This window comes from Schistocerca serialis, chromosome 3, assembly GCF_023864345.2.
Source record: "Schistocerca serialis cubense isolate TAMUIC-IGC-003099 chromosome 3, iqSchSeri2.2, whole genome shotgun sequence".
Taxonomy (NCBI): Eukaryota; Metazoa; Arthropoda; class Insecta; order Orthoptera; family Acrididae; genus Schistocerca; species Schistocerca serialis.
Window position 1 is genome coordinate 736406415 of NC_064640.1, and position 72089 is coordinate 736478503.

The following is a 72089-nucleotide window of genomic DNA, read 5'->3' on the forward strand; positions in this document are numbered from 1 at the left end:
ATTTCTGGATTTCCAGAAGGCTTTTGACACTGTACCACACAAGCGGCTTATAGTGAAATTGCGTGCTTATGGAATATCATCTCTGTTATATGACTGGACTTGTGACTTCCTGTCAAAGAGGTCACAGTTCGTAGTAATTGACGGAAAGTCATCGACTACAACAGAAGTGATTTCTGGCGTTCCCCAAGGAAATGTTACAGGACCTTTGCTGTTCCTTACTTATATTAACGATCTGGGAGAAAATCTCAGCAGCCATGTTAAGTTGTTTGCAGATGACGCTGTCATTTATCGACTAATAAAGTCATCACAAGATAAAAAAAAACTGCAAAACAATGCAGAAAAGATAGCTGAATGGTGCGAAAATTGGCAGTTGACCCTAAATAACGAAAAGTGTGAGCATGCACATGAGTGCTAAATGGAATCCGTTTAACTTCGGTTACACGATAAATCAGTCGAATATAAAAGTAAAGGCCGTACGTTCAACTAAATACCTAGGAATTACAATCACGAACAACCTAAATTGGAAGGAACACATTATTGTGGGGAAGGCTAACCAAAGACCGCGTTTTATTGGCAGCACACTTCGAAAATGTAACAGATCTACTAAAGAGACTGCCTACACTACGCTTGTCCATCCTCTTTTAGAATACTGTTTCGCGGTGTGGGATCCTTACCAGATAGGATTGTCGGAGTACATCGAAAAAGTTCAAAGAAAGGCAGCACGTTTTGGAAATCATTAAAAGAAAGGCGTTTTTCGTAGCGACGGAATCTTCTCACAAAATTCCAATCACCAACTTTCTCCTCCGAATGCGAAAATATTTTATTGACACCGACCTACATAGGGAGAAACGATCACAACGACAAAATAAGGGAAATCGGAGCTCGTACGGAAACGTATAGGCGTTCGTTCTTTCCGCACGCTATACGAGATTGGAATAATAGAAAATTCTGAAGGTGGTTCAAATTGGTTCACATGGCTCTCAGCACTATGGGACTTAACATCTGAGGTCATCAGTCCCCTAGACCTTAGAACTACTTAAACCTAACTAACTTACGGACATTACACACGTCCATGCCCGAGGCAGGATTCGAACCTGCGACCGTAGCGGTCGTGCAGTTCCAGACTGAAACGCCTAGAACCGCTCGGCCACAACGACCGGCACTTAAATGTGATTTGCAGAGTATCCATGTAGATGTAGATGTAGATGTAGGAAAAGTGAAGACACGAAAGAGGCAATTCTGACATTGCGGTTAATAATGGAAGAAAGACTAAAGGAAAACCAAGACACTTTCATAGGATTTGTCGACTTCGAAAAAGCGCTCGACAATGTAAAATGGTGCAAGATGTTCGAAATTCTGAAGAAAGTAGGGGTAATGTATAGGGAGAGACGGGACATATATAATATGTACAACATCCAAGAGAGAATAACAAGAACGGTCGGCCAAGAACGAAGTGCTTGTATTAAAAAGCGTGATACCTAGGCAGTAAAATAACCAATGACTGACGGAGCAATGAGGACATCAAAAGCAGACTAGCTATGGCAAAAAAGGCATTCCTGGCCAGGAGAAGTCTACTAATATCAAAAATCGGCCTTAATTTGAGGAAGGAATTTCTGAGAATGTACGTCTAGAGTAGAGCATTGTATGGTAGTGAAACATGGACTGTGGGAAAACCGGAACAGAAGAGAATCGAAGCATTTGAGATGTGATGCTACAAACGAATTTTGAAAATTAGATGGATTGATAAGGTAAGGAATGAGGAGGTTCTACGCAGAATCGGAGAGGAAGCACTGAGAAGGAGAAGGGACAGGATCATAGGACATCTGTTAAGACATGAGGGAATGACTTCCATGGTACTAGAGGGAGCTGTAGAGGGCAAAAACTGTAGAGGAAGACAGAGATTGGAATACATCAAGCAAATAATTGAGGACGTAGGTTGCAAGTGCTCCTCTGTTCTCTGAGATGAAGAGGTTAGCACAGGAGAGGAATTCGTGGCGGGCCGCATCAAACGAGTCAGAAGATTGATGACCAAATACTGTTTCCCGAAATGGAATGTCCCATGCCTCTCGCTCCAACTACCATCCGTGTTCAGAGTCTGTTAATTCCCAGGGTGCGGCCATAATCATGTACTGCCCCTTTTACACTTCGTGTATGCGATACTACCGCCATCTGTATATGTACATATTTCTATCCAACGAATTTTGTCACCTCAGTGTATACAAATAACTTTAAGTATGTAGTCACTACGTAGGAGAATATAATCTTATATTCTTAACATCAAAGCTGTATGAATATGGTATGAAATCGTGAATGAAACTAACAATAATTATGATCCAGGCAAATTTCTTTCATAATGACTTTTGACTAAAAATAGCAGTCACGATGGTGATAAAGGCAAGCGCATGTATCATGAAATTTACATCGAGGCTAATATTTTAGATTGTATTTGCAATATTTTTCTTTGCTTCATACATCTAAACATTGATGAGCTAAAATATTATGGCCAATATCCGCCGGCCGCTGTGGACGGCGGAAGAACCATTTTTTGAGCCAATGTCCATTGCGAGACTGAATGTCACCTGGGGCCGTTGCAAGCAAGAAACGATATCTGGATAGCACATAAGACGACCTGAGACGAATGGGAAGTAATTCTAGCTATGATACCGGCCATAAATGTAAATCCTCTGACACAAAGGGTCTGACAAATGGCAGACGGCAGATAGTTATGGTCCGGTGCCACGGAACGTGCTTCACGGAAACAGCGAAACTGGTGGACAGGCTACTGTAGTGTAATCTATAGAAAGCTGTGGACTACGTGAACATTACTACGGACTATTTGCATTCTTTCATGTTTGAGCATTTTCCAGCAAGATGACAGCCCATGCACAACGCCTGAATAGCCTTACAATGTAACTCTTCAGGCTTTCCCGGCGATCTAATGACATCTTGGGTTGTCGGGTGTTCTGCCGGATATCAGCGTTGTACTTGCACGATATTTCGGTCACGTAGCTCGTCACCTTCATCAGGTGCGACCTGAGACTGTCTCAGCTACGTAACCGAAATATCATGCAAGTACGACGCTGATATCCGGCAGAACACTCGACAACCCAAGATGTCAGCCTTACAATGGTTTGAGGAACGTGATAGTGAAATTGCACTGAAGTCTTGGCCACCAGGCGCCACCGGTTTGTATGTTACGGAAACTGCAGAACGAGTACATAGACATCTGGTGCTACATACATGCGGAAACTTAATAAGGATTTGTCGAAATCCTTCAACGTAGATTTCCTGCCGGATTGTATCCCAGAGGAGGACCAGTGCTCTATTAAGAAGGTAGTCGTAATATTTAGGCCGACAGTGTATTTAATGTTATATTCATTTTGCTGGTGCAGACGCAGCACAAAATGCATAGTTCCACGTTTAAGATAAATAGGTACTTTTGTTTGAAAAAGTCATATTTCAACAGCCAAGAGGTGCTGATAAACAGATCTTTATTAATTACAAGCATCAACATTCACATCATATTCTGGAATCAAAATTACGTGTAACAACCTACATGGCAACACTGCTATGGTGTCAGTTAAGTTAAACGCTAACCTCTATATCAGCCATCAAAAATAAGGTGCATTAAGCAGTCAGTAATAAAATTTAGAGATAGAGTAATCTTCATTATGATCAGGGTCCATCTGTTCGTGTGGAGCTACTCTATGTACTGCCAACTGCACACTGTTTCCTGTTTGCAGACTTATAACTAAATCGTAAGAATACCCTAATATAAAGTATATCCCTAAATTTTATTGCTGAATCGTTAATATACTATTAATGGCAGTGGTTTTGGGTAGCATTTTATTTTATTGGACGCAATAGCAATGTTTCACTATAGCCTGCTGTAAATACTTTTGGTACCAGAAAACAATCAGAATGTAGTAAAAGTGAGCTATATTTTTTATTTAAATATGACGCTTTTCAGATACTTACGATCTGTGAGACACCTTCTACACAAAACTGTTATTTTCGGCTTAGAAATATGTGGATAAGCAGTCAGTACCTTGCGATATCATCACTATCGATATGTTTGTTCCTAAGCTGTGTAGGTGCACAGAGAATTTTGGAAAATGCTATCGATACCAAATCATGGATCGAACTTGGTCTCTAAGCGTCCCCTGCCATGACCGTTTCTTAAAGGCTTGGCCAGACAGAACGTGGCCTGACCGTGCGGCATATGGTCTTGAGCCGCAGCGACCTGGTCGCGTCGCTGACATGCTCGTTATTACCCTGCGCAACACAGAAAGCGGCTTCGATGCACGGCCGCCGATCTGCCTCCACGGCCTTCGCCTAGTTGTCCGAAACTTCCCCACCGCCGCTTTGTGCACTGCTGGCACAATTGATCGCTGTGCTCTCACACTGCTACGACAATCGCACTACAAATGCCAGCTGCGAATGGGTTACTGGCCGTTTTCAAGCAGTTGTAGAGGCCAGTCCCTCTTGCCAGTATGGCGTCCCTTGCCGCTGGACGCTGCGGACTACCGCAGTAGAGCCGCGCCTTACCGAAGTTGTTGTGCGAGTTGCCTACTTTTCTGAGCGTCCCAACGCGGGAGATTGAACTGACTATGTTATAGCTCCAATCTTGCCATTGACTAACGCATGGATAAGAGCCGGACCCTTCGGGACAGTGCAACAGTACTTCATAGGCATGCCACTTCAATCTGCTATCACTGTTGGTAGACACACACTTTATCTATGGCAACGAATCACTCCACTACTGACATCCGATATGTACCATTTGGTCATTGCTACACTGTGGACACGTAGAAGGACACATCTGTGTATTCCTGTAAACATTCGTGAGGCTCTGTGCTGCAGAGAATGAGGGAATTCACCGATTTCGTTGTGTTGGGGGCCATTATGGATTTCATAGTACCACATTAATGCCTTATGCGATAAAAGCAGACTTCCCATCAAGTTATAGATAGAATATGGTGATCAAGTGTTTCAAGAATAGAACCCATTTCAGCAAGAGGTTCAATGGAACTGAGCAGAAAGTTATTTTACAGGTGTGGAAGTAGCTTACTTTGATACTGTGCGAAACACAATATTAGTAAGTCACTATGACCTTGGGCCATGGATGTCTCTAGACTTCATCAGCAATTAAGATACTTGACTGTGTTAGCGGTGAAGACATGCATGCAGCAGAAAGCATACACTGAGGTGATAAAAGTCATAGGATAGCGATATGCCACACATAGACGGCGGTAGTATCCTATACACAAGGTATAAAAGGGCAGTGCATTGGTGAAGCTGTTATTTGTACTGAAGTGATTCCTGTGAAAAGGTTTCCCACGTGATTATGACCACACGATGGGATTAAACGCCTCTGAACGCGGAATAGTAGTTGGGACTAGACGCATGGACGCTTGGAACATTCCATTTCGGAAATCGTTGGGATCCATGTTGCCAAAAGTGTACCGAGAATAGCACATTTCACGCTTTACGTCGCACTACGGACAATCCAGTGGCCGACGGCCTTCACTTAGCGAAAGAGAACAGCAGCATTTGCGTAGAGTTTTCAGCGCTAACAGACAAGCAACTCTGCCTGAAATAACCACATAAATCAATGTGGGATGAACGTATCCGTTAGGACAATGCGATCAAATGTGGTAGTAATGGGCTTTGGCAGCAGACGACCGACGTGAGTACCTTTACTAACAGCGCGAAATCGCCTGAAGCGCTTCTGCTGGGCTTATAACCATATCAGTTGACCGTAGACGACTGGAAAACCCTGGCCTTGTCAGATGAGTCCCTATTTCAGCTGGTGAGATGTGATGGATTTCCTCAGCATCGCCTGATTTAATTCGAATACATTCCATTACCTTAGTTTTGCTTTTGTTAAGGTTAATCTTATATCCTCCTTTCAAGACACTGTTCGTTCTGTTCAACTGTTCTTCCAAGCCTTTCTGTCTGTGACAGATTTACAATATCATCGTCGAATGACGAAGTTTTTATTTATTCCCCTCGAACCTTTTTCCCCTTCCTAGTATCTTCCTGCTTTCCTTCAAACTTTGCTCAGTGTAAAGATTGAGTAACATAGGAGATAGGCTACAAACTTGCCTCACTACCCCCTCAACCGCTTCTCCCCTTTCACCCCCTTTGCCTCTTATAAATATCGTCTTGTTTTTTAAACAAATTGTAAGTAATCTTTCACTCCCCGAGTATTACTCCTGTTACCTTCAAAAACGTAGAGAGTTTTTTACGCTCAACATTGTCAAACGCCTTATCTAGATCTGTAAGTTCTATAATAAACGTAGGTTTGTCTTACCTTAATTTACCTTCTTTTTTTTTTTTTTTTTTTTTTGGTCATCAGACTACTGACAGGTTTGATGCGGCACGCCACGAATTCCTTTCCTGTACTAACCTCTTCATCTCAGAGTAGCACTTGCAACCTAAGCCCTCAATTATTTGCTTGACGTATTCCAATCTCAGTCTTCCTCTACAGTTTTTGCCCTCTACAGCTCCCTCTAGTACCATGGAAGTCATTCCCTCATGTCTTAGCAGATGTCCTATCATCCTGTCCTTCTCCTTATCAGTGCCTTCCACATATTCCTTTCCTCTCCGATTCTGCGTAGAACCTCCTCATTCCTTACCTTATCAGTCCACCTAATTTTCAACATTCGTCTATAGCACCACATCTCAAATGCTTCGATTCTCTTCTGTTCCGGTTTTCCCACAGTCCATGTTTCACTACCATATAATGCTGTACTCTAGACGTACATCCTCAGAAATTTCTTCCTCAAATTAAGGCCGTTATTTGATATTAGTAGACTTCTCTTGGCCAGAAATGCCTTTTTTGCCATAGCGAGTCTGCTTTTGATGTCCTCCTTGCTCCGTCAGTCATTGGTTATTTCACTGCCTAGGTAGCAGAACTCCTTAACTTCATTGACTTCGTGACCATCAATCCTGATGTTAAGTTTCTCGCTGTTCTCATTTCTACTACTTCTCATTACCTTCGTCTTTCTCCGATTTACTCTCAAACCATACTGTGTACTCATTAGACTGTTCATTCCGTTCAGCAGATCATTTAATTCTTCTTCACTTTCACTCAGGTTAGCAATGTCATCAGCGAATCGTATCATTGATATCCTTTCACCTTGTATTTTAATTCCACTCTTGATCCTTTCTTTTATTTCCATCATTGCTTCCTCGATGTACAGATTGAAGAGTAGGGGCAAAAGGCTACAGCCTTGTCTTACACCCTTCTTAATACGAGCACTTCGTTCTTGATCGTCCACTCTTATTATTCCCTCTTGGTTGTTGTACATATTGTATATGACCCGTCTCTCCCTATAGCTTACCCCTACTTTTTTCAGAATCTCGAACAGCTTGCACCATTTAATATTGTCGAACGCTTTTTCCAGGTCGACAAATCCTATGAAAGTGTCTTGAATTTTTCTTTAGCCTTGCTTCCATTATTAGCCGTAAGGTCAGAATTGTCTCTCTCGTTCCTTTACTTTTCCTAAAGCCAAACTGATCGTCACCTAGCTCATTCTCAATTTTCTTTTCCATTCTTCTGTATATTATTCTTGTAAGCAGCTTCGATGCATGAGCTGTTAAGCTGATTGTGCGATAATTCTCGCACTTGTCAGCTCTTGCCGTCTTCGGAATTGTGTGGATGATGCTTTTCCGAAAGCCAAATGGTATATCGCCAGACTCATATATTCTACACACCAACGTGAATAGTCGTTTTGTTGCCACTTCCTCTAATGATTTTAGAAATTCTGATGGAATGTTATCTATCCCATCAGCCCTATTTGACCGTAAGTCCTCCAAAGCTCTTTTAAATTCCGATTTTAATACTGGATCCCCTATCTCTTCTAAATCGACTCCTGTTTCTTCTTCTATCACAGCAGACATATATTCCCCCTCATAGAGGCTTTCAATGTATTCTTTCCATCTACCCGCTCTCTCTTCAGCATTTAACAGTAAAATTCCCGTTGCACTCTTAATGTTACCACCGTTGCTTTTAATGTCACCGACGGTTGTTTTGACTTTCCTGTATGCTGAGTCTGTCCTTCCGACAATCGTATCTTTTTCGTTGTCTTCACATTTTTCCTGCAGCCATTTCGTCTTAGCTTCCCTGCACTTCCTATTTATTTCATTCCTCAGCGACTTGTATTTCTGTATTCCTGATTTTCCCGGAACATGTTTGTACTTCCTCCTTTCATCAATCAACTGAAGTATTTCTTCTGTTACCCATGGTTTCTTCGCAGCTACCTTCTTTGTACCTATGTTTTCCTTCCCAACTTCTGTGATGGCCCTTTTTAGAGATGTCCATTCCTCTTCTACTGTACTGCCTACTGCGCTATTCCTTATTGGTGTATCTATAGCGTTAGAGAACTTCAAACGTATCTCGTCATTCCTTAGTACTTCCGTATCCCACTTCTTTGCGTATTGATTCTTCCTGACTAATCTCTTGAATTTCAGCCTACTCTTCATCACTACTATATTGTGATCTGAGTCTATATCTGCTCCTGTGTACGCCTTACAATCCAGCATCTGATTTCGGAATCTCTGTCTGACCATGATGTAATCTAATTGAAATCTTCCCATATCTCCCGGCCTTTTCCAAGTATACCTCTTCCTCTTGTGATTCTTGAACAGGGTATTCGCTATTACTAGCTGACACTTGTTACAGAACTCAATTAGTCTTTCTCCTCCTTCATTCCTTGTCCCAAGCCCATATTCTCCTGTAACCTTTTCTTCTACTCCTTCCCCTACAACTGCATTCCAGTCGCCCATGACTATTAGATTTTCGTCCCCCTTTACATACTGCGTTACCCTTTCAATATCCTCATACACTTTCTCTATCTGTTCATCTTCAGCTTGCGACGTCGGCATGTATACCTGAACTATCGTTGTCGGTGTTGGTCTGCTGTCGATTCTGATTAGAACAACCCGGTCACTGAACTGTTCACAGTAACATACCCACTGCCCTACCTTCCTATTCATAACGAATCCTACACCTGTTATACCACTTTCTGCTGCTGTTGATATTACCCGATACTCTTCCTTCCACTTCACTTCACTGACCCCTACTATATCTAGATTGAACCTTTGCATTTCCCTTTTCAGATTTTCTAGTTTCCCTACCACGTTCAAGCTTCTGACATTCCACGCCCCGACTCGTAGAACGTTATCCTTTCGTAGATTATTCAATCTTTTTCTCATGGTAACCTCCCCCTTGGCAGTCCCCTCCCGGAAATCCGAATGGGGGACTATTCCGGAATCTTTTGCCAATGGAGAGATCATCATTACACTTCTTCAATTACAGGCCACATGTCCTGTGGATACACGTTACGTGTCTTTAATGCAGTGGTTTCCATTGCCTTCTGCATCCTCATGTCGTTGATCATTGCTGATTCTTCCGCCTTTAGGGGCAATGTCCCACCCCTAGAACAAGGGAGTGCCCTGAACCTCTATCCGCTCCTCCGCCCTCTTTGACAAGGCCGTTTGCAGAATGAGGCTGACTTCTTATGTCGGAAGTCTTCGGCCGCCAATGCTGATTATTTATCAAAATTTAGCCAGTGGCGGCGATCAAACCCGGGATCCGAAGACGTTTTGATTATGAATCAGAGGCGCTACCCCTAGACCACGGGTACATTTACCTTTCAAGGTAAGCCTTAGGGTCAGTACTGCTTCGCGTGTTGCATCATATTTTTGAAGCCCTCACTGATTTACACCGAGGTCAGTTTCCACAAGTTCTTCCCATTCTTTTGTAAATAATTCGTGTCAGTATTTTGCAAGCATGACTTACTAAACTCACAGTTCGGTAATATTCACACCTGCTTTCTTTGGAATTGAAATTATTACATTCCTCCTAAACTCATATGTTACTTCCCCTGTCTCATATATTCTGCATACGAGACTGACATTTTGTCATGCCTGTCTCTTCCAAGGATGTTAGGAGTCCTGAAGGAATGTCGTCTGTATCATGGCCCTTGTTTCACCTTAGGTCTTTCAGTGCTATGTCAAATTCTTCTCGCAATATCATATCGACCATACAATGTACATATTTTTCCCACTGCGTTACTATAATGCTTGTCTCACGATCATTTCCCTTGTAGATATGCATTTTTAACTAAGGACCGATTCTTATGGTCAGTGGCCTGGAAACAAACATTTCGGAGAAGGCGAAGCTAGTCGGCTGTTTGCGCGCTCCTGTACAAACATGTACGGAAAATGGATGAAGAAGATCAGTGAAAAAGCTGGACCAGCATGCCTGATCTTCGAACGTGAAGGTCGTAGATTTCCCGCCCTGTAAAGTACGATATGCAATAATCTGCTGCAAATATGTTGACACTGTGTATGCGCGTACAGGCACAAGTAGTTCTCGGCACACCGTTCAGCGTACATTGCAAAACTTTGGGCTCCACAACGGACGACACCTACATTGACCCAACGACAGCCTCTATTACAACGGCAGTGGACATAGAATATCGATCGTGGATTCGTGGTAGAGTGTCAATTGGTCAGGTGAATCATGTTTGTTGCTCTAGGTTGATGGTAGTGTCTAATTATGCCGCTATCCCGGCGAACGTCTGCTCGGAACATGCACTGAGACAGAGACGCTGGCCAGAGGGGGTAATAGCCTATTTTGCTGTGGTAGAAATTCATCTGCGATTTCGTTGGACCTGTGGTAGTAATTGAACGCACCATGGCATTTGTGGACTACATGAACATTATTGCGGGCTATTTCCATTCCTTCAGTCTTGATTGCTTTCTCAATATTAGTGTCATCATCCAGCAGAATGACTGTCGGTGACACAAGATCGGAATTGTGACTCAGTGGCCTGAGGAGCATGAGAGTAAAATGACGTTTATATCTTCACCACCAAATTTCCCTGATCTGAACGCGATGGAACACTTTATGGACGCTACTGGTCGCCGCCAGCCTGTAATCTACGGAAATTGCATGCCTAGTGAGTGACATCTCGTGTCACAGGTGGTAGGGAGATGGTAGCGATGGTGCAATTTTGATATCAAATTGATTTGCAGATTAATTAAATTAATCAATTAACTACCCCCGCCCCGCAACAAGTCCCATCCCTACCCCCACCCCCAAATGAAGACGTGTTTTCTTCAGAGTACGTGTGGTTCTCTGCCCTGGTCAGGACACAGCTGCCTAGCGCGACCACCCACACACAAAAGCTGGACCATCCCCGACACCACCCCACGCCACTGACTGACGTTCCAAGAAGTGAAAACAATTCACTGCAAGAATTTTATTTAATGTCAACGCATCTCCTATAATCGAGTATCTATTAAACTGGAAACCACAATCGCGAAAATATTAAATGCCCTCTTCCCACGAAAATAGGCACAATCCATTTTCTTTTAGTTTTATGAGAAAATCGGTATACTTTTTAAATTCGATTGCAGGACACAATTCGCAGCTCATTACTTTGCGCCATCCAACGAAGTGCATCGCCGCCGATTAAATATGACCAAAATTCAGAAGCATATAGGCCTACACATCCACCCTGGGTATAACCGGGGGGAAAAAAACTTCCACTATTTTACTGCGAAAGCTACCGATCACTTCAGAATGTCCTCTTATTGTGAAACCATCTTAATGGTAAATAAAAAGCGAGAATTTAAACTGCGAAGGGAAAAAAATCTATATTAAGCAACTTTTTTCGGCTTGATGGGCCAATTACATGTCAGAAAAATACCGTCATTTTACATTCGACATCAACAAGCTACAATTGAAGACAACTTTGGTGTTTTGTACGCTATTGCAAGTCCCGTTTTACAAATGTGAAGTTATATCACACCTGCGTTTATGAAACAAATAGTGAGACCTTGTCAAGTAATAGAACCTCCTATAAAATTTTATCGCATCTCCCTCTCTTCCGTTACAACGAAACCAATTACCATCTGCGTGCTTACATTAGACATTTTTACTCTATAGCTCACCTATACCACCATGTGTGTAAAGTTTCTGTTATACAGCAGATTGTTGCATTCTAGTGTTGTAAGCAATTTCATCATCATGAAATCTACTCACATGTCGGGAAAAAAACACTATCAATTCTAGCATCCACAACGAGCTAAATACAAGTTTATGGCGTTGAAATTACAGAAGAACTGATGAAATTGAGAAAACTGATAGCGCTATCAACTGCAATGCATATTACAGTACATTGTCCCATATGAACAGTGTCTTTCCCATCCCATCCATCCACTGGCATGATGTTGATTACTGCATAATGACTGACAGACACCACTTGGTTTAGGTGGAGGGAACTATGGCAGAACACTGGATATCTGCTAATTGTCAATGTAGAGCATGGACTTCAATGTAGAGGTCATGACCTTCAAACAGTTGTTTGGATACTGCAGACTCACCCTATTTCCATATGCTGCGATGACTCCACATATTTTTATGGTTTTTTATTTCTTTCACCAATAAGATAACAGAACAGTACCTCTTTTTATTTCTAATACATCGCCCATGTTGTGAATAGCACCTTCAGGCGATGTTCATCACCAGAACAGTAATCATGGACATAACTGCAAAATGATTCCATATGTTGCGATGTCTTCCACATTTTTGTCAGTGAGGTACATCGCTTCTGTGTTTTATTTCTACCAACCTGCGAGTTGAGGGAGCTGCATAGCTTACACCATGAGGTGTTCAGCTTCTTATGAGAGCCAAAGGATCGGAACGTGTTAATGTAGGTTTAGCAGCTGTCACAGACCCTGAAGTCATGGTAGAAAAAAAAAGTGTAGGGCCGTGTACAAAGCTGTAGTTGTACACTGCTTGAATGTGTTACAGCCAGAAACACAAACTGCCTGCTGTTGGATGAGGTCTTCCCTCCAGTAGAGTCAGCCAAACTCTATGCATTTTTGTTCAAGCGACTTCGAGCACTGGCCACATACTCCAGTGAAGCGATATGTGTACATGTAATTGCACGACGTCAACAAACCAATGGTATTTGTGGTTTCGACATATCAGAAGAGAGAGATGTGGTAAAATTTTGCAAGAGGTTCTATTACAAAGAGTGGTATAACTGGTTAAAGTAAGGATGCAGATAGTTCTCTCAAAACTATACCGATTTTGCTAATAAAACTAATAGAAATCGCCTGTATCTATTCTCATGTAATCATGACTGTTTTTATTAGTATCATTACCATTGTGTGTTTGAAAACAGGTGTTACTACAAGTCCTGTGTTAGTTCATGCTTTGTAACCTGTAATTATAAAGTACACATCACTTGTATTATAGCTCATTCTGGAACCTAGAAATGATAGTGTTTTTTTCCTGACATGCAAGTAGACTTCGTGAAACAGGCTGTGATGATCAAATAAAATAGAACGAAAGAATCTCCTATATGATAGAAACTTTAGAGACATGGCGGTATAGGGGAGTTATAGAGCAAAAACGTCAAATGTAAGCGCACTGATGGTAATTGGTTTTGATGTAATGGAAGAGAGAGAGAGACACCGTAAAATCTAGTCGGAGGTTCTATTACAAGACAGGGTTTCACGATTTTTTTGACAATCGGAGATATAATATAGCTTCCCACTGGTAAAAGGTGACTTGCTATAGTGTATAAAACATCATTTCCTTCTTCAGTTGTAGCTTGTTGTTGTCAAATGTAAAATGATAGTATTTCTCTGACATGTGAGCTAATGGCGCGAAAGACTTTAATCTCTAATGTTATTCTACATGTCTGAAATATTTGTAATACACACGTCCTAGAGAGCTTTCTTACAGACACTGATTTGAGGGCAAGAGATGCTCTTGGGTCGTGTAATATGTCCATCGAGCTGAAAGAAATTGCTTAATATAGTTTTTTCCTTCGTGGTTTAAATTCTCGCTTTTTCTTTAATCTGATGGTGGTTTCGAAATAACAAGGACATTTTGCAGTAATCGATAGTTTTCATAGCAAATTAGTAGATGTTTTTTCCCCAGTTTCACGCAGGGTGGATGTGTAGGCCTATATACTTCTGAATTCTGGTCATATGTAATCGGTGGCAGTGCACTTCGTCGGATGTGATTATTCAATTTCTCCAGGCGTATTTTATGACGAAATAAATCTCGGGTGAACACCCTGGTACACACATACCAGGCTGTGCACCTGAGATTTATTTCGTCACTTCGTTGGATGTTGCAAAATAGTGAGACACGAATTGTGTCTTGCAATAGAATTTAAAAACTATACCGATTTTGCTCATGAAACTAAAAGAAAATTGATTTCTCCTATTTTTGTGGAAACAGGACACTTGTTATCATCGTGATTGTGGTTTCCTTGTTAATAGCACTCAATTACAAGGGATGCATTGATATTAAATATGAGTTTTGCAGTGAATTGCAGTCTCTTGTGTGGGAAAGTGTCGGGGATGGTCCAGTGTGTATGTGTGTGGCAGTGGTCGTGGTAGACAGCTGTGTCCTGACGAGGGTATATCCTGCGGGCTGGGATATCTTCGATTTATCTGCTATTGATTTGTTGGTTCAAAATCAAATGGCTCTGAGCGCTATGGGACTTAACTTCTGAGGTCATCAGTCCCCTAGAACTTAGAACTACTGAAACCTAACTAACCTAAGGACATCACACACACCCATGCCCGAGGCAGGATTCGAACCTGCGACCGTAGTGGTCGCGAGGTTCCAGTGATTTGTTGGGTTTACATGCTTTTGTGGTGGTGAAGAACCATCGTCTCAAGGCAGGCTGGTTGCCTCTCGTCCGCTGGCGGAATGGCGGTGGGCCGCAGGAAAACAGCGAGGCACTCGACAGTAGCAGTTTGCCATTTCAAGAAACCTGTGTCCCCCGATAGGTGAAAGAGGGAGAGAAGTAGGGGGTGTCTAATTTTCAACAGTTTGCCATGGTACAATGAGGAGAATGCATGTTCAACTACCATCCTCTCTGCAACGTTTAGGATGATGATTTTCCGTTGTACATGTGTTGCATTATGGCCTTTTCATTACGTGTGCTGGTTTTTTCCCCACAACAATTTCGATGTGTAATTAGAACAGTGATGCATTCTTTTAATCAGTTGTGGTAGCGCGTAATGGCTTCGATTACCTGGGGGTCAGGGTGATTCTTGAGCGGGTGTCTGTAGTGAACCCTGGCGTGAAACGGCGATAGAAACAGTCGTCGGCTGCATGCTTACAGAAAACGCACTTATTAAATAGTTTGTTTATGGTAAGTTCCTATGGGACGTAAATGCTGGGGTCATCGGTCCCTAGGCTTACACACTACTTAATCTAACTCAAACTAAATTACACTAAGGACAACACACACATCCTGCCCGAGGCAGGACTCGAACATCCGACTGGAGGGCCGCGCGAACCGTGGCAAGACGCCCCAGACCTAGTTGCTTACCCGCGCGGCACTTATAAACTACTCTCTGACCAACACCAGCATCTTGTCAGTTGAATATATTTCCGCTAATAAATAAAGAGAGTACCCTAAACCCCAGCCATTTTCCGCCAGCTTGTGGGTGAAGGGTAGTTTGAGTGTGTTGGCCACTATTTTTGATTGGCATTGTGAAATTCTTTCGCCCACGCGGAGTGGCAGTGCGGTTTGAGGCGCCATGACACAGACTGCGCGGCCCCTGTCGCTGGAGGGTCGAGTCCTCCTTTGGGCATGGATGTGTGTGTTGTTCTTAGTAGAAATTAGTTTAAGTTAGTTTAAGTAGCGTGTAAGTCTAGGGACCGGTGACCTCAGCAGTTTGGTCCCTTAAGAATTCACACACATTTGAACATTTTTTTGAAATTCTTTCCCAGCAGTTGTATAGTTGTATAGCATAGTCAATTTTTGAGGTGTATTGCGATTTTAGGCAGTTCTTGTGTAGCGATATGCATATAGTTGTGTATATAGGACCGATTTGTGTGATTAATTACATAATTAGGAGCCATATCTACTTCAGTTTCCTAGACAAAATAGATAAAGTACACTAACCTTACCTTGCTCTCCTACACTGGGCAGTTTCCATGTGTTGAGGGGGAGGGGGGGGGTGGGTGCGGTTGTGCACTTGGTCTTTTGGTCTTTTCGTCCAGGAGGACTAGGGTTGGAGTCCCGGAAAGGACACTGCCATTTCCAATTTCCCGCCAGTGCCCGGGTGGGTAGTGGGGTGGGACATCAGCACATCCTGGGACAAAGAAATTCCCTCCAAAATTCGAAATTCTCACCAAAATTTGAAATTCGCCAAAATTCGAAATTCCGGACAATAGGGTAGGTGGGGGAGGTAGAGGGGGAGGGGGAGGGTTAAGAACGGGGAAGGTGTGGGGACCAACGTGCAGGCTGAGGGCAACATATCACGCCATCTGCACGTGGGGTCGGTTGGGTTTGGGGTGGGCTTGGTTGGGGGGAAGGGTAATTAATTGATCAGTTTAATTAATTTGCATATCAATTTGATGTCAAAATAAGACCTGCATGTAATCTCCCTACTACTGCCACATACAGTGGAAACCTTTCGAGGATTTGGTCAATCCAGCCAAAGCAGAATCATTGATATATTGAGTACAAAATGTGGATCACCACTCTTTTAAGCAGGTGGCTATAATACGTAGGCGTGTTGAAAAGTAATGCCCAGAATTTTTTTATGTAAAAAATCTTAAAGCTTTTTGAATAAAACAAACTTTATTAACGTTCTGCATTTTTATTCCTCATATCTACACATTTATTTCTCAACATAGACACTCTCGCGATAAACACATTTCTCCCAACGGGAGGCTAGTTTATGATACCTTGAATGTAGAGTGGTTTAATTTAATGATGGAGCTACAACCTCATCTCTGCTTGCACTGCCTCATCACTATCAAAGAGAAGTCCTTGAAGAGGTTCTTGAAGTTTTGAAACAGATGAAAATCGGATGGGGCTAAGTCGGGATTATCGATGACAATCAACCCAATGCGCCGGATTATTGCACGTGTTGCAGCACTTGTGCGTGGTCTGGCAATGTCTCGCCGAAGGAGAGGGTGCTCCATGTGTGGACAAAATCTTCTAGTTCGAAACTTGATTACAGAGCGCACTGTTTCTCACGCACCAACACAGTACAATGCACACCGCCGTGTTACACACTACAATATGGAGCCCTCTAGCGGCAGAAGGATGCAACTCGCGTCAGCAAGCGGGTGGATAACATGTAATACCTCGACCGATAGTAAGAAGAGAATTAAAAGAATCGGAGGCATTACTCTTCAGCTCGCAGTTGTATTTTGGATCATCAGTGTTAGTGTGCTGAGAATGTAGGGTTAACAGTGAAATATGGACTGTATTGCATGTTTGGTAACAAGCATTCTACACAAATGGTGGTGAGAGCAAGAAGCGTCTTTCCCATTAGCGCCTGAGTCGCCTCTCATATGCCAAAGCCATCACTAAGTGACGACCTTACCTAAAAGACCTTGCAGAAAAGACAGACAAATAAAAGAACACCAATGCATTATGCGTATCTCTCGTTAGCGATCATCTATGAGTTTGCATACAGTAAGCTTTTTAATTACGAATCATTAATTAGAAATATAGTGACAACTGTCAAAAGTTTGTATTGCTAAAATAGCTACAAAATATGAAACATTTCATCTCACTAATGAAAATGGTATGCTAAATTCGATTTTTATATCGTTTCTTATCTCAAGCTTAATTCAAAATACGCCTCAGTGAATACTTACCTACTCATAGGATGAAAGTGGTCATTTTGAGAGCCCTAGGATGTATCGAACTGATTGTCCTGTGTCCATTACCTCATGTTCATCCCGCCCCGCTTCAGCAACCTAACAACAGCTTAGTCGACTAAACCGTGAACCGAGCCTACCTTCCTGCAGCGGGTGAAAGGAAGTGAGTGTTAACTTATAATCCCCATTATCGGAGTCTGTTTTAATGAAATATGTCTTCTATACTGTTCTTATCGTCGAATGTACAACTACAAACCTCTTTTGGTTTGCATTCGTAAGTTGTGAATACGTTTCATGAATATACACTCCTGGAAATTGAAATAAGAACACCGTGAATTCATTGTCCCAGGAAGGGGAAACTTTATTGACACATTCCTGGGGTCAGATACATCACATGATCACACTGACAGAACCACAGGCACATAGACACAGGCAACAGAGCATGCACAATGTCGGCACTAGTACAGTGTATATCCACCTTTCGCAGCAATGCAGGCTGCTATTCTCCCATGGAGACGATCGTAGAGATGCTGGATGTAGTCCTGTGGAACGGCTTGCCATGCCATTTCCACCTGGCGCCTCAGTTGGACCAGCGTTCGTGCTGGACGTGCAGACCGCGTGAGACGACGCTTCATCCAGTCCCAAACATGCTCAATGGGGGACAGATCCAGAGATATTGCTGGCCAGGGTAGTTGATTTACACCTTCTAGAGCACGTTGGGTGGCACGGGATACATGCGGACGTGCATTGTCCTGTTGGAACAGCAAGTTCCCTTGCCGGTCTAGGAATGGTAGAACGATGGGTTCGATGACGGTTTGGATGTACCGTGCACTATTCAGTGTCCCCTCGACGATCACCAGTGGTGTACGGCCAGTGTAGGAGATCGCTCCCCACACCATGATGCCGGGTGTTGGCCCTGTGTGCCTCGGTCGTATGCAGTCCTGATTGTGGCGCTCACCTGCACGGCGCCAAACACGCATACGACCATCATTGGCACCAAGGCAGAAGCGACTCTCATCGCTGAAGACGACACGTCTCCATTCGTCCCTCCATTCACGCCTGTCGCGACACCACTGGGGGCGGGCTGCACGATGTTGGGGCGTGAGCGGAAGACGGCCTAACGGTTTGCGGGACCGTAGCCCAGCTTCATGGAGACGGTTGCGAATGGTCCTCGCCGATACCCCAGGAGCAACAGTGTCCCTAATTTGCTGGGAAGTGGCGGTGCGGTCCCCTACGGCACTGCGTAGGATCCTATGGTCTTGGCGTGCATCCGTGCGTCGCTGCGGTCCGGTCCCAGGTCGACGGGCACGTGCACCTTCCGCCGACCACTGGCGACAACATCGATGTACTGTGGAGACCTCACGCCCCACGTGTTGAGCAATTCGGCGGTACGTCCACCCGGCCTCCCGCATGCTCACTATAAGCCCTCGCTCAAAGTCCGTCAACTGCACATACGGTTCACGTCCACGCTGTCGCGGCATGCTACCAGTGTTAAAGACTGCGATGGAGCTCCGTATGCCACGGCAAACTGGCTGACACTGACGGCGGCGGTGCACAAATGCTGCGCAGCTAGCGCCATTCGACGGCCAACACCGCGGTTCCTGGTGTGTCCGCTGTGCCGTGCGTGTGATCATTGCTTGTACAGCCCTCTCGCAGTGTCCGGAGCAAGTATGGTGTGTCTGACACACCGGTGTCAATGTGTTCTTTTTTCCATTTCCAGGAGTGTATAAATCGGGTTAATGTACTGTTCATTGACATGGAATAAGTGCATAAGGCATCTCGTGTGCATACCATCTACTAACTCCCTCTTTCTTCCTTCATTTTGTGGATTTAGTGCCCTGCACTGGCAATGATACTGGTACTTGTAGCAAAGAGTCTAGCGCTCCTGGAAACGGATTTACACGTCTCACATAGAGAATAGCAGTTTTCGTTGGTGCTTATAATCTGATGTTGATGGGCCTGATATGGTCATTGCTATCAGGTCAGGATTATTTTTATTTACCCTTTAGGACAGGCTCATCCAAGAATTGCGCCCGGCGGGCGCGCCCGCCCCCGCGGGCGCAAGGCAGTTTAGTTCAGCGCCCCGTGTGTCGCTAGTGTCGGCATGGGAGCTGCGCTGCCCTGGCCTGTCCCGCAGCCGGCCGAAGTGGCCGTGCGGTTAAAGGCGCTGCAGTCTGGAACCGCAAGGCCGCTACGGTCGCAGGTTCGAATCCTGCCTCGGGCATGGATGTTTGTGATGTCCTTAGGTTAGTTAGGTTTAACTAGTTCTAAGTTCTAGGGGACTAATGACCTCAGCAGTTGAGTACCATAGTGCTCAGAGCCATTTGAACCATTTGACTGTCCCGCAGTCATATCCAACGTAAACAAAGTAACAGAGGAAGCCCACCTCTGTAAAAGAGGTCGATGAGCGGTACAAAAAACAAACCATTTACTGTCTAGGTAACAGCTAGTGTTCGTGTGGCAGAATTACTACGCAAAGCTTTAGAAAACAATATCCAAAACCAGAATCGAAGAACATCTGAGTTGTTTTCTGACCCACAGGTTCATTTTAATAGTTCTGCACTCATCATTATGTACAATAGGCGTCTTCTGAAAAATATATCAGTTTCTTAAATGAACTAGAGTCATAAATATTCTATTTTAGGAATAATTTCATGTAAGGGATATAGAGTCTCATTCTTACTGTTAGCAGTTACAAGTAAATATTTTTTGTTTTACTTCGGGCTACGTCTTTTTGTATCCCTTTTCAGAGTTTAGAAATCGGATCCTTAGTTTGCTGTTTTGTACGTAATAATTTTACCCGACCAAGTTTGAATACTAATTAAAAATAGAATTAAGGTTATAAAGCTCAATAATTCTCACAATTAACATTGTTAAAGAAGACAATTACGTACGAAGCGCGTGTACAGCGGCATGGCGAAGCTCGGCGGGCGGTCCGCACGGCCAGATAAGTGACACGGCTCGGCCACTATGACAACAAACGAATTCGCACGGGGCGCTGGCCGCGGGCGACAGTTTGGACGAGCCTGCTTTAGGAAATGGCTCTGAGCACTATGGGACTTATCATCTAAGGTCATCAGTCCCCTAGAACTTAGAACTACTTAAACCTAACTAACCTAAGGACATCACACACATCCATGCCCGAGGCAGGATTCGAACCTGCGACCGTAGCGGTCACGCGGTTCAAGACTGAAGCGCCTAGAACCGCACGACCACACTGGCCGGCCTTGCTTTAGGATATAGGGCTTTGTCACCAGAAACCATTGTCCATCTCCTATCGTCTTCTACAAAAAATTGCGTAACATCTTCGATGATTTCTTTTCCGAATCGCTACTTTTTAGCTTAGGTTTTATTACCTCAAAGCGTGGAGGAATTTTCTGGTATACACTACACTGTCCCCCCCCATGAACCATGGACCTTGCCGTTGGTGGGGAGGCTTGCGTGCCTCAGCGATACAGATAGCCGTACCGAAGGTACAACCACAACGGAGGGGTATCTGTTGAGAGGCCAGACAAACGTGTGGTTCCTGAAGAGGGGCAGCAGCCTTTTCAGTAGTTGCAAGGGCAACAGTCTGGATGATTGACTGTTCTGGCCTTGTAACAATAACCAAAACGGCCTTGCTCTGCTGGTACTGCGAACGGCTGAAAGCAAGGGGAAACTACGGCCGTAATTTTTCCCGAGGGCATTCAGCTTTACTGTATGATTAAATGATGATGGCGTCCTCTTGGGTAAAATATTCCGGAGGTAAAATAGTCTCCCATTTGGATCTCCGGGCGGGGACTACTCAAGAGGATGTCGTTATCAGGAGAAAGAAAACTGGCGTTCTATGGATCGGAGCGTGGAATGTCAGATCCCTTAATCGGGCAGGTAGGTTAGAAAATTTAAAAAGGGAAATGGATAGGTTAAAGTTAGATATTGTGGGAATTAGTGAAGTTCGGTGGCAGGAGGAACAAGACTTCTGGTCAGGTGACTACAGGGTTATAAACACAAAGTCAAATAGGGGTAATGCAGGAGTAGGTTTAATAATGAATAGGAAAATAGGAATTCGGGTAAGCTACTACAAACAGCATAGTGAACGCATTATTGTGGCCACGATAGATACGAAGCCCACACCTACTACAGTAGTACAAGTTTATATGCCAACTAGCTCTGCAGATGACGAAAAAATTGAAGAAATGTATGATGAAATAAAAGAAATTATTCAGATAGTGAAGGGAGACAAAAATTTAAAAGTCATGGGTGACTGGAATTCGAGTGTAGGAAAAGGGAGAGAAGGAAACGTAGTAGGTGAATATGGATTGGGGCTAAGAAATGAAAGAGGAAGCCGCCTTGTAGAATTTTGCACAGAGCACAACTTAATCATAGCTAACACTTGGTTTAAGAATCATGATAGAAGGTTGTATACATGGAAGAACCCTGGAGATACTAAAAGGTATCAGATAGATTATATAATGGTAAGACAGAGATTTAGGAACCAGGTTTTAAATTGTAACACATTTCCAGGGGCAGATGTGGACTCTGACACACAATCTATTGGTTATGACCTGTAGATTAAAACTGAAGAAACTGCAAAAAGGTGGGAATTTAAGGAGATGGGACCTGTATAGACTGAAAGAACCAGAGAGTGTACAGAGTTTCAGGGAGAGCATAAGGGAACAATTTGAAAGGAATGGGGGAAAGAAATACAGTAGAAGAAGAATCGGTAGCTTTCAGGGATGAAGTAGTGAAGGCAGCAGACGATCAAGTAGGTAAAAAGGAGAGGGTTAGTAGAAATCCTTGGGTAACAGAAGAAATATTGAATTTAATTGATGAAAGGAGAAAATATAAAAATGCAGCAAATGAAGCAGGCAAAAAGGAATACAAACGTCTCAAAAATGAGATCGACAGGAAGTGCAAAATGGCTAAGCAGGGATGGCTAGAGGACAAATGTAAGGATTTAGAGGCTTATCTCACTAGGGGTAAGATAGATACTGCCTACAGGAAAATTAAAGAGACCTTTGGAGATAAGAGAACCACATGTATGAACATCAAGAGCTCAGATGGAAACCCAGTTCTAAGCAAAGAATGGAAAGCAGAAAGGTGGAAGGAGTATATAGAGGGTCTATACAAGGGCGCTGCACTTGAGGACAATATTATGGAAATGGAAGAGGATGTAGATGAAGATGAAATGGGAGATACGATACTGCGCGAAGAGTTTGACAGAGCACTGAAGGACCTGAGTCGAAGCAAGGCCCCCGTAGTAGACAACATTCCATTGGAACTACTGACGGCCTTGGGATAGCCAGATCTGATAAAACTCTACCATCTGGTGAGCAAGATGTATGAAACAGGCGAAATACCCTCCGACTTCAAGAAGAATATAATAATTCCAATCCCAAAGAAAGCAGGTGTTGACAGATGTGAAAATTACCGAACAATCAGTTTAATAAGCCACAGCTGCAAAGTACTAACACGAATTCTTTACAGACGAATGGAAAAACTAGTAGAAGCTGACCTCGGGGAAGATCAGTTTGGATTCCGTAGAAATACTGGAACACGTGAGGCAATACTGACCTTACGACTTATCTTAGAAGAAAGATTAAGAAAAGGCAAACCTACGTTTCTAGCATTTGTAGACTTAGAGAAAGCTTTTGACAATGTTGACTGGAATACTCTCTTTCAAATTCTAAAGGTGGCAGGGGTAAAATACAGGGAGCGAAAGGCTATTTACAACTTGTACAGAAACCAGATGGCAGTTATAAGAGTTGAGGGACATGAAAGGGAAGCAGTGGTTGGGAAGGGAGTAAGACAGGGTTGTTGCCTCTCCCCGATGTTATTCAATCTCTATATTGAGCAAGCAGTAAAGGAAACAAAAGAAAAATTTGGAGTAGGTATTAAAATCCATGGAGAAGAAATAAAAACTTCGAGGTTCGCCGATGACATTGTAATTCTGTCAGAGACAGCAAATGACTTGGAAGAGCAGTTGAACGGAATGGATGGTGTCTTGATGGGAGGATATAAGATGAACATCAACAAAAGCAAAACGAGGATAATGGAATGTAGTCGAGTTAAGTCGGGTGATGCTGAGGGTTTTAGATTAGGAAATGAGACACTTAAAGTAGTAAAGGAGTTTTGCTATTTGGGGAGCAAAATAACTGATGATGGACGAAGTAGAGAGGATATAAAATGTAGACTGGCAATGGCAAGGAAAGCGTTTCTGAAGAAGAGAAATTTGTTAACATCGAGTATAGATTTAAGTGTCAGGAAGTCATTTCTGAAAGTATTTGTATGGAGTGTAGCCATGTATGGAAGTGAAACATGGACGGTAAATAGTTTGGACAAGAAGAGAATAGAAGCTTTCAAAATGTGGTGCTACAGAAGAATGCTGAAGATTAGATGGGTAGATCACATAACTAATGAGGAAGTATTGAATAGGATTGTGGAGAAGAGAAGTTTGTGGCACAAGTTGACCAGAAGAAGGGATCGGTTGGTAGGACATGTTCTGAGGCATCAAGGGATCACCAATTTAGTATTTGAAGGCAGCGTGGAGGGTAAAAATCATAGGGGGAGACCAAGAGATGAATACACTAAGCAGATTCAGAAGGATGTAGGTTGCAGTAGGTACTGGGAGATGAAGAAGCTTGCACAGGATAGAGTAGCTTGGAGAGCTGCATCAAACCAGTCTCAGGACTGAAGACCACAACAACAACACACTACACTGTATGGTGAGAGTCCAGTCCCACTATGAAATTTTGAATTGTACGCTGACGTGATGAGTGGAAAGTAAATGTTCCAATTACTCCAAAGGCTGTTCACAAAATGACTCAGCACATCTGAAACTTGGTAAGACATGCATTCTGTTCTCCGAATACACTGAGGGTCGAGGGACCTAATTTGAATATTGCAGATGTGCAACAGACAGCATAGCCATGTCATTAAACTGGACATACTTGTAAAATTAGTGCCCTGACCCATGAAAATAGTATCAGGAACACCAAACTTGAAGAAACAGTTGTTCACTATGGCTTGGGCTACTGTGCACGTCTACTGATATATAAGGCAGCCATTGTAACAAAATGAGAAAAGGGAGCTATCATTGTCAATGTGGAGTGGTGTTCGATTAAATGGGCCCATAATATGTATCCCAGCATTTGAAATGGTTTCGATGGTACTGCTAACCTTTATAACGGGATGTGTTGGCAACTGAGGTCAGCATGTTGTGCACAAGGCATATAATTCCTGACATGTTGTTACACATTCTATTTCCTTCTCCACCACCAAGAATTGCCAGCTATTTCTCACTCAAGTGGTCTTCATCTGTCATGACATAAAAAAAATGACCTGATGGTTCCTTCGACATTTCATCCCTAAAGCTGCAGGTATTAGCACATGTGATCAGCCTTTAGTCATTCTACAAAACAAGATTTTGTGTATCAAAATTGTGACAGTCACCTAAATATTTTCAGCCAGTGGTAGTTGCCCCAGGCTGCTGCCCTTTATTGATGCCTCTACCCAACTCTTGAAAAACTCCAATCTTCCTACTCGAACTAATGCCAGTACTATGATTTTCCCAGGCTTATGTACGTGATAGTGAAATTCGCTCAACCTCAGAGCCCACCATGTAAGATTACTTGATGTACCCTTTAGTTCCAGCTACCACTTTAATGCAGTATGATCTGTTACAGCTTTGAACCATGTGCTATACGAGTAACAGTGGAAGAATGTCACACTGTAAATAATAACCAACATTTCTTTTTCTGTGGTATAATAATTCTATTTTGCTGTATTCAGCTGCCTTGATTCATATGCTACTAGTTGCTGTATGCCACTCACATTTGGTTGGTTGGTTGGTTTGGGGAAGACCAGACAGCTTTGTCATCGGTCTCATCGGATTAGGGAAGGATGGGGAAGGAAGTCGGCCGTGCCCTTTCAGAGGAACCATCCCGGCATTTGCCTGGAGTGATTTAGGGAAATCACGGAAAACCTAAATCAGGATGGCCGGACGCGGGATTGACACTCACATTTGGTATAAGAACACATCCTATTGTCGGACTGCTCACTTCACGTGATAATATAAACACCTTCCTAACTAAAATGTAGAAACACCAATACTGGATTCATCATTAATGCCTCCTTCAATTTTAAAAACGTGTTTTCACAATCAGTTGACTACTGGAATTTTAATCCCTTTATTAACAAACGGTTTAATAGTTCAGCAATTTCAGAAAATTCCTTAACAAATTTCTTATAATAATTAAAAAATCAGAAGAAAGACTGAAGCAGTATTGTTGTCTGTGGTTGTCTAATATAACAGACTGCAACAATGAAATGTGGATCCATTCTGACACAGTTCAATCCCGCGTCCGGCCATCCTGATTTAGATTTTCCGTGATTTCCCTAAATCGCTCCAGGCAAATGCTGGGATGGTTCCTTCGAAAGGGCATGGTCGACTTCCTTCCCCGTCTTTTCCTGATTTGATGACACCGATGACCTCGCAGTTTGGTCTCTTTCCCCCAAACAACCCAACCATAACCCATTCTGACACTTTCTTGACTAATCACATGACCCAAATAATTCACCTTTTGTTGCTGCAAAGTAACACTTTTCCACACAGAGCGTAAACTGTGTGCTATATATCCACTTCAAAACTTCTTCTAGCCACTGGACAAGCTCTCTCACATCTTTCAGAAACACAATGATGTCATCATAATACACCATGCACTGTTTTGACTTCAACCTTCTGCCCACTTCCTCTAGTAGCCTTTGGAGCGTAGCTGTTGTATTTTTAAAACCAAATGGCATCTGATGATATCGGTAAGAGCCCCAACGAAAAGCAAAGGGAGTTTGCGGCCTGTCTTCACATCTGCTTCCAGCTGGTGGTAGCCAGATTAAAAACCCATTCTCTAGAAATATTTACAATGGCCCGAGTTGTCTAGCGTCTCCGTTATAGTTGGCATAGAACATGCATCTGTAATAGTTCTTGCATTCATTAACGGTATGACAACAACATCCATATTTTTTGTGCCATCTGCTGATATCTCCATGAAATCTACTCAACATGTACTGTCACTGCACTCAATGATACCAACAACCAACCAGCTGTTGGTCAATAAACTCTTCGATTACTGGTTGCAAGTGCTTTAGGATTCTGTACTGTTTTCTGTACACTAGAGCATTAATGCCTGTTTGTAGTTGGCAACAAAGATTTCATGGTAGATTTGTCTTTCCCCACTTTATATACCACTTTCTCATGCAATTCAGATATATCTACAGTTATCTTGTGGCCGAGGTCCCCCTTCCAGCCTGTTGAGATCATCCTCTTTCAGGACATCTGAACTGGCAGTTAGTAATCCTTTTGGAAGACTTACATAATCCGTGAAAGAGTTATAGATGGCAGTCAGATGAAAGCAAGACAAATGGAACGTAAATAAACTGTTTATTATTACAAAAGGAATCGCCATAACCGTTAATGAATTTGTCCTGCTATGAGACAATTTCTTGAATGCCTTCATGGAAATATGTTCATGGTTGCCTAACGAATCATGATGGTACATATGCCTTCACATATTCGTTCGAAGCAAATTGATGGCCATGAACGTATTTCTTCAGGCGTCCAAAAATAAAGAAAAAGCATGGGGAGAAGCCCCCTTTGTGCCAAATTGTTTAAAATGTGCTGCAGAAATTTCACTTAGAAGCTCTTACACATCGATACAATGTCGATCTCTCAGCATACAAATAATACTTAAGGAGCCCTAAAGAAAGACTTTCACAGCCGTCAAATTTCTTCTGATGAAAAGGTACATGCCTGAATACCACGAATACCATCATGGTTCCATAGGAAGCCGCAGACACTTTTCAGTGAAGGTATTGCCGATCACATCTCACAGTAGGATAAATGTATTAACAGTCACGGTGATTACTTTTGGGATAATAAATAGTTTACTTATTTTTTTCGTCTGTCTCGTCTTTATTTCGCTGCCCCTCATAAACAAAATCGCAGACGGAGTAAATCTATGAAGTATCCTTCAATGTACGGGATCATGATCGATGCCCCAGTTTCAGCAAAATGCAGTACAACTCTCGAGTTTCATGCCGTGAGGCATGAGCGCTAAAAGAGTAACTGCATGTCGACCAATCATTCTCCAGGACGTTTCGTCACGCCATGTCGCCAGATTTCACAACTGTTTTATTTTGGTCATTGACAAAGATTTATATTTGCTATATTAATTTGTTTGCAAAACAGGAAAAAGAAAAGTTATTTATAAATGTGCGCTGCGAACCTAGTTATCAGGTGGTATGATATTAATTTCTTTCGTAGGGCCTCCAAACCACAAATAAAACAACTTCTGGACACAAAACACCCTGACCCAGGAACTGGTATTGTGACTGCTAAAGACAGCACACTTATAGCTCCTGGTGGTGGACAGCAATATCAGAGCCCAGCAGCAAATGAAAGCGAGAAAACGAACGACTTAGACCTGCTGCACCAAGAAACACAACTCCAGGGGAGAAGCAGCCAGGCGACGGCAGAAGTTCGTATTGTTCCACCCAGCATTGTTTTCGGTGATGGGAACAGTGGAGCGAAGGTAAGTAATGACTGCTCATTTACTACTAAGTACCAAAAATGCATTTTCTCCAAGAATTATAGGCTCATATGAACTCGACATAGCACAGTTTTCCTCGAAAGCTTCTGTAATGAGACATAAATGGTTTTAATTTCAAGGACTCATTTCTTCACTAGAAGGCAATTCTTCACGGTTATTAGATGCAACAAAGGGAACCATCATCAGTATACGCGTTCTTTGGAAACTAAAAGAAACAAATTAATAACTGTAGCGTACGTGATTATTAAAAATATTATTTGAAGTGTATCGTGAAGTAGTGTCAAATGCAGAAACGCACGATGATGGAAATAGTTTTCTATTACTTTCCTGCTTAGAATATGGAAAGTGGCGCCTGAAGATCAGTTGAGGTTTAAAATTATGATGCAGCCGATTGTACTGGAAGAACTCCAATACTCATTAACATTATCTAAAACACATTCCTTCTTGTCTGGTTGTGGGAGTGAAAATCTGTAATTTCTAATCATTGTTCCGATTTTCACTACTTGCTGAAACTATCATGGTTTCAGTGAGTCATCAACATTATAAGATTATTCGGATTGTACCACTTGTTAATTGCTGGAGGCATAAAGTGTCGTGTAAGTTATATAAACTGCATGTTACACAGGATGAATATTAATATAACCGACAAGTTGCGGGGACGGATTCCTGATTGGAAATGGAGGTTCAAATGGCTCTAAGCACTATGGGACTTAACATCAGAGGTCATCAGTTCCCTATAGACGTAGAACTACGTAAACCTAACTAACCTAAGGACAACATACACATCCATGCCCGAGGCAGGATTGGAACCTGCGACAGCAGCAGCAGCGCGGTTCCGGACTGAAGCGCCTAAACTGCTCGGCCACAGCGGCCGGCGGAAATGGAGGAAAAAAGGTCCTATGAACATATGTCCAGAAATGCATCGTTGCCACGTTAAATGGATCTGATGAATGAAAGTTTCTGTGGCCACGTGCGGTGTGTTCCTTGTATATTTCAGGCTGTGTGACTGACGCAGCGTACGTCGAGCAGCAGAATGGTCTGGTATTCTTGTCTAGATGGTGTTTCTTTACGGTCAAGCAGACGGAAATAATCGAGATGCAGCCTGACGATACCAAAACGAGTACCCCCACAGACACCAACCACATCACACAACGTTTCAAGCCATTTTTGAGCGTTTGTGTGATCATGGGTCCTTTCAGTCAGACGACCGGGCAGGGAGGCGGCGGACTGTGCGTACACTAGATTTGGTCGACCGGGTCCTACAGGATGTCGAGACGAACCCTTGTACAAGCTCCAGGCCAAGACCCACGAACATGGTGTAAGTCAAAGTACGATAATGTTTATCTTTCATGACAACCCCTGCTATCCCTATCACATGCAACGAGTGCAAAGATTATCAGCGGCGGATTTCCCTCTACGGGAAGGATTTTGTCGATGGATTTTGCACCAGACGATCACTATTATGAGATTTCTGTCATGAATCCTCTTTACCAACAAAGCAAGTTTTACTAGAACTGTCATCATCAATCTGAATAATCGTTATCTTTGGCTAAAGACATGGTACACGGTCAGAGGAACTTTCTTTCGTCAGTGCCATCTATCGTGGCAACGATGTATTTCTGGACACGTGTTTATCGGACCTCTTTTCCTACATTTGCAATCAGGAATCTGTTCCTGCAGTTTTCAGTTTCATTAATGTTCACCATGTATAAGTTTCAGTGACTTATCATGATGTTTGTTACGAATTCCTGCACTCTGTGATACATTACAGAATTATTCGGAATGTACCACTTATTAATTGGTGCTGGCATAAAATGTTGGATAAGTTTACCAGTTAGGAAGTGGAATATGCTGATCATACGTATCTCTCCAATATCGATTCTACTTCTCGGTGGGCACCACGGCCTCGATAAATCTGAAGAAAGGAAAGATCCAGTCAGGCTGCGTATTAAAATAGTAGAGGAAAGTACTGTACCTGCCGACACTTTTCAGACTATCATCTCTAGCCGTCCCTGTAAAATTTGGTTATTTTCTTTTGAAATTGTAGCATTCAATTTAGTCGTATGCCTACATACTGTACAGCGGACTTCCGTTGGCATCGTGTATTCTGAACCGCTTTCTCTACATCACGTGGTTAGAGACGTGGCCAGAGACAATCTATGTTATGTATGACATCACAATCATGACATCACACGCCACACCCCTTTTTTCTTACGTTATGAAAAAATGAAGATGAGGAATTTGAAAACTGGCAGCTAATTTAATAATAGAAAATTTTAGTGGCAACAAATTTTAATACACACACGCACGAATTCTAGCGATTAACACTCGCAATAACGAGGGGGCTGGGGGCAGGGGCTGCTTGACACTTTATCCCTACATTTTGAAAATGCTGTAACCTAGTCAATTACTTTATATTTTAAAAAGTGCTTCTCCCAAGTTCAGTAAATATGTAAAATTTAATGCTTAGTAGTAGATGTCACTTCCTCCAATGAATTTCTTGGGATCAGGACCTTACTTACACATCTAGTGGTAGCGTCTTTGATTAGTAATCAGAATTTTCTCGGTCCAGCCACCGCTTAAATTTTGAATAAAGGTCATCAGCAATGGCTGTCGAAGACTTCTGGCATAAGAAGTCACCCCTCATTCAGCCAACGGCATTGTCAGGGAGAGCGGAGGAGCTATCAGAGATTCTTGCGCTTTCTTGCCCTTGGGGTGGGAAACTGCTGATAAAGGCGGAAGAATCAGGAATGATTATCGGCATCAGGATGTAGAAGGCAATGGAAACCACTGCATTAAAGAAACATAAAGTGTATCCACAGGATATGTGGCCTGTCATTTAAAAAGTGTCACGTTGATCTCTCATTTGGCTATAGATTCCAAGCTAGCCCCCATTCGAATCTCCGGGAGTGGACTGCCAACGGGGAGGTCACTACTGGAAAAAGACTGAATAACCAACGAAAGGAAAACGTTCTAGGAGTCTGGGAATGGACTATTAGAAGTTTTAACGACGTACAGAAGCTAGAAAATCTGAAAAGGAAAATGCTAATACTCAATCAAAATACAGTGCGGATCAGTGAAGTGAAATGGAAAGAATACAAGGATTTCTTGTTAGATGAGTATATTGTAATATCACCAACACGGAAAATGGTATAACTGGAGTATGAATCGTTATGAATAGGAAGGTAGGGTGGAGAGTGAGTTACTGTGAATAGTTAAGAGGTAGTGTTATTCTCATCAGAATCGACAGCAAACGTAATGGAAGATGAAAATCTAATTGTCATGCGGGATTGGAATGCGATTGTAGGGGTAAGAGTGGAAAAAAGGATTTCGGGATAATATGGGCTTGTACTAGTAAAGAGAGAGAAGAAAGATTAATTGAGTTCTGCAATAAATTTCAGCTAGCAATAGCGAATACTCTGTTCAAGAATTAAAAATTGAGGAGGTATACTTGTAAAAGGCAGGAGGATACGGGAAGATTTCAGTTAGATTACATTCATAGTCATAGACAGCCAGAGATTCTGTAATCAAATACTGGATTTCAGGTGTTGCCAGGAGCAGATACAGAGCCAGAGCACTATTTAGTAGTGATGAAGAGTAGGTTGAAGTTCAAGAGAATAATCAAGAAGAATCAACGTGCAAAGAACTGGGATCCGGAAATACTAAGGAATGAAGAGGTACACTTGAAGTTCTATGAGGCTATAGGTACTGCGATAAGAATAGCTCAGTAGGCAGTTCAGTTGAAGAGGAATGGACATCTTTAAAAAAAAGGCAATCACAAATGTTGGAGAGAGAAACATAGGTACACAGAAGGTCACAGCGAACAGACCATGGGTAACACAAGAAATACTTCAGATGATCTATGAAAGAAGGAAGTATAAAAGTGTTCAGGGAAATTCAGCAATACAGAAATAGAAGTCACTTAGGAATGAAACAAATAGAAAGTGCAGGAAGCTAAGGAGAAATGGCTGCATAAAAATGCGAAGAAATCGAAGAAGGAATGATGATCGGAAGGAATGACTCAGCATATAGAAAAGTGAAAACAAACTCCGGTGTAATTACAAGCAAGGGTGGTAACATTAAAAGTGCAACGGGAATTCCGCTGTTACATGCAGAGGAGATGGCGGATAGGTAGAAAGGGTCCATTGCAGGCCTCTCTGAGGGAGAGGACTTGTCTGATAAACGTGATAGAAGAAGCAACAGGAGATGATATAAAAGGGATAGGGTATCCAGCATTAGAGTAAGAAATTAAACGAGGTTTGTAAGACTTAAAATAAAATCTGGCAGAAGGGATAAAGGAAATTGCCCCTAAATTTCTCAAATCGTTGGGGAAAGTGGCAATAAAACAAATATTCACGTTGGTGTGTAGAATGTATGAGTCTAGCGTTGTACCATCTGACTTTCGGAATAAGGTCATCCACACAATTCCGACGATTGCAAGGATCGACAAGTGCGAAAATTATCGCACAGTCAGTTTAACAGATCATGCATCCAAGTTGCTGACAAGAATAATATATAGAAGAATGGAAAAGAAAACTGAGAGTGTATTAGATGACGATGAATTTGGCCTTAGGAAAGTTAAAATCATCAGAGAGCCAGCTCTGACGTTGATGTTGATAATGGAAGCAAGACTAAAGAAAATGCAAGATCCGTTCACACGACCTGTCGACCTGGGAAAAGCATTCAGCAACGTCAAATGGTGCAGGATGTTAGCAATTCTGTCAAAAATAGGGGTAAGCTATAGAGAGAGACAGGTAACACACAATGCGCAAAAAAAAACCAAGAGGGAACAATAAGAGTGGAAGACCAAGAACGAAGTGCACGGATTAAAGAAATGTGTAAAATGGGAATGTAGTCTTTCGCCCATACCGTTCACTTTATACATCGAAGAAGTACGACGGACATAAAAGAAAGGTTCAAGAGTGGTATTAAAATTCAAGTTAAAAACGTATCAGTGATGAGGTTCGCTAATGACACTGCTATCCTTACAGAAAGTGAAGAAGTACAAGATCTGGTGAATGAATTGAACATTCTAATGAGTACAGAATATAGATTGAAAGTAAATCAATATATTTCTCAATTTTAGATATTTTTCCACATCTTTCACGTATTTCCCAAAGTTGACATATTTCATGCAATTACGTGAAGTCTGTCCCGCAGCTTTCTGTATCACGTCAATGTCAATGTCATATCAACATCATGATGCTCTCAGTCAATCATAATGTTACGTGTACCAAATATTTATGAGTAAGTTATCACTGCTAATCAACCACAAAACTACTAGTGTGTATCTGACGCCGTAGTGAATGTGTTAAAAACGAACACATTGGTAAAAATAATGATGTGACGGCGTAATACTGTAAGTACTGCAGTTTTACCGATTTTTAACCAAAGATATTGCACGTATAAGAAATACGACACCACGATAGATAAAACCCTGCTAAGCCATCACTACATTACTAGATTATGTGATACATAGATTGTGTGTTAAAATGAGTGTGTTGCTCGCAGTAGTACAATACAGATGTCAACAGAAAATTCTAGCGCTTCTGACCAAAAACACTGTGTGTATATAAATTAGCACTGTGCTAAGGAATATTAACCTAAAGAGCTGGCCAACACAAAGCAATCCGCCTGCGGGGTTGACCACTCCTCTAATGCTGATGTGTGGAGTATGGTCACGAACACATTGCCCCAGACCCAGCGATGACCGAGAAATGTGCACAACGTATGCGTAATCGTCTCTGGCCTGGATTCTGGCTGAAAAGACACTACTGCAGTATCACGCAATGGGCATGCCACCCGTAGTAATAACGACAGACAGGTTCCAACACCTCGGTGGAAATCTGTGTGCTGAATTCTCTATCCCTTGACCAATCTTAATTGGGGTATCAGAATTAGCGCTAATGCGTGAGGGATCCAATTTGCTACCAGGCCCCCAAGTGGAATGCAGAGACGTAATTACAATTACGATCCCTAAAGAAATAAAACGTGCAGTATTATTAATATTCAGACATTACTATAAAACTCATATAGTAACTGTAGGAAAGTCTGTGTATGATCACTACTGTAAACGTAATTTAGACTTATTCACGAACCTTGAAAGACCCACGCTGGACATCTACCACACAGCAGCATTTTAAAAAAATGCTAAGAGAAAGGCATCTGTGCATAAATAATAAGTAACTTCACATATATTCAGGGTGTTCATTTCAACTGAATACATCGAAATATCTCGAGAACTGCATATCGGATCAAATAAAGCTATAATTTCAGTTTGTTTGTTTCGGAGGGGGGCATCTAATGATATCACACTCGACCCACATCCCACCAAGAGTGTGGGAGGCAGGGGGGCACCTTTGAAATCTTCAGTGCGAAACTCCGTTTTTTATTGCAGATTAAGGTTCTAAGGCAGAATCTACATATGTTTTGTCTGAGGCATTTCCTTCGTTTCGCCACAGATGGAACTATAATCGGAGGAATAGAAATCAGTCCACAGTCGTAATTTACCACATGCTACTCATTGGCCCTTGAATATCCAATGGCACGTGATACCTCACCTCCATGCTGCGAGAGTAGGGCAGGTCAGTAGTTCTTAACTTCTAATTGGAAACTCCATTCTTAACGTTGTAATCCTCCGACGCACTGAACAGGGGACTACTCGATGCATTACTGTGGCCGTGGCTTGAGTCGAACGCTACTCTACTTTTCCAATTTGAATTAGTGTTCAAACGTAGTACCACAAAATTCAATACACTTAGTGTTCCGCTTTTCAGATGAAGGTGCACAGGAGAGAAACATATCTGAGGGAATGTCAGCACAGGCGTTTCTGATGCGGTCGACCACGTCATCACGGCTTGTTTGCACTTGCTGGCACACCTCATCTTTTAAATATCCTCACAGAAAAAATCCGATGACCTAGCGCGCCAATTAATAGGGCCACCACTGCCGATCGTTCGACCAATGTAAGCATGGTCCAGTACCTCTTGTGCTTCAATTGCGTAATGCGCTGGGCTACCGTCATACTAAAACCATATACTTGTCTAACGTCCAGGGCAACATCCTGCAGTAGTACCGGTAATTACTGTTCCAAAAACGTTTGATATCTGCGTCCATTCAGTGTGCCGTCGATAATATATGGACCAACGAATTTGTTCCCCATGATGTCACGCAGTACGTTAAAAGACCAAGGACACCGATGGTCAACTTGTGTAACCAGCGGGGATTGTCTACAGTCCAGTAATGCATGTTTTGAGGGTTAACGCTACCATGGTTTGTGAATTTGGACTCATCGGAAAATAGTACCTCGGCAAAGAACGTGGGAGTCGTCTGCATTTGTGGACGTGCCCTTTCACAAAACACTGTCCGATTATGGAAATCGGTGCCATGAAGTTCTTGATGCAGTGACACGTAGTATGGATGCTACTTATGACTGTACAGTATTGTGACAATACTACCTACGGACATACCGGAATCGCATGTCAGGGATGACTATCTATAAAGCTACTAGTTTGCACCAAGGAACAGAACTATTAGATCACAGAGTCATCTGTTCGCAAAATGTCGGTGATATTTACGTTAAAACTTGAGAGGGAGCTCGCAGGCTAGTTGGAAAAGAAATGTCGTGTTTGTTGTTTATACAGAGGGAGGGAGCGAGAGACATGCCATCACACATACACTTAGAGAAAAAAAGAAAAGTCTTTATACAGAGGGAGTAATCGGTAGAGATGAACTGTAATGATTACAGGTAGCTACATGAGAGGGAATGACACTACATATGTTTTAAAAAGGGGAAGACAATACCTTCTCAGGAGACATGGTTTCGAGACTTAAAATTGACATTCTCCCATATTTTCTGTGTGTGTGAGGAAACGGTAATGTTATCTCTTCTGAATGCTTAGTATTCTCGCCCATTACAAGTAAGTTGCAAGTCATATGTATTTGGAATCATATAAAATGTTTTGATGTAGAGTACATTGGTTTGTTTCCAGTTACGAAAAACGATACACTTAGATCACATATCGATGTTACAATAGATGAAATTACGAGAAGTCTGCTAATAGATGATAAAAGCGATTTTGTACACATATCGATTGCATGTACTTCATCTGCATGACTTAGATTAGTACCTAATAGTATAGTCTATGATTGTCTAACTTTTACAACGAAATATTCTACATTTAACCATTTCAATCGATTGTTGGAGAGGCATAGTCGAAGATGCAATCAGAATAAATACTGCTCATATCTCAGTTTCACTGTATGGAAGGTAAAGCCAACGAGTACTAAGTCGTCAGCGTTGCTTGATGGCTCCGTCTGCCAGTCTGTGAACTCCTGTCACCATCCAATGGTTTTAATGTTTAATATTTTACCGTCATAAATTGTTATTACTTAAATAGGCAATTATACTGTTGATATAAAGTGGCCTGGGTGACTTTAAAGTGAATTTTCCGTGTCAGTATCGAGCAACACCATTCATATAGAAAAAAATCACCTTACCCTGGGCCTAGCGTACCCAAATGGGGGCACACACACATATATTTCTCTGTTGTCTTTGAGTAACATCGTGCATACAAAAAAAAATCACCCTACTCTTGCCCAGGGGATACACATAGGAGCATTCAAACGCACAAAATTGTGTGTGACTACATCCACATTTTGATGCCACGACCGAAAGTGTTCCCATCTTCAGACTTTACCGACATTTTCTTATCGCTACCAACAAGAAGCATCGACTAATCTGTGTTAGACCTGTAGGGATCTAGAGTATAATATTATCCATCTGTCTATAATTCAAAGTATTTCATGTGGGGAACGATTACGAAAACTCACATTGTTGGCGTCTTTATATAAAATATTGTTTTCTGTGATGTTTAACACTATTACAGAGGACGCATAAAGGTTGGAATGAGGACGAAAGTCTAAATTCTATGGATTATTTTATCAAAATACATGCCTTAGTTCTACTTAAAACGATATCAGTCATCATTATGTTATGAGGACCCTCCATGGTACAGTGGCATTATCACGTTCTTCCATACAGTTGCCGGTCTTGGGAGTGGTATCTTGCATTTTTTATAGACTTTGGGTTGATACTTTAATAAATATGAGTTTTTCGTGGGCAAGATAGCACTATGCACATAAACAAAACACAGACATGTTCCTTGTCGTTGCTAGACCCACGTCCCATCCCAGGGTGGTTATATATATAAAATAGTGTGATTATACTGCAAGTCCAATCACATATAGAAGGTATGACCAGAAGATTACGTGAGTAGAGGTGTCCTCATCATGATCTGTACATGAAGGGGTTTTGCTACTAGTATGAGCGGTCCAGTCCTGAACAAAGAAGATAAACCAGGTAGGTGGAAGGACTATACAATATGATTTGTCCACTGTGTACGAACTCTAGGGATTGATCGATGAGAATATGAGGAGCACGAAAGGTCAAATGAACTTATATCCAGAAATGCGTGGTTTCCATGCTAGAGAGCATTTATTCAACCACACTTTGTTATAGAGACTGCGCTCCAATACGCGCTGTACCATGCAGCCACTGTTACGGTCGCATGGTTTCCGCATAGAGGGTGATATTGCTCCTTACACGTCATGCCCTAGTGACCTCTCCTGCCATAGTAATTGGTAATGGTGTGTCCGATTCACTTCTGTTGCTGACTCCCCTTGTAGTGGATGTGAAATAGCGTTGTACGCAATGGTTCTGGATTCGAATCTAGAGTTTTTCCGACATGGCGTTTACTTACGGAAAGGCAAATGGCTACGGGCAGCGAGCAGGAAGGTTGTATCAGTAGATCTAACTCCGCCAACAGCAACCTCAGCATTCCCTGTTTCCACAGTGTCTCGTCGTCTGTGGGAGACTAGGTCGTTTCAGAAAGCAGGATATCATGAAGGATGTGCCCGAAATGTTCGGACACCAGACTTGGAGGAAAATATTATAACGCTGTGGAAGGTGACCGCTGTGTCAGTACCAGGCTGTTGCCGTGCCGGTACAGAGTAAGCCAAACGACCGCGTGGAACATTCTCCATTACATTTATTACTACCTTTATCACTCACAGCGAGTGCAAGTCTCACTAGCGGCCGACTTTCCACATCAGGAGAAATTATGTCACTGGTTCCTTCTCCAGGCAACCATGATTCCGGGATTTGTGTCATCCATCCTATTCACAGATGAGAACACCTTTACGCGGAGTGGTATCGTCCACTTTCATAACAGTTATCTGTGGGATAGTATGCAGAACCCCCATGGTGTAGTGACAACGAATCATCAGCATCGATGCAGCCGGAGTGTGTTGGCCAGGATAATTGGCGACCGTATTTTGGGACCAGTCTTCCGTCCGCGTTGCCTAACAGGCCGAAACCATCGGCGTTTCTTGTGGGTGACTTTGCCCATCCTGCTGGAAGATGAGCCCCTGATGATTAGAAGGGTTATGTCGCTGCTACATGATGGTGCTGCAGCCCACTTCGCCGTTAACTTCCGGACACATCTCAGTCCTCTTTTCCCTGGTCTATGGATCGAACGAGGGGGTCCTGTTGTATGGCCTGCTCGTTCACCGGATCTCAACCCTTATGATTTTTGGTTATGGGGCCATCTCAAAAGTATCGTATTTGCCGAGCCCACTGCAGATGTGGAGACAATGGAGCAGCGTTTTAACGCTCCCTCTGATACTTTTCGGATGCGGCCTGGCCGATGTGAACGTGTGAGACAGAACATGCAAGCGTTGACACACATGGAAACCATTTTCAACACGTACTGCAACTGTGGCTGCATGGCACAGCGCGTGTTAGACTGCAGTCTTTGAAAAAATATATCATTGAATAAATGGTCTCTAGCATGGAAACCATGCATTTCCAGACATAAGTTTATTACACCTTTTTTGTTCCGTATCCTCACATCGATCAATCCTTAGAGTTTCTAAACTGTGGAAAAATCACCGTGTATAGAGAATCTATACATACGAGATGTACATGAGGACAATATTATGGAAATGGAAGATGACATAGATGAAGATGATATGTGAGACGTGATACTGCGTGAAGAATTTCGCAGAGCACTGAAAGACCTAAGTCGAAACTATTCCCCAGGAGTAGACATTATTTCGTTAGAAATAATGATAGCCGTGGTAGAGCCATTCGTGACCAAACTTTTCCATTTGACGAGCAAGATGTATGATTCAGACGAAATACCTCATATTACAAGAAAAGTAAAACAATTCCAGTTCCAAAAAAGGCAGCTGCAGACTGGTATTACAACCGAACTATCAATTTAATAAATCACAGTTGGAAAATATTGTTACGAATTCCTTACAGAAGATTGGAAAATTTGGTAGACGCCGACCTCGGGGAAGATCACTTTGGATTCTGGAGAAATGTAGAAACATGCCGAGACAATACTTATTCTACGACTTCTCATAGAAGATAGGTTAAGGAAAGGCAAGCCAACATTCGTAGCATTTGTACAAATAGAGAAAGCCTTTGAGATGTATGATTCAGACGAAATACCTCATATTACAAGAAAAGTAAAACAATTCCAGTTCCCAAAAAGGCAGCTGCAGACTGGTATTACAACCGAACTATCAATTTAATAAATCACAGTTTGAAAATATTGTTACGAATTCCTTACAGAAGATTGACTGGAATACGCTCTTTCAAATAGCAAAAAGGCAGGGGTAAAACACAGATAGCGAAAGGCTATTTACAATTTGTACAGAAACCGGATGGCAGTTATAAGAGTCGAGGGGCATGAAAGGGAAACAGTGGTAGAGAAGGGAGTGAGACATGGTTGTAGCCTATCCCCGATGCTATTCAATCTGTATATTGGGCAAGCAGCAAATGAAGTAAAAGGAAAATTTGATGAAGGCACTTAACTCCGGGAGAAGAAATAAAAACTTTGAGGTTTCCCGATGATATTGTAATTCTGTCAGAGACAGCAAAGGACTTGGAAGACCAGATGAACGGAATGTACAGTGTCTTGAAAGGAGAATATAAGATTAACACCAACAAAAGGAAAGCGAGGATAATGGAATTGTGATGCTGAGAAAATTAGATTAGGAAATGAGACCCTTAAAGTAGTAAATGAGGTTTTCTATCTGGGCAGCAAAATACCTGATGATGGTCGAAACAGAGTGGATATAAAATGTAGACTGACAGTGGCAAGAAGAGAAATTTGTTAACATCAAGTATAGATTTAACTGTAATGGAGTCTTTTCTGGACGTATTTGTGTGGAGTGTAGCCATGTAGGTAAGTGACACAAGACAAGAGGAGAATAGAAACTTTTGAAACGTGGTGCTTCAGAAAATGCTGAAGGTTAGATGGGCAGATCACGTAACTAATGAGGAGGTACTGAACAGAGTTGGTGAGAAAGGAATTTTGTGTCAGAACCGGACTAGAAGAGGGGATCGGTTGGTAGGACACATTCTGAGACATCAAGGGGTCACCGATTTAGTACTGGAGGGAAGCATGGGGGGATTGTAGAGGAAGATCAAGGACAGATTCTTCTTGTCAAGTCTGGACTTAATGACTTCGCAGAAGCCAGGAATTTATTTCTTACCAGAGACAAAGAGAGTGCTGTGATGCTCTGTTTGTATCTTTGTGAAGTCGGTACTTGTCTGACGCAGCAGAAATCAGACGCACATAGCGCAACGTTTCTACCTGTTTGTCTCTCTCTTTACACATACACTCTCTTACAAAGCAATCCAGGAATTGCTTGTTTTATCAAAACCCAACCATTGTACGAAATATTTGTTTCATTGTTTTTGTAATAGTTTTTCAATTAGATATGTAGCTGGACATCTGGTTTTTAGTAGTTATGTGCTGTAGAAATTCCTCCTGAAGGTCGCATCTTATAATCTAGCACATACGATCTTCGGTTGATCTGAACTACTCGAATTCTGAATATTTAGGTACACCAGCGTGAAGTGTAGCCTTTCTCGAAAAACGACTTACATTATTCTAACAAAAACACATCAAGGGATCACCAATTTAGTATTGCAGGGAAGTGTGGGGGTAAAAATTGTAGAGGGAGATCGAGAGATAAATATAATAAGTAGATTCAGAAGAATATCGATTGCAGTAGTTACTCGGAGGTGAAGAGGTGCACAGGATAGAGTAGCATTGAGAGTGGCATCAAACCAGTCTTCTGTCTGAGGACCACAACTACAGCAACATCATGAATAATCGCCATTAGCAAAAAATGTTTAGCTGCTGATGGTCATTATGGTTCTATTGCTATGCTAAGACAGTCTAATATTCGTCCTATACATTTGCAAATACTAAGCCAGTCACATGTGGGATCTAAACCACCATCTTCCAGGGAATTAAGGTAAATACTAAGGGCTTGTGTGAATATACATACATTTTGGGTAATTAAGGACTGATACTTGGTTATAAAATTATGTTTTGTGTGTCTTTACTTTTAATTATTTAACCAGGAATCTAATTGCACAAATTATCAAACACTGATGAAGAGTTTTCTACTGCAGAATATATCTTGGTGGTATTCTATGTTGTACATCAGGTTAACTTCCTATCCCTCATATCCCGTAAGCAAATCACATTTCGAAATCAGTATGGGATACAATACCTTCCCAGAGGTTTTTTATGCTAGTGTTAAGCACATGTAAAATTCTAATGGCAGTAAATTTGAGAATGCAAAGAATACCTGTACATCCCTAGAGGGCCTAACTGTCTTGCTGGCAAAGATATCTTTCTTCTTGTAGTGTTCAAACCTGAGGTCGGTTTGCAGCAGAGCGCCATTCCTCTCTTCTGTCTGCCTTCCTCTTCATTTCCACATATGTGATACACCCCACGTCATTCATTATCTGTTGCATGTATAATATGCTTGGTCGCCCCCGCCGATTCCTTCCCTCAATAGCTTCCTCTGCTATTATTCCAGTGGTGTTGTTGCGTCGTAGGATGTGCCCTACAAGTTTGTCTCTTCTTGTTTGGATGTGTCTCCACAGAGATCTGGTCTCCTGTACTCTTCTAAGCACCTCTCCATTTGTTACTTTGTCTCTCCAGCTGATCTTCATCATCCTTCTATAGCACCACATCTCCAGGGCCTCTACCGGTCTTCTCTCCTCTCGTCCAATTGTCCAAGTTTCACATCCATATAGGGCCACAGTCCAAACGAAACCTTTCATGATATGTTTCTCTATTTTCAGACTGATGTTGTTGATGGTAAGTTCCTTCTCCGATTAAATGTAATTTTGGCCTTTTGTATTCTGCTCGCCATTTCTTTCCGGCTTCTACCAGCCCTTGTGATTTTGTTTCCCAGATAAGTAAATTCCTGTATCATTTCCAGCTCCTCTCTTCCAATTCTCATTCTCAGAGGTTCATTTTCTGCTCCTGCATACCGTTACTTTAGTCTCTTCCCTGTTTATTCTCATTCCATACTGATTGCATACAATTTTTTCCATTGCTCTTAGGACTTCCTCTCTATCGTCTTTTGTCTCCGTGACTATAGCAATATCATCTGCATAATGTAACATGTCTATCTTCTTCCCATTAATTTTGATCCCTACCTCAGTAGTTTCTCGAGCTTGGTCTACAGCTTCCTGGATGTAAGCATCGAATGTAAGAGGAGAGAGAGCACATCCTTGTCTTACCCGTTTTCTAATATTTTCTTCCTGTTCCTGGTGACAGTTCCTAATCACTGCCACCTGATTCTTATAGAAACTATCACACGGATGTCTTTGTACTTTATTCCACTTTTCTTCAGCACTCTGAACATCTCTTGCCAGATAACGTTATCAAATGCCTTTTGCATGTCTACAAAAGCAATGTAAGTTGGTTTCTTTTTCTGTAACTGCTTTTCGATAACGAAGCTCAGTGCCAGAATCGCCTCTCTGAAACCAATCTGATCTTCACTCAGCATATCCTCCACCTTCTCTTCATTTCTATTTTCATGAGAATTTCTGATACTTGTGATATTAGGCTTAGAATTCGGTACTGTTCACATTTTGTAGCTGCTGCCTTCTTTGGTAAAGGAACAGTGATACATTTCTGGAAGTCTGTCGGTATTCCTCCTGTGTTATAGATGGACGTAATAAGTTTAGGCAGCATTATTTTCATGCTGTCACAAGCCTTCTTTGTTAGTTCTGCAGGGATGGCATCAATACCCGTAGCTTTGTAGTCCCGTAGTTCTTTTAGAGCTCTGTCAAATTCTTCTTGCAGAATTTCATCTCCCTTGTCATATTCGTCTACTTGCTCTTCTCTTCCTATTACTTCCTCCGAAAGAGGTGTTCCGGCATACAACTCCTCTATGTATTCTTTCCATCTCTTCACCATGTCTTCACCAAACAACATTTTCCCCTCTTTATTTTCTACTGTGCCTGAGGGTGTTGTTTTACGTTTGTTAAAAAATTGATTTGCTGTTCTGTAGGCTAAATCAGTTCTTCCGTTTTGCTTATTTTCTTACAATTCCCTGCACATTGCTTCAGGAAAATTTTCTTTTGCTTTCCCAGGTTCTCTATTAACTAAATTCCTTAGTCTTCTGTATTCAACTTTTCCTTGTACATCAGTTGCATTTTTGTATAATCTCCTGTTTTCTATAAGCTCAATTCCTCATGTTATTTGGTTCAGTTCTTCCAACTATCTTTTCTGCTGCTTTGTATATAAAAGATTTAATTTGATCCCAGTCTTCATTTACTCCACCATGTTAAAAATTTTTAACTAGTTCGTCTGTTTCATCAGAATAGCGCTTTGCCAGTCACTCAGTTTTCAGTTTTTCTAGTTCCGATTTAAGTTTTACTGGCTTCTTGAATCGTCAGAATCTCAGTGAACTTTTCATCAGGACCAGGTTATGATCACTGCCTATGTCTGCAGATGGATAGCTCCTACATTCTTTTATTTGGTTCCTAAAACGTGCTCTCACTAGAATGTTATCAATCTGTTGTCTTCTCAGGCCTCAAAGAGCCTTCCATTTGTATCTTCTTCGTTTGTGATGTTGGAAAAGTGTGTTTGTAACAACTAATTGGTGCCTCGAGCAGAACTTGATTAGTCGATGTCCTCTTTCATTTCTTCTTCGTAGTCCATATTTGCCAACAACTCCTTCCTCCGGTTCTTCACCCACAATCGGATTCCAGTCCCCCATGACAATCAGGTTTTCATCTATCTTAACATTTCTCATCGCATTACTTATTTCTTCGTATATTTCGTAAATGACTGCATGTTCTTCTTTGGATGTTGGCATGTATATTTGTATTATCACAGTGTCCATTGGATTAGTTTCAAGTTTGACTAGTATTGTTCGAGAGCTATATTGCATATATCCATTGATACGTGAGCCATAGTTTTCCCTCAAAATTATTCCAACTCCTCCCATTCCTGTTCTATCTTGGTCAGTTCCGGTATGAATGACTCTGTATTCTCCAGACCAGAAATCAGCTGGTTGGGGCCATCTCATATCCGATATGCCTAGGATATCGATTTTCAGTCGTTCCATTTCAAGTTTTACATTTTCTAGCTTGATACAATGAAGCAGTCTTCTCACATTCCAAGTGGCTATGTTAAAATTGGGTTTCTTTTCCTTCACGTTGTCTGTATCTTTTGCAGTCCCCACCCGGAGATCCGATTGGGGGACTATTTTATCTCCGGAAAATTTTACAGAAGATACTGAAATGGTTTACTGCTGATACTTGGGATAACGGAAGTTCTATATGGGATGGTTTCTCGTTGCCTTCCACATCCTATGCCGTTGAGCATCAGCTGGTTCTTGCGCCTTTGGAAATGATTTCTCATTTCCAGAGCAAGAGGGTTCCCTGTCCAGCAACTGCTGGGGTGATGACTTATCCCGGTCATCCCTCGGTCCCTGTCTACGTTAGCCATCACATGAACTGACGTTGCCCACTCTCTACCGCGTGGAGGTGTAGATCGGGAGTTTCCCTTCATCCAGTCTAGGACCTTAACGGCATTTCCTAGTCCCCTCCAGTACTTTAGAGATATAGAACAAATTATACACCCTGATACATAAAGGAGACACTGTGTCGACCAGACATTGACCTTTATTTATCAGAGTTGTAGTGTATGTGATCCTAATATTGTTCTACAATTTGTCCACTGGGAAGTACTACAAGCTTATGTGATGTCGTTAACTGTTACGACTCCTAAAATTAGGAGGTATAATGGGTTATAAAACTATGCATTGTACGCCTATAGTTTTAATTATTTTAGGGGGGATATCGGTTACACAAACAGTGATACTGACAATGGTTTTGTAGTCGACCTAATGGAATTCATTGCTATTCTGCTGTGCGATTGAACTCCATTCGTCAGACACGTTACTCACGTCAGATACGTCATATAGAGACAAGACTGGGAAACATGTTTTATTATGCATTCACATCTATAGCTGGCACATACATAACTCTTCCAGATGTATTACGGTTCCACCACCCACCGCTGAAGTCAGTATAGCAGCGTAAATCAATAACTATGAATACCCATTAAAACTAAAGTTATTTATCGCATGCATAGCATGTTTACGATTTTCGGTGTTTTACGAAAAAAATACAGGATTTACTCTTCAGTCTGCTAAAAAACCAGTTTGGATTGATAAATGTGGGATACAATTATCATTTGACCTACCTTAAACGTACATTCCCAAATAAACTTACCAAGCAGACCACCCGTTATGAGAGGAAGGATTACGCAAGGATTACGAGAATTTTCCTAAAGAACTGACGCACTTACCGCATTACACGAGAGCGAAGAAGAAAGATTTAGTAATATCTTATACACAGACTTCTCCTCTCGGCAATATCATACCCTGAACTTGACTCCGATATTAGCTGATTTCTGCTTCATCTGTAATGCCAAAATCGTAGAAGGGGCGTCATCAGAGCTTTAATGACGTATGAGGACCCTAAGAGAGGGGGATTCGTAGTAAAATCTTAATGTTCAACATTTTACACCTGATAATTTTATTATATCAAATAAAAGTAGGACTGTATGAGCGTGTTTTTGTCAATAGGAGTGTGCAGCCCACAGACGTGCTGAACACCATACGTGAGTCATTTAATAAACAATTTTAGAACGCTTTTAATTTTTTTTTAGAAATTTGTGGTAAGGTCTTGTGGTATCAAACTGCTGAGGTTATCGGCCCCTGAGCTTACACACTACTTAATCTAACTTAAACTGACTTACACTGAGGACAACACACATACCCATGCCCGAGGGAGGACTCGGATCTCCGACGGGGGAAGCCGCGTGGAATGTGACAAGACGCCCCTGACGGCTCGGCTACCCCGAGCGGCAGAACGTTTTTAAGGTTGCCTTCATGCAGCGTTATCAAACACCGGCTTCCCGTAATTAGAGCTGTCGCTGTCAGTGTGTGGGCTCTAGACATCTTCTGTTTCTTTACTCGTTACAGAGCGGCCTCACTATTTTGGAAGTGGCGATCGCGTGTGGGTGGGAAAGAAATTTCCTTACCAGTACTGCGAATGACAAACAGGGCTGGGATTCTATGACGTGTAAGAAGATTTCCCATGATTACTTGGAGCCAACGAGTGGTGTGTTGTATGCATGATGGTACTTGCCTGGCTAAGTACCTTGTGTATTTGCTGAGTACAGATGCGTTGTGCTTCTCAGAGAGATGTTAGCGCGCCGTATGCGTCGGAGTTAATAGGCAGTGAACGCTGAAGACAGAGACAGTCGTAGGAATTGAGAAGGGATTGTTTTTATCTGGTATGTGCTGAAGGGTTTATCCAGTGGTCGATGTCCTTTCGTCGATTACAAGTTGAAGCCTGTTTGTTCTAGGGTAATTGTTATTATGGATGAGTCTTTGGAGATTGATCTAAACTGTTCTATGTAATGGAGGTATGAGATGTCCGTACGATCGCGTTCTGCACGGAAGATGCCAGGCTCTCTGCGTTGGAGAAACACGATTTCGAATACCAAACATTGTGTAAAGAGACCGATATCGAGGAAGATCGGTAGTGATGTGAGCAGAGATTATGTTGACCACTTGAATATATCGTCATGACATTGTACGGGTGAATCGGCAATGTTTAATTTGGTCAGGTATCGTGACGAGATCTTCGAACCTCATGTGAGGTTACTGGGAGGTGCTGTGAGACCAGACTTCGTATTAATGGACGATAAAGCTCGACATCATAGAACACAGGTGGTTGACGTATTCTTGGAAATGAAAGAGACTGCACGCATGCCGTGACCTGCTCACTCTCCGAATTTGAATCCCATAGAACATATCTGAGGTGCACTTGAGAGACGGGATGCACCACGTCATTATCCACCAACCACTCTCCAAGACTTGCGAGCAGCTCTGCGGGAAGAATGGGCGTTATTGCCTCAATGTGACATCATTCACAGCATGCCCTATCGTTGTCAGGCCTATATTGCTGGTGGTCAGACTCAACACTGAAGACATTAAGCCGCTGTGTGCAAATCCGTTAAGTTGGAGAAAACGAAGAAAATTTTTGTATTTCGCTATGCATGTTGCAGTTGTTTACGTTCTGTATTCTTTACATGATTTTTTTTTTACTATTACCAGTTTATACTGTTTCGTGCAAAATAAAAGCAACCTTGCAAAATTTCCGTTTGTTGCTTTAATTTTGGACACCAGTGTATGTACAGTTTTATTACAAACTATTATTAGCTGAGAGGGCGCCACGCTTAACATTTGCGTGTAATCAGCCTGGACCGCGTTGCTAGCTAATTGGCGTATGTTATGATACGAGCGTATATATATATATATATATATATATATATATATATATATATATATATATATATATATATATATATATATATATATAGGGTGGTCCATTGATCGTGACCGGGCCAAATCTCTCACGACATAAGCGTCAAGCGAAAAAACTACGAAGAACGAAACTTGTCTAGCTTGAAGGGCAAACCAGATGGCACTATGGTTGGCTCACTAGATGACGCTGCCATAGGTCAAACGGATATCAACTGCGTTTTCTTAAATAGGAACTCCCATTTTTATTACGTATTCATGTAGTACGTAAAGAAATATGAATGTTTTGGTTGGACCACTTTTTTCGCTTTGTGATAGATGGCGCTGTAATAGTCACAAACATATGGCTCACTATTTTAGACGACCAGTTGGTAATAGGTAGGTTTTTAAATTAAAATACAGAACTTAGGTACGTTTGAACATTTTATTTCGGTTGTTCCAATGTGATACATGTACCTTTGTGAACTTATCATTTCTGAGAACGCATGCTGTTACAGCGTGATTACCTGTAAATATCACATTAATACAATAAATGCTTAAAATGGTGTCCGTCAACCTCAATGCATTTGGCAATACGTGTAACGACGTTCCTCTCAACAGCGAGTAGTTCGCCTTCCGTAATGTTCGCACATGAATTGACAATGCGCTGACGCATGTTGTCAGGCGTTGTTGGTGGATCACGGTAGCAAATATCCTTCATCTTTCCCTACAGAAAGAAATCCGGGGACGTCAGGTCCGGTGAACGTGCGGGCCATGGTATGGTGCTTCGACAACCAATCCACCTGTCATGCAATATGCCATTCAATACCGCTTCAATCGCACGCGAGCTATGAGCTGGACATTCATCATGTTGGATGTACATCGCCATTCTGTTATGCAGTGAAACATCTTGTAGTAACGTCGGTAGAACATTACGTAGGAAATTAGCAGCATTGCACTATTTAGATTGCCGTCGATAAAATGGGGGCCAATTATCCTTCCTCCCATAATGCTGCACCATACATTAACCCGCCAAGGTCGCTGATGTTCCACTTGTCGCCGCCATCGTGGATTTTCCGTTGCCCAATAGAGCATATTATGCCACTTTATATTACCGCTGTTGGTGAGTGACGCTTCGTCGCTAAATAGAACGCGTGCAAAAAATCTGTCATCGTCCCGTAATTTCTCTTGTGCCCAGTGGCAGAACTGTATACGACGTTCAAAGTCGTCGCCATGCAATTCCTGGTACATAGAAATATGGTAGGGTTACAATCGATGTTGATGTATCATTCTCAGCACCGACGTTTCTGAGATTCCAAATTCTCGCGCAGTTTGTCTGGTACTGATGTGCAGATTAGCCGCGGCAGCAGCTGTACCACCTAACTGGGCATCATCATTTGTTGCAGGTAGTGGTTGACGTTTCACATGTGGCTGGACGGTCCAGACACCTGGATGATGTCGTCCAGGATACCGAGCAGCATACACAGCACACGCCCGTTGGGCATTTTGTTCACAATAGCCATACATCAACACGATATCGACCTTTTCCGCAATTGGTAAACGGTCCATTTTAACACGGGTAATGTATCACGAAGCAAATACCGTCCGCACTGGCAGAATGTTACGTGATACCACGTACTTATACGTTTGTGACTATTACAGCGCCATCTATCACAAAGCGAAAAAAGTGGTCCAACTAAAACATTAGCATTTCTTTACGTACTACACGAATATGTAATTAAAATGTGGGTTCCTATTTAGAAAAAAACGCATTTGATATCCGTTTGACCTATGGCAGCGCCATCTAGCGGGCCAATCATAGTGCCAACTGGTTTTCCCTCTTCAAACGAGACGAGTTTCGTTCTCGGTAGTTTTTTCGTTTGACGCATATTTCGTGAGATGTTTGGCCCGGTCACTACCAATGGACCACCCTATATATATATTTATATATCGGTACTGGTACTCGGTATTAGTTTATAGATAGGTCTCTTGGTGCAATAATTTTTCTTTTTAATACCACTGTTTGCTAGCTGTCCAGCATGTGTATTTGGATTTCTGTGGATCAATCGAAATTACGTTAATAACAATGATGATACTCAGACTTTCTTGTATTTACTATATTACGAGTTATACGTTAATGCAACAGATTTAAGTAACATTGTACGTTTGCTTTTTGTAGATATCGTAATTGTACTGACATGCCCTCATTCCACTTTGGGGTGCGGTAACTGGCGCTTATCTGCAATGCAGCACAAATTTTTCCACAAACGTGTTGGATCCTGTCTTCAGTTATTACTGTGAGTTGGGGACCCTTCGCTTGATTAGCGGCTTTTGCTCCAGCAACCACGTCGGAGACAATTAGGAATACATTTTGCATATTTATCGGTCATTGCGGGATTTGGAGCAGTGTGTTGATGGAATCGTTAAACAGAGGTGATGAAGTCAATACGTTAAATGCAGGATGCAAGGAAGATGATTGAATTCAAAACCTGCTATCCTCAGTTTAAAATTTGCAGCTTTACTTGTAAATGATCGAATGAAAGCTAAAGTTAAAATAGGTATGGGCATGGAAAAGAAGATGAAGACTAAAAAGGATGTAATGAACAGAATAATTACAACAGTTTGAACTTCTCTAAAGTTATGAAACTAGGCAGTAATTTCATACAAGTAGGGGAAATCACTTCTAAAATGGCTTCAGAAGTTGCTCCAAAAGAAAAATCTATTGACAGAGAGAATATAACACCCATCGCCAAGACAGGTGGAATATTACCTCTCATTCCATAATTTACTGGGTTTTCTGCGCTTAGAGGATAAGCAGGAAGAGCAATGGCGTTTGTTAAGTCTGTAAACGACGCACAAACAGCTTGGCGACAGTTACCGCACGTGCAAAGGACTTTATCATACAATGGAAGCAATAACACTTTGTGGAGGGAAGGCTTTGTGTTTAGGACCATGTAGGAAAAACCGGTTTGGTTTATGTCTAATGAATAAAAATCTGTGTGTTCTTAAGAAGTCTTTCAATAAGAGTAAAGCAGAGCTCCCAGCTCTGTCCCTCATGGGCAAGTCGGGACCAACCGACCGACCGCTGTGTAATCCTCTGTAAACGTCCTCACTGGGTGCAGTATGGAGGGGCGTGGTGTGAACACACCGCTCTTCCTGCCATTGACGGTTAACTTGACCTCCGAGCCGCTACTTCTCATTCAAGTAGCTTCTTTAATGACCTCAATAGACTGAGTGTATCCCGGATCAGTCCTCTCATCCAGGAGAAATCCATGACAATACGGGAAATCTAACTCACGTCCTTCACATAGAATCTAGACATACTGATCATTGAACTGTGGAGGTAGACCCTTCCAACATGAGCATTTACCAGCGTTCGCTTTGAATATTATGCTAAAAAACTGCAAATATTACATTTTCGAAGCTTGTTAATGTGAGATATTTTACGCAAATCGTTTAAATGTTATGAGAGTGTGATTGTTAATCTCTAGACGGAAAGCGAACCTGGCTCACATTGGGAATCATAAAAAGAAAAGGGTAATCTTTTATGCTATTTTGATAGCTTCGGTAACTTAACACCTAATCGAGATATAGTAATTCATTTCGGAAAATATACAATAAAGTACATCTGCAATAAGTATAAATCATCTACAAGTCAGAGGTGTGATCACCTTTGTTTATAGTTTCTCAACTCTAGACAAATTTGCAAGTCTTTTAAGTATATGCGGACAGTTTCACAATGGATGTAACAGATAATGATCAAACGTTAATCCAATCGGATAAGAACTCTATTATAACTGCTGTCATTAACACCACGTTAAATTAGTTTCATAACGATTACAAAATGCCTTACTCAACTTATTTACCTACAGTTAAATACCGAATTCAACTTACCACATTTCACAGAATATCGTCAAAAGTGGGAGCGGATATGACTGATGGAATGGGACTGATCACGTTCAAGTCTAGAACATTAATTTGATATAACGCACTGATTGACTTATGCTGAAATATCTGAAGTTCCATAACAGCTAGGTGGCGTACTTCTGTTGCAGTGGAAGACAGGTTAAACTTCTGAGCCTCTTCACATGATTAAAGAGCTATATAGTTTTAAGTTTTTTTTTCTCTGCATCATCTTCGCGCTTATTCTTGATATTGTATGATTCAATCTACCTCAACAAGTTGGGAATAATGTCATGGAGTTCATAAGTTACATGTTTTAAAGTAGCTCTGTCCAGAATATCCAGATCACCAATCTATTTATAAAAGTAGAAGTGACTGTGTCTCGATGTAATATTCAGTATTTAACTGTAGATAAATAAGTTTAAATTAGATTCATGATCTGGATATACTGGAAAGAGTTACTTTAAAATATGGAACTTATGAACTCCGTGACAATATTTACAACTTGTTGAGGGAGGTCGAGTCATAAAACATCAAGAATAAGCGCGAAGATGATGCAGAGAAAAAGAAATAACGTAGAACTGAATCTCAGGTACAATAAAACACTCAAGCGATGCGAAATGAAGAGTAAGTGTACAGTAAACTCCCGTTTATCCGAAATTATCGGGACGGCGGTCGGTTCGGATAACGAAAATTTCAGATAAACCGAAGTCCTCCTGTTTCCACTCGTGAAACACCCCGAATTGCGTCAGGCCAGCAAAATATGATCGTAAAACGTGCATATGGTACGTACAATGTTATTGATAAGATTGTGAGTAAGGCAGCAAGTTTTTGACTAAAAGTTTTGTTAACGTATTAAAAAGGCGCCGAAGTATGATTGAAAACTCAAAGTTTTTAAATGCTGAATAAGAAAGCTCGTTTATTTTGCGATCTTACAGAAAAAAATCCGTCTTATTTCGCGGCAGGAGAAAATAGGAGATTTAATTTCATTACCTACTCTTTTGAATAAAAAATAAACTACTGTACAAAATTATGAAACAAATCTAAAGACTACTTAAAGGAATTAAAAGTTTGACTAAAGGAACTTTAAAACATAAAAAACCAAAAAACTTTTAAGTTATGGACGTTGAAGTTCTAGGACACTTCAATAGAATTTTTTTTTTTAAAAGCCTGTAATGTTCTTTTTTTTTTTTTGGTTTGTGAAACTTTTATTGCGGTGCTATATCTCCAACGTTGGAAACAGACGATTACGGGATAAGTCACCTCACCCTGTTGGTTGATGTGCTCCAGGGCTATTTGGATGGTTTCTGATCGGTCACGATTTGGACGATTTCTTCCTCAGTTAAATCAAAAAAGTCATTTTCCATCCAGTCTTCAACGTCCTCGAAGTTCACGTCTTCACGTACCGGTAGCTTCTCCAGTAAGTTCACCAAAATTACGTCATTTTCATATATTTCTGTCACGTCAGCTTGAATTTCGGTGTTGCCTCCTTCTTCCCAACACTGATGAGTTGCCTTATGATGTAAGATTTTTTCCCAAGCACTAACGAGAGAAATTGGAGGAATTAGATTCCAAGCTTCAGCAATCCAATGAATGAAACTTGAAACATCGATTTTTTTAAGAGCTTTCACAAAATCTATTTCGGAATCAATCGCACCGGTTACGTTTTCCAGCAGCTTGCTTCTGTAATATTTTTTCAGCCACTCAAGTACACCTTGGTCCACCGGTTGACATAGAGACGTGACGTTTGGTGGGAGAAACACAACTCTGATATCTCCATCTTGTAGCTCATGTGGGTGAGAAGGAGTGGTGTCCACAAGAAATAGCGTCTTTCGAGGAAGTCCGCTTTTCTCCATGTATTTTTCTACAGCGGAACAAACTCTACCTGGAACCTCTCTTTGAAGATGGCACCGTTCATCCATGCCTTATGCTAATATGTGTACCACAGTGGCAAAGGTTTATCAGCTGGTTACCGTCTAAATGGTATTGGTTTTTTGGATTTGACAATTAAAGTAAGGCGCAGTTTATGATTGCCAGTGGCATTGATGCATACGAGAACAGTAGCTCTTTCTTTACTTTTTTATATGCGGATGCCGTTTTTTCTTGTTTAGAGGCAAGGGTTTTTGCTGGCAACATTTTGTAATTCAACCCGGTTTCATCACAGTTGTGAAGTTGATCGCCAGTATAACCTCTTTTGTCGATGATTGTATGCAGTTTCTTCTAAAAATCAGCGATAGTGGCTTCGTACCCAGATAAAGATTCGCCGATGACGGCAATTTTACGAATGCCACGCTGCTTCCTAAACCGATCGAGCCAGCCATCGCTTCCGAGGAATTCTTGCTCCTTTCCTTCAATCAGCTAATAAAAAGTCATCGCTCTTTGACGAAGTACAGGACCTGAAAATGGCATGCCTTTGGCTCTTATTTGTTCATGCCACAAAAGTAAGGCTTCTTCTGACGATGTGCACCTTTTTCATTGTTTTTCAAGATTTCACTGCGCTTCCTGACTCTTGGATGGAGCAAAATTTTTCAATTTCTGATCGATTTGTCTTCCAATCAGTAATCGTACTCCTACCGACGTTCACATCCGCAGCAACTTTCGCGGGTGGCTCACCTGCAAAGCCTTAAGCTTTGCTCCCAACGAGATCACATTGTATTTTCCTTTCGCGCTTGTAGTCACTTTCAGCGTTTTTTTACCACCACTCGACTGATTCTTTTTTGGTTTCTGACCACTTTTATCTCTGGACATTTTAAGGCATGTAGCATGAGCACGAAACGTTAAATCGAAAACACACAGTCGCACGACTTGACGGCACTCGAGACGCACTAGACAAAGCTTTTGACTTTTGGATCCAGGCTGTGGCTACCATCGAATGAAAACATTCGATACATCTGTCTCCTCTCCCCTGTCCTACCAAAGCCCACGCGGCCTCACAACAGTGCGTTGTACGTTCACTGTTAAATTGTTATACGCTCTGCTTCGTCTGACGTACCGACAACAGGCGGAAAGTGTTTGGCGCCGCGTTGGTTTCGACAGGGCTACGTCACGCTGCATAGAGCAATACTGTACGTACTGTACTTCCAAAGAGTTCCATTAGATGCCAATGGCATGAAACCACGCAATACGAAGAAGAAACACGCTAAATCTTCAACCAACACACGCACGAATTGACGACACACGGACTTTTAACACGCGCCAGTGCATTGATTAGCAGGAGACCGCCGAAACACACCAGCGAATGCATGGCTCCAGGAGTAGACAAGTTGAAACTTGTCAAGTGTCAGTATAGCTAGCCAGAAGCGCAGCTGCGCGATGCGTCAGACAACGCCAATGTGAGCCGCGAAATGCGGAAAAAATTGTTCGGATAAAGCGGATTTCGGATAAACGCGATTTGGATAAACGGGAGTTTACTGTATTTTGATTTTTACGGGATAGTAATGTAATGTTCGTTTTAGGTTCTGAGAAAATTATAATTGAAAATGGCATCTCAAGGGCAGCGGAACACTCGGTAAATATTCAGAACGCTAACGTCATAAGCGTTGCCTCTTACATTTTTGGAAGTTCATTCCACGATGCTGCTCCCACATACTCTTTACATTATTTTTGTTCATTAAAAGCATCTGCATGTAGGACTGCGGAATCATCAAATTCGCCTACTTACATGCCAGTCGTGGTAAGATAGTTTCGGAATTAATTATATCAATCAGAGATCAAGACGGAGATATTGTGGATTTTGATGTTGGACAGGTAACTGTTCAATACACTTAAGAAAACGTAATGGGCATCGTATTCACGTTATGTCTGAAGAGAAGAAAACTGATGCAAAGAAGATGAATATGATGAAGAAGAAGACGATAAAGAAGGATAAGAAAGCGAAAAATACCCTCACAATTGAAAAATACTGTCATCAAAAGAGTACACAGCTCTATTAAACTAACATCATCAACTAATTGCCAGCTCTCATTCGACGGTGTGGTGACTGATGGTCAAAGAGAAGAAGGAAATGATGACGATGAATCACATACTGGATATGAGGGACAAAATTCTCGATAACAGTTGTATTACTCTCTTCGAATGTCATAAGTAAAAGCCATTTATTCAGGCAGTTTTGACTTACAACGAAACAGTTATCCGTATACTGAAGGAAACTTTTTTGATGGATCAGGAGCGTCGAAAACTGCTTATATTTACTTAAATAAAACTTCGGCACTTCACTTGCTAACGGATATTCAGTATCATATAAAAAACCAAATTACTGATCATGTGCGCAGTCAGAGAACTGCAAAGCTAATGAAAGAATAATCTTCTGTTACGCCAAATGATCAATCCCATTACATGATGTTAGTTGGGGAGTAAGAAATGAATTAAAGGAATTTGTTTCAAATGATGGACGTGTCAGATTTGTATCCTGCTCAGTATCGTATTCGGGTCCGCAGGGGTTGCAAGAAGATTGTTTTAAACGCTCGCCCTGAACTAATATTGATTCACAGCAGAAAAGACACTAATTGTATTAGTCTGGAACCGTGCGACCGCTACGGTCGCAGGTTCGAATCTTGCGTCGGGCATAGATGTGTGTGATGTCGTTAGGTTAGTTAGGTTTAAGTAGTTCTAAGTACTAGGGGCTGATGACCTGAGCTGTTAAGTCCCATAGTGCTCAGAACCATTTCAACCATGTGAACTAATTGTATTATCTCAGAAAGTGCAGAGACCAATCTGAACATTGTCTTTGTAATTGGAAAATTCTAGAAACTCGAGTCTGGGAGAAAGAGCAACATCAAATCAAATGGCTCTAAGCACTATGGGACTTAACGTCTGAGGTCATCAGTCTCCTAGACTTAGAACTACTTAAACCTAACTAACCTAAGGACATCACACATATCCATGCCTGAGGCAGGATTTGAAACTGCGACCGTAGCAGCAGCGCGGTTCCGGACTGAAGCGCCTTGAACCGCTCGGCCATACCGGCCGGCTAAATTCGTGGTAAGGTATTATGGGAGCAAACTGCTGAGGTCATCGATCCCTAAGCTTACACACTACTTAATCTAACTTAAACTAACTGACGCTAAGGACAACACACACACCCATGCCCGTGGGAGGATTCGAACCTCCGACGGAGGGAGCCGTGCGGACTGAAGAGAGACATCATTAAAAAAAAATTTTAAAAAAATCTAAGGCTGTTTGTTGTATTTCGTCACTTGGATTTAAACCAATGTGTGGCACCAGAAATTAGTACATGAACATGGTAAGTTAAATTCATTACAGAGCTCAAATAATTTTAGCTCTTCAGTCAAACAAGAATGCGATTTCAGATTATTGCAGCACACTGAAGGCAATGAAGTTGAAAATTTATCTGAATTCTTATGAATATTCTGAATAGAACTATTCAGTTGATTTTAGAACAAAGAATACTATTCAAGCCAATGATATGTGTAATGTTTTTCATAATAATAAAATTAATATGTACAGTATTTTCATTTTTCCCCATTTTCCTTCTGTAATAGATTATACAAGGAAATATTTTATTATTGACACATCATTCGAAGGAGAACTTGCTCCTGTTGATAATTTCAGTGTAATAAGCATGAAAACTTAAGTAGCTAAAGAGCTGCATCTGTCAGCACGCAAAGTTTATCTAAGGAGAGCGGTTATCACTAAAGAAAATGCCAGCATCGTGGCCGGGCGGTTCTAGGTGCTACAGTCTAGAACCGCGCAACCGCTACGGTCGCAGGTTCGAATCCTGCCTCGGCATGGATATGTGTGATGTCCTTAGCTTAGTCAGGTTTAAGTAGTTCTAAGTTCTAGGGGACTGATGACCTCAGATGTTAAGTCCCATAGTGCTCAGAGCCATTTTTGAATTAAAGGAAATGATGACCTTCATCAAGCCTATTTGTTTGACCTGACTGCACATTCCAAATGCAATTCAGGTTAAGAATATTTATTAACAGTAAATGATGTGCACTTTACATCTGCATAAGTCGCTGCCCTAAATACTAAAAATTGTACTAAGGTTAAAGATTCATTCACAAAATTATACAGAAAAAGTAATAGGATTCCAAAGCCCTTACAGACAGACATAGATAAGGAATTTTATAACGCTCATTTCAAGAAGCTAATGGAAAAACATTACAATTGATCACCACACATCCTTTTACAACTTGAAAGGTTCAGTTGTGGAGCAATTCAACATAACTGTTAAAAAATTGTGTTAGACGCTTAACTGTTCATGGGTCTTTCAAATGGATTGATACAGTGCAAAATATAGGTAGTCGAGATAATCACAGACAAAAAAACAGAACAATTAATAAGAAACCTGATGATATGAAAGATAACAGCCTTTTGTCTATTGTGTATAATAAGATCAAGATGATAGATCCACAGATAGCTAAATTCAAAGTCGGCAGTGTTTGTAGACTTCTGTTGTTGTGGCCTTCAGCCCGAAGACTGGTTTGATGTGGCTCTGCATGCTATTTTACCCTGTGCCGGCCTCTCCATCTCCCAATAACTACTGCAACCTACATCCTTCTGAATATGCTTACTGCATTAATCACTTGATCTCTCTTTGCAATTTTTACCCACATGCTCCCCTCCAATACTAAACTCATGATCCCTGGATCTGTTTCTGTTAGAAAAATATAATTCGATTTTCGAGAAAGGCTGCACACCACACTGGTCTGCCGAAATACTCAAAATTCGAGCAGTTCAAGAGACCAACCCAAGATCGTATCTGCTAGAAGATTATAAGATGCGATCTCTATGAGGAGATTTCTACAGCACAGAACTACTAAAACCCAGATATCCATCCACATATCTTGTTCAAAAACTAATACGAAAAAAGGAAACAAATATTTCGTGAAATGGGTGGGTTTTGATAAAACATGCAATTCCTGGATTAATTTCTAAGACAGTGTATGTGTAAAGAGAGAGATAAATAGGTGGAGACGTTGTGCTATATGTGTCTGATTTCTGATGAGTCAGACAAGTACCGACTTGACAAAGATACAAACAGAGCATCACAGCACTCTCTTTGTTTCTGTTACAAAATGTATATCTGGTTTCTGCGAAGTCAGATAAGTCCATACGTGACAAGAAGAATCTCTGCTTGTTTCCATCTGATGAAGTTAGTTTTCATCAATCATGAAACATTTGTGTGTGTGTGTGCATGTGTATTTGTGTTTGCGTGTGTGTGTGTGTGTGTGTGTGTGTGTGTGTGTGTGTGTGTGTGTGTGTGTGTGTGTGTGTGTGTTTAAATTTGACGCCCAACACGTCTTTAATTTTCAAATTTCCCAACTTCATTTCTTGATGACGCAATAGAGAAAAAGAAGGTGTGGTTTGTGAAGTCATCACTGTAGCGTCATACATAAGGGCGTGTGGCTCATCGAAAGGTCAATGATATGGGTCACGTGATGGAAACAAAGTGCATCGGAACACACAATGCAAACATTGTGCCCTGGATAGTAGGTAACCATATAACTTACTTTCCGTGTGCTGTAGCCTTTTTCTGAAATTACAAAAAATACTCCAGAAAAGTACTCCAATAGTAGTCAATGTGTTACATTATTATTCCACAGCATATCAATAAACAGTAAGTCAAATCACTTTAAGTATAATCATGAACAAGTTATAAGTCACAAAAGTTTTGAAATGAAAGCCATTGGCAACTAAACACAAATTTCCATTTTTGAGAAAGGGGAAATTGTTAAGACATTAAAGAAATTCAGTTCATTCGCAAATATTGTGTGGTAAAGAGACCATCTGTTTCAAGGAACAAGTTGGTGCATGACTGACGAAGTATAGCTTAACTATCCACACGTTTTAAAAGCATGCAAAATTTTACTTGCCATTAAAATTAGTAAGAGAAGAATCAACAATATCCTTCAAATAGCTTTAATATATAGGGTGTATCATTTGGCATGTCTATGTTTCTGAATATATAGGGTGTAACAAAAAGAATCACCCGTTTTGGAATGTCTATATTTCTGAAACTAACAAATATATACACTCCTGGAAATGGAAAAAAGAACACATTGACACCGGTGTGTCAGACCCACCATACTTGCTCCGGACACTGCGAGAGGGCTGTACAAGCAATGATCACACGCACGGCACAGCGGACACACCAGGAACCGCGGTGTTGGCCGTCGAATGGCGCTAGCTGCGCAGCATTTGTGCACCGCCGCCGTCAGTGTCAGCCAGTTTGCCGTGGCATACGGAGCTCCATCGCAGTCTTTAACACTGGTAGCATGCCGCGACAGCGTGGACGTGAACTGTATGTGCAGTTGACGGACTTTGAGCGAGGGCGTATAGAGGGGAATGCGGGAGGCCGGGTGGACGTACCGCCGAATTGCTCAACACGTGGGGCGTGAGGTCTCCACAGTACATCGATGTTGTCGCCAGTGGTCGGCGGAAGGTGCACATGCCCGTCGACCTGGGACCGGACCGCAGCGACGCACGGATGCACGCCAAGACCGTAGGATCCTACGCAGTGCCGTAGGGGACCGTACCGCCACTTCCCAGCAAATTAGGGACACTGTTGCTCCTGGGGTATCGGCGAGGACCATTCGCAACCGTCTCCATGAAGCTGGGCTACGGTCCCGCACACCGTTAGGCCGTCTTCCGCTCACGCCCCAACATCGTGCAGCCCGCCTCCAGTGGTGTCGCGACAGGCGTGAATGGAGGGACGAATGGAGACGTGTCGTCTTCAGCGATGAGAGTCGCTTCTGCCTTGGTGCCAATGATGGTCGTATGCGTGTTTGGCGCCGTGCAGGTGAGTGCCACAATGAGGACTGCATACGACCGAGGCACACAGGGCCAACACCCGGCATCATGGTGTGGGGAGCGATCTCCTACACTGGCCGTACACCACTGGTGATCGTCGAGGGGACACTGAATAGTGCACGGTACATCCAAACCGTCATCGAACCCATCGTTCTACCATTCCTAGACCGGCAAGGGAACTTGCTATTCCAACAGGACAATGCACGTCCGCATGTATCCCGTGCCACCCAACGTGCTCTAGAAGGTGTAAGTCAACTACCCTGGCCAGCAAGATTTCCGGATCTGTCCCCTATTGAGCATGTTTGGGACTGGATGAAGCGTCGTCTCACGCGGTCTGCACGTCCAGCACGAACGCTGGTCCAACTGAGGCGCCAGGTGGAAATGGCATGGCAAGCCGTTCCACAGGACTACATCCAGCATCTCTACGATCGTCTCCAGGGAGAATAGCAGCCTGCATTGCTGCGAAAGGTGGATATACACTGTACTAGTGCCGACATTGTGCATGCTCTGTTGCCTGTGTCTATGTGCCTGTGGTTCTGTCAGTGTGATCATGTGATGTATCTGACCCCAGGAATGTGTCAATAAAGTTTCCCCTTCCTGGGACAATGAATTCACGGTGTTCTTATTTCAATTTCCAGGAGTGTACAATGAATTTTGTTTTTTGATGAATAGGTAATTGAAAAGAATTTGAAGCCATGCTGACTAAAAAGTTTTTTTGTACCTTTTCATAGGTGTTCAATATGCCCCTTTTGAGATGCACGCCATATGTCAGTGCGGTATTCAAATTGTTCCCACACTGCAGGGAGCATGTCCTGATTTAACAGCTTCCACAGCTGCTGTTATCCGATGTCTCAGTTCATTCCTAGTTGTTGGTAAACATAAACATAGTCTTTTATAAATCCCCACAAGAGATAATCACATACCGTCAGGTCCAGTGACCTTAGAGGCCAATAGTGTAAGGCTGAATCATTTGGTCCAGTACGACCGATTCATCGTTCAGTAATGCTTTGAGTTAAAAATTCCCGCACTTCCAGATGCCAGTGTGGCGGTGTCCATCCTGTTGGTAAATGAAGTCGTTTGAATCAGTCTCCAGCTGTGGGAAAAGAAAGTTCTCAAGCATATCAACAAATGTGCTTCCTGTAACAATGTTCTCGGAAATAAAAATGAACCACACACCTTTTCCCGTGAAACTGCACAAAACACATTCTATTTTGGAGAGTCCCTCTCACGTTTTACAACTTCATGTGCTTGTTTCGTACCCAATATTTTCACATTATTACGGTTCATCTTTCAATATTAAATGGGATGTTGCCTCGTCACTAAATGCTAAGCGTGGAAGAAAACTGTCGTCCTCTATCTTACCAAGAACGACATTACGGAACTCCACACGTTACTGTTTGTCACTTTCACGAAGAGTTTGCAGTAGCTGAATTTTGTATGGTTTCATGTGTAAACGTCGACGCAACACACGCCACACGGACATCGAGGGCATGTTGAACTGTCGAGCTGCACGGCGAACGGATTTCTTTGGACTCCTTGTGAAACTATGGCGGATGCGTTCGACGTCTGTTTCAGACACTCGGGGACGTCCCGGCGATTTGCCTTTACACAAACAACCTCTTTCTCGGAATTGTTCATACCATCGTCTAATGTTCTGTGCTATAGGAGGATCCACACCATACCTAGTACGTTAAGCCCCGCTGAACAGTTATTGTTGATCCGCACTACGCAAAACGTAGAACGCAAAACGCGTTCTGTTCTCTCGACACCTTACTAGAAGTGGATGCACACTGCTGCTACCTAGCGGGAGCCATGTAAAACTCGAGAGTTTGTTCTTTCTAACAGTACGTTGTTCATACGCATATCTCAAATAACATAATAGATATGTTTTTTAAATCGGATGACTCTTTTTGATGCACCCTGTGCTACATTGGAGTTAAATATGTAGGTCCTTTAATATTTAGAAACGCCGCACAAAACACAACGTCATGTCTCACAAAAAAAGTATTGTAGAAAATGAAATTTGCTGATGGTGGTCTTTACAGCACGTTCCTTCATGTGATTCTAAAATCGGTCATTAATTTGGTACACCGACCAGGAGCCATCATGTACTCCTAGGTACCATATCCTCGGGGTACAACACTCTCCCTAGCTTTATTAACATTACTAGTTTCGAGCGTTGTTCATTCTCAAGTGCATCTGTAGCACCTATGGGTACACGATTCGCATCTATTTGAAGCATCGGTTTCGAATTGTTTCGCGTCAATGAGTTGTCGATTCTGCACTGTATCAGTTGTATGAATTCTATCTGTTTGACCAAACTGAAGTGTCGTGACGAATTTTTAAGTTTTCAATATCTTTACTGTTTAATTTTATAATAAAACTGATATCGTTCTCAAATGTATGGAGAAACAGTTTGTCTATAGAGAAAAAGCAGTAATATTTTATAAATACATCTAAAACAGCATAATGTTTATTTTGGGTATCAACTGGTGAAAGCAAGGGTGGCTGGAACGACGTAACATCGTGTTAATATGTCTATTTGCGATTTCTAACCTACCAGAACTACACCACAGTTTCCTAGTATAGAGAGTTTGTGTGCCACAGGGATGTATGTTTATGCTGCAGGTTCACCCTTCAGGCGTCATGGTGGACCCAGGGATGCTACAAAAACCAGATCATTCCCCGGGGCAGAATGCATTTCAGTCGCTTCTGCCGTTATCAGCTCCAATGCAGATCATGCCTCCCACACCACCATCAAAAACCCTGGCTCTGATGCCGTTACATCAACAAAAACTCACTATCAACCCACAGTCGACGTTGATGATTAACCAGGGACTGCTTCAATTGCAGCCGTAAGTATCGTTGTTTTGTATGTCAACTAAAATTTAGTGTCGGCTAACGGATACTGGACATCGGCTTTGGCTCATAACGTATTGATTTGGCATGTAATGTCGTACATGTGCAGATGAGGAATGTGTATTTTACTAACAATATTTATTTTGGTATATGTTTCCTTTTTTTAATGTGTTGTGGTGACAGACTATCTGTAGCATAAGTCGACGACTAGTTTAGATCGGAACGTGCCGGTCTGGTAGTGAATTGACGAAGTCAAAGAACGTCCTTTCATGATAGGAGCCGTAATTATTGGAGGATCACCTGCGACAATTTGAAATCATGCTGAATTCTGTTTTATATTGTCTTCTCCGTCGTGTATATTATGTGAAGAGATTTCGTTTATTTTATGTGCGTGATGTAAGGAAACGTTATGTTTCGAGCTTTGCCTTACATATCATTACCATTGTTGTATTTACTTTATGTCATAATAATGAGTTACATGTTGTTCTCAGTTAACAAAGCAAATATGTTTTAAACAGTAAACTAAAAGAAATATAAACGTAAAACATAAAGTTTAAAATATAAAACAAATATAAGTGGTTCTAGGCGCGCAGTCCGGAACCGCGGGACTGCTACGGTCGCAGGTTGGAATCCTGCCTCGGGCATGGATGTGTGTGATGTCCTTAGGTTAGTTAGGTTTAAGTAGTTCTAAGTTCTAGGGGACTGATGACCACAGAAGTTAAGTCCCATAGTGCTCAGAGCCATTTGAACCATTTGAACAAATATAAGTAAAACAAATAATTAGAATAGTAATGAATGTTTAGATAATTTATTTAGGTATATCGAAAATACTCCGGCAGCACATTGTGTATAGCCAATTTTTCCGACATGGTATTTGAGAATCGAGCTTTATTACACAGGGATGTGTAATTCATTCATGTTCGAACAAAAGTTTTCGTTTTTCAAAGCTAATTAGAGGTGGTGGGATACTTTGCAAAATTTCAAATTATTACAAAAATTAATTATACTGTTTTCAATAACATTAATTACATATCAACTGTTATATGAAAAACTTTTTTATATATCGTCGTTTCGAATATATTACCTGTAAACCTAAAATACCAAATTACTTTGCGGGGTGTGTTTTACCCCTAAAAGTGAAATTGGGCACAATAAAACAAATACGGATTACGCTATTTTGCTCCTTCTACACACCCATCAGGTACCATGAATATTGTTTATAGACACTTGGAAATGTTCCCTTGCAAGGCAAATCGAAAGATAACTTTCTGTTTCCAGTAGTGGGTAAATGGTTTTGAAGTACAATATGAGTAGACATTTTTACGTACAGATATACACTTTCCAAAGAACAGCAAGATATCGGCAATGCATCTTGAAACTGATCGATCCAGATCCTAGGTTTCAGAGCGTCTGATGGGCCTCCGGACTGCCGCACAATGTCTGCAACTCTCACATTCATCCTAAACATTATTATAGCACTCCTTGTCTCGCTATAGGTGGAGCAGCATCTCCTGCTTCCTTTGATTAATGTTCTTTGAACTGGAGAAATTCTATTATACCTTTGTGTTCTGTTATATGTCCTGAAACTTTTCGATCAGACTATGGATCATAACGTAACGAGAGCTGTTCCTAGGCCAAAGTTAACATTCCAACCTGCTCTGTAACCCTAGTAACCTCATCACGAGGTATCGTAGCCTCACCCGTCTCATACGGACATTGGGTGTCCGAGTTGCTCACTTAAGGTGACTTGCCCATTGTTAATTATTTTCGTTTCTTCTGCAACTTTGTGCTGGAATGTACCAATCTTCTCAAAATTTGTTTGAAACCTGATACTTGCTTTCTGTATGTACAGGGTCAACGGAGCTATTGACATACCCCTGTGGATCTCACAATGATTCGCATTGGTTGAACTGACAGATAATCAGATCGCTCCCCATGGGCTCATATGCTTTGATGCAACTGTAGCACAACGGATTAATAATAGAAATCGGGTGTCCATAACAAACATGAGACATGGGTGTTGCACTTCGCAAAAGGTAATAAACAAAGGGAAAATCTGACTATGAAATGGTCCAAATTGTCCAGCATTTATTATTCATTTCTACTAACACATACATGAACAAGAATAAGCTACAGAATGTATTCGATCTTAGAACACACGAAAATTGAGAAGTACTGACATGGAAGAGTTCAAATCTGACAGTTAAATGGTCTGGCAAAGACTGGATAGGTTAGGTGAATGCGAAAAACCCAGCATCTCATAAGTCAAGCAAGATAAATCCGCAGTAGAAACACAGTGATTACGTTATTGCTCCAAAAGAATGTAAAACTACAAGGTGGAAGTAACATCTTTGATCGAGTCATGAATAAGCTCGAAGTTACTTGAGAGAAGTATGAGACCCGTAGAACATACACTCCTGGAAATGAAAAAAGAACACATTGACACCGGTGTGTCAGACCCACCATACTTGCTCCGGACACTGCGAGAGGGCTGTACAAGCAATGATCACACGCACGGCACAGCGGACACACCAGGAACCGCGGTGTTGGCCGTCGAATGGCGCTAGCTGCGCAGCATTTGTGCACTGCCGCCGTCAGTGTCAGCCAGTTTGCCGTGGCGTACGGAGCTCCATCGCAGTCTTTAACACTGGTAGCATGCCGCGACAGCGTGGACGTGAACCGTATGTGCAGTTGACGGACTTTGAGCGAGGGCGTATAGTGGGCATGCGGGAGGCCGGGTGGACGTACCGCCGAATTGCTCAACACGTGGGGCGTGAGGTCTCCACAGTACATCGATGTTGTCGCCAGTGGTCGGCGGAAGGTGCACGTGCCCGTCGACCTGGGACCGGACCGCAGCGACGCACGGATGCACGCCAAGACCGTAGGATCCTACGCAGTGCCGTAGGGGACCGCACCGCCACTTCCCAGCAAATTAGGGACACTGTTGCTCCTGGGGTATCGGCGAGGACCATTCACAACCGTCTCCATGAAGCTGGGCTACGGTCCCGCACACCGTTAGGCCGTCTTCCGCTCACGCCCCAACATCGTGCAGCCCGACTCCAGTGGTGTCGCGACAGGCGTGAATGGAGGGACGAATGGAGACGTGTCGTCTTCAGCGATGAGAGTCGCTTCTGCCTTGGTGCCAATGATGGTCGTATGCGTGTTTGGCGCCGTGCAGGTGAGCGCCACAATCAGGACTGCTTACGACCGAGGCACACAGGGCCAACAGCCGGCATCATGGTGTGGGGAGCGATCTCCTACACTGGCCGTACACCACTGGTGATCGTCGAGGGGACACTGAATAGTGCACGGTACATCCAAACCGTCATCGAACCCATCGTTCTACCATTCCTAGACCGGCAAGGGAACTTGCTGTTCCAACAGGACATTGCACGTCCGCATGTATCCCGTGCCACCCAACGTGCTCTAGAAGGTGTACGTCAACTACCCTGGCCAGCAAGATCTCCGGATCTGTCCCCCATTGAGCACGTTTGGGACTGGATGAAGCGTCGTCTCACGCGGTCTGCACGTCCAGCACGAACGCTGGTCCAACTGAGGCGCCAGGTGGAAATGGCATGGCAAGCCGTTCCACAGGACTACATCCAGCATCTCTACGATCGTCTCCAGGGAGAATAGCAGCCTGCATTGCTGCGAAAGGTGGATATACACTGTACTAGTGCCGACATTGTGCATGCTCTGTTGCCTGTGTCTATGTGCCTGTGGTTCTGTCAGTGTGATCATGTGATGTATCTGACCCCAGGAATGTGTCAATAAAGTTTCCCCTTCCTGGGACAATGAATTCACGGTGTTCTTATTTCAATTTCCAAGAGTGTATTTGACTAAAACAACGTACCTATAAACGCTCTTTAAGTACCATTACCTGCTCGATTAAGCTGTAATTTCCCACCGTATACTGCATACAGATGTGTAGTAAGTTGCGAGCACTCTGAGCTGCTGCAGTCTGCGAAAGATCAGCCGCTGACTGCAATAACATGTCTTCTATACATCTGCAGGGAAGTATATCGTCTCAGCCTCTGAGGAGCAAGAGCTTCCCTCAATATATCCAAATTGAGTCCTCTCCTCAGATTTCACAGACGAAGTGATCTCTTGAGAATCTCAAGCTCAAGAGGTCTCTTCAGAATCCGCGGACCAACTTATTTCTTCAGAACCCCCAGCGCAAATGTTCGTTACCAAAACATACTTGTCTTCCCTTTCTACCAGTTTTCACAATTCCCGAGCGCCAATGAAAAAGGCTCTGCAAAAAGCTTATCAATGATATTGTTCTAAACGAAATAACTAACTATCCACCTGGCAAAATATTTACCATGTTAACCAATCATATAACTCCCACATATGTGGCTGTTAAGGAATTCTAAGTTTCACTCCTGTACTTTAGTTTATAGTTTCGCTTCAGCCATTTAGCTTGTGGCCATGTCTGAATTTCTCGGAAATTGACGTCCTGACCTCCCTTCCTCTGCTATTTTTTAGGATTAATCAATGATGTACCCCTCTTGCAACATGTTAGAGTGGAGGATGGGAACCCCACGCTAGGCGCTGCCAGGATGTCGGTTCATCGCTATTACAAAGAAAGAAAGGAATACTTGAACACAAAGCAGCTGTATCACATCTCACAGGACACAGAGATCTGTATTTGTGACTGTCTTCCCCTTCCACAGCGTTCTAGGAAGGTAAACCATTGGTGAAATGTAACGTTCTTTATAAATGTGTTTTGACCGGATGACACAGCTTACAAAAATCCGGATTCTGCACTAGAGCAGGTGCTCGTCACGGAATGTTACACATCTTTTTAGAACAGATTTAAATACATCATAATCTGAGTTCTATCCCAGCCAATTAATATGAATTTATCGTTTGTAATAAGTAACTTCAGATACTGCCAGGGTTAATTTCTCCTCTTTCCTGGAGTCAGCTATGCATGTGATACATTCTGTAGTTAGCTGGGGCCATGATTCAGGGTGCATTGGGAGCAATACCGATAGAATGGTACTCCCAGCTGCGCAAGCTAGACAAAGATTGGGCTATATCATTTTATCTGCCATGAGCGGACACTTCTCCCTATCCCCTCACTTTCATCTGTGAAAAGCGAGCCAGAACTCTCAGAGAGGATGGGAGGGGTGAGAGGGGGCATAATAGGACTCTGAGTCACTGCCCTGTGCCTTCCTGTCTACTCTGTCCCATTATGGCTCCAGCTAAACTACAGAAAGTATTACATGTATAGCTGACACCAGAAAAGGGGAGAAGTTAATTCTATCAGTATCTGAAGGTACTTAACACAAGCGCTAAATTCTCATTAATTGAACGTGATAGAAGTCAGATTATGGTGTACTTAAATGAAACATGAGACATGCCAGTCCAGAAATGGACTTGCGCGTATCCTATTGCATAGTAGGTTTGGAATTGTTACCCCACTGGGGTTTATGACACAACAACGTTGACAGGCTACAGCCACAAGTACGCTGTTTAACACACTGAGTGAGGTAGCAGACAGTCTTCTGCCAGCCACTGCCCGGGATAGACGTGTGGCACCCTTGGACCGTGCCGGAGCAAAAAAGGCGCAGCCTCAGTTCAGTGCGACTTTCAGACAGACATCCTTCTAATACAGACTTCAAGTAATGCCAATAACAACAAACAGATAGGCGCCAATAAAAACGATATTTAGATGTGGATTCACATATGGGCAAGGGCATCACCACGTCATAACCATTAGTCGAAACACATGGTCATTCCAAACAGGAAATGTTCGGCATGCAGTACAACTTTCTCACAAACAAGATTTACATGAAAGCAATTAACGATGACGTACGTGCACGAGTAGGCCGTTTTGAAGCCACTGTATATTTTCCAAATTCCACAGGAGATATGTACAAAGTAAGTGTGGCTTATACCAATATGGATCTGTGCACCGTCAAGGTGCTCTTCTTGCCCTTTGATTTATCCAACGAGGTTACAAAATAGGCTCTGGCTCCTTTCGGATCTGCTTTTCAAATACAGCAGGAGAAATGGTCCACAAATAAACACTTCAATGTACGTAATGCTGTACGAACTGTGCGAAAAGATTTGAAGAAGCAGTACCCTCTTACTTGATCATAAATGGTGGTAAGTCTCTGACTGTATACGAGGGCCAGCCTTGCACCTCTCTGACGTATTATGGTGTAGATCCCTAACATGTCCAGAGCCCGGCTATCATTGCAACCAGAGAAGCCCTCGGATTGACTTCGCAGGTAGACTCCTACCCAAGCCACTTGCTTAATAGCCGCTCTGTATCATCAGAGGCAGCTGATTCACAGCAGCAGGATGCATCAATGACGCCTGGGATCGAACCCACCCCAAAGTCAACAGGCGTGCTTAACCGATTTCCTGCTACTGCAACAGTCGATTCTTCCTCCACTAGCTCAATAGCCTTCGCCACTTTTTTGGATCCACTTATCTTGCAGGAGAAGCGAGAAAGCCCAACTAAACATTCATCCAAAACATCTACCTCTTCTGCGTTTAGCCTTTCGGCACGTGATACAGCGATAGCCTAGAGGCCAAATCAATCACCTTCACCAGCACGATATCTGCACCACAGAGGGTCAGTGCTAGGTCTTCGGACATCCCGACCGAAGCAACTGATCCGGAAATATCCGTGCAAAATCGACATAAGCGCACGCAGTATAATGTGGATCCCACAGACGGCCATCGCAAAAGATGTGCTATCACGATCAGATGTTCCCGAACCACTTGAATTGCGTTTCGCTTGATTTGCATGTAGCCAACATAACGTAACTGCCTTGCAGGTCCTCTAATCACATTTCGGTACAGTCGCTATACAAAATTGGTACCACAAGTGACCACTAGGAAACTATGCTCCGTATGGCAATTACCTCCAGGTTTAAATTAATATCACGATATTACAAATATCATGGAACACCTGAGACAGTCCTTAACGCTTGTAAACTCAGATTTACTGCAACAAGTAACATTTCTAAACTACTGTCACTTTCATTAGTATGTGACACAAATAATGCCAGCAACAATAACACATAAATTACTCTGTAATCCTTACTCGAAACTAGATTCTCTTGCGAATAAGAGATTTTCAAGAATATTTGGACTGCAAGTCTCTATGATAACCCGAAGTATTCTTGTGCGAACAAAAGATTCTCAAGAATATTTGGACATCCAAGTCTCTATAATTACCCGAAGTAATCTTGCTATCTGAAAGGGTTTCCGACCACTTAATAACCGTAGTTCATTAAGTGAATGCTGTTGCATAAACTGAAAATGAACGAAGTAGCCACAAAAATCACGAATAACAGCGTCAAGCTTTCTATGGAAACTTTACCATCAACATAGCATCACTAATATTTTCCCTATCTTCATGATAGTGTGAATGCTCTGAAAACCTAATCATTTGCATATCACATCTTCTTCCTGTCGGTTAAATTTCGCATCTGTAGTACGTCATCTTCGTGGTGTAGCAATTTTAATGGCCAGTAGTGTAGATTTCGTCTGACAACCATGTGATAGTCGAGATATTTCCTGGAGTAATACAGGATTGTCCTGCTAAATTTCTTTGATATTGTCTACGTATTTCAATTAAATTTAATCAATGATTTTCATTTATAGCTTATCATCTGGGGATCATATAGCTTTTAGTCCAGGATGATCCTTCCACAAAGAAACTACAACTAATTTCGACATAATTCGGATTAGCTCTCTTAGCTATCACTATTTCTATAAGGGAGGAGAACTGCTGGAGCAGCACGCTAGATCAGTGGAAACGTCGTCGCCGGTGGTTCTAGTTTCACGGGAGGCTAGCATTTAAACTCTTACGTGATAAATCTATACCGGTTCGTTTTGCTATATGTGCAAACAATTCACGTAAAAATCGGTCTTCATGACACGAGTAAGCTAATATTCGAATTCATTTCTACAATAACACTCAACCCGTAAATGGCACAGATGTTCAAGCTTCCTGCCTTCCGCCTTCCATTAAATTCAAAATCGCTACACATCTGTGCACCAGTCTCCTTTCTCCTGGTAAACTGTGCCCGCAATGGTAGATAACATAGTAGTCTTCCCTTTATACTGAGCGGCAATACAGGTTGCAACGTTTTGTTACTGCAAAGTGTACACATTGTTTACAGAAAATATGAAGACGAAACTACAATATTAAATAATCTCTGGTTGCCCATGTGAATGTACAAACGTCCGCTGTAGATCATAGGCGCAAGGCGCGATCCGTCGACATCGTTTGAGCTGACGCCGCATAGCGTCAGACGGCCGTAGGCCGGCGAAGGAGAAATTTTTTCGATCTGGACAGGCAGCCACGGGCTTTTCCCAGAATCGTTTCCCCGCGGTTTTGCTGTTTTGCGGGATATAGAAGGAAGTAAATAGTTTTGTAGCTCCAAACAGACTGATCGGGTTAGCAGAATGGCGAGTTGTAGATACTTAATTATGGAAGTATCAAATTCAAATTGCTCATCTTTTCTTTTGCACTGCGTGACGTTTCCCATGAAGAGTAACTTAAAGTGGAAATTCCTCTGGAGACGTACATCCAATACGTCATTTTACTT